This window comes from Dasypus novemcinctus, chromosome 2 (assembly GCF_030445035.2).
Source record: "Dasypus novemcinctus isolate mDasNov1 chromosome 2, mDasNov1.1.hap2, whole genome shotgun sequence".
NCBI classification, from domain to species: Eukaryota; Metazoa; Chordata; class Mammalia; order Cingulata; family Dasypodidae; genus Dasypus; species Dasypus novemcinctus.
The window spans coordinates 143,203,844-143,275,180 of record NC_080674.1 but is presented as its reverse complement, the minus strand read 5'-3'; the positions used below and the strand labels follow the sequence as shown (position 1 = coordinate 143,275,180).

At 49.3% G+C, this 71,337-nt stretch overlaps 1 protein-coding gene and 1 long non-coding RNA gene across 2 annotated transcripts; one reads left to right on the top strand and one right to left on the bottom strand.

Annotated features, from left to right (window-relative positions):
• Window positions 1-24,204: 24,204 nt before the first annotated feature.
• On the bottom strand, window positions 24,205-62,717 carry LOC105744414 (uncharacterized). Its single transcript, XR_001117512.4, has 4 exons — window positions 62,551-62,717; window positions 46,818-46,959; window positions 25,820-25,901; window positions 24,205-25,480 (listed from the first exon to the last, which is right to left on the bottom strand). It is a non-coding gene; the product is annotated as an uncharacterized lncRNA (long non-coding RNA).
• On the top strand, window positions 53,075-60,662 carry CXCL14 (C-X-C motif chemokine ligand 14). Its single transcript, XM_058279096.1, has 4 exons — window positions 53,075-53,416; window positions 53,587-53,692; window positions 57,051-57,164; window positions 59,534-60,662. The coding sequence occupies exons 1-4, from the start codon at window positions 53,353-53,355 to the stop codon at window positions 59,547-59,549; spliced, it is 300 nt and encodes a 99-aa protein (XP_058135079.1). The 5' UTR covers window positions 53,075-53,352; the 3' UTR covers window positions 59,550-60,662.
• Window positions 62,718-71,337: the final 8,620 nt, after the last annotated feature.

The window sequence follows — 71,337 nt, the reverse complement described above, 5'->3', positions numbered from 1 at the left end:
CAGCCATGGTGAGGATATTTATCATCTACACTTTCGTATTTACCCCCAGAGAGTTAGTTGTTAAACCACTGATTAAAGCAGCATACCACTAATTAAAGGCTAAAGAACCATTATTGAGGAAATTGATGCATGAGACCTTGCACTGAAACACCGATTGGCAAGATAAGTTTTAATGTTGTCTCTCGCTCCAACGTATTAAAGTGTCCTTGTCCCTCCTCGAGAAGCCTAAACCAGAGATTTGTTGTTGTTGTCATCGTTGTCATGACCCCCAGCAGATTTCCAGCTCTGGTTGCCCAACCCTTTCATGGACTTGGCTAGGGATCTGGAACCCCAACGACAATACCACCACTACCACCAGACCCTGGCTCAATAAATGCAGCATCTGGCCGTCAATCCTGCTCAGAGTCCCTTGTTGGCAGACTGAGGGATTATTTCCTGATCTGTACAATGAGAGCTTTCCATAAGCTCCATTGCAGAAGTGGAGCAATTCTGGCTAAAGAAACAGAACTCCACCTGCTCATGTGCCAGCAAAGGCCAGAGGGCAGGGTCACAGTCCATACACTTTTCCTGCAGGCAGCAGATAACTTCTCTGTGGGCCAGGGCCCCAACTAGCCCACTCTCAGCAAAGATCATCCCCAGGGATCCTATTCCCATGTGGAGCAGAGGCACATGGGACTCCCAGGGTGGATACATAAAGCAGAGAAGGCACAGACAGAGGCAATTAGCAGTGTCGCAGACCAGAACTGGGACAACAGGCACACTCACTGACTTGGAGACACTGGGCTTCTGCCCCTGGATAAGGAATTCATCTGGCTCCACTTTTCTTGGTCCTCAAAGCCCCCAAAGGCCTAGAGAAATGAATCTCCCTCTTGCAGCTACAGCTTTTTGCTTTATGCTTGTGCCCCCCAGCCCAGGCCTGGCATGGAGAAGGTACTCAAAAAACATTTGCTTAGTGAGCAACCATTGAGTTCTGTCTTGGCCCCTTGGATTTCATTCACCTTTGAGGGCCCAAACAAGCCTCTCTCCTCCCAAAGGCTTTCTCAAGCCCAGCAAACCCAGCTAGTAAGCATATCATGAAGGGTGTTACTGAACCACAAATCACTCATTTCCCTTCTCAAAAATCCCCCAAAACTAGTCAGCTCATAATGACCTCTACTTGGGTTTGGTCTCTACTTCCTGAGTGTAGGTCTTATGTCCTCAGAGAGATCACAAGTTCCTCGAGGGTAGGACTCAAGCTTCCACTTTCTCTAGTCACCAAAGTCAGGGGTATTGAGCCAGACGTGTTGTAGAAGCCCCATGGTTCCATGGGCTAGGATCTCCATGATCATGTCCCAGCTCTAGAAGATATTTTCCCCCTACCTCTTGAACTGCTTCTCCCAGGTAAATTTGGAAGAGGTGCCTGTTCTTTGGCTTTGTCAGGGTAGATTGGGCTGTGAATGGACCCCACGCCAGTATTGTCTTCCCAGAAAAATGACAGCCACACCCTGATGATGAAGCAGTATAGCCCACAGACCAAGAACATATGGCGCCCCCTCATTATCCAGATGAGGCCAAGAAGGACCCTCCCTTCCGACCTTGTTCTTGGAAAGCAAATTGGACTGTGTAAGGGCAAGGGACACCTACAGAACCAGCAATAAAAATGGCATAAAGCACTTGACCTTCCCAAAGTCTGCCTTAGAAAGAAGCTCAAACTGTGAGAGGGAGGGGTGTGTTCTCCTTGTCACTGAAATAATTCTGAAGAAATCACATGGGCAATATGTCAGCCATTTGCTAACTTCAGATTTAGATTGAGTCTTGCATTCTTTTTAGAGTGCATAACATTATGTGGATTCTAAAACTGAACAAACAAGATATCTGCTACCTCGCTGTGTAAAAATCTAAATCCAAGAGAATTAGTTTCTTTGCTGTTCCAAACTTGGTACTATGAGAGTTGACTTGTTTTGTTCAAATAAATACTGTCATTAGACCATCCTCACATCCTTGTGCCTGTGGTAAGATCTACTACACTTCAAGTACAAAGATCTTCCAATCCAGGTATCTTTCTCACAGAAGGCGTTGTCTGTGATTAAACTGTGCAGCCCACTTTCTAACAAAAAAAAAAAAAAAACTATAAAAATAATCCTCATCTACAGAATCTGTCGTCTTCCCATTACTCAGATCAGCTTTTCCCCTTTGCCTTGCAATCACCGTTAAACCACAGAGATAATTACCCATCTGAGGCTGCAGTCCTCCCACATAACCTGAAGTCATTGCTGTTTGTCACAACAGATCATTTCCAGAACTCTGACAGCCAGCACTGGAAGCGGGAAGAATGCTCATTTTCCTCACCCTGCCAGAGCTTCAAAAAGAACTCGGCTCAAAATAGATGCTATTGAAGCAGGAGACTCATGAGGAGGTACACAGCTTATCAATACCTCAACACAAGCCTCTCCTCACGCTTGAGCCTACTGACTGCATGAGAGCTGCTGCTGGGAGCTTTGTAATCCAAAACCATTAAGTATTCATGGGGCTGGCAAACACAAATAGAAAATGAATTGGATCGTTCTCTTTCAAATTAGTATAATGACATTATCAGGGAAATGATAATAAAAAATAGTTCAAATATTGGTTTGAATTTTTCCCCCCATTCCACTCATGCCCTTCTTTCTGTTTTTCACAACATCTTCCTCCAGGTGGTCTGAAGACCCTTTTGTTCAGCAGCATGTTCCCAAGAATGACAGAGACCAAAGTCAATCTTGACATTGTAACTCCATTCTTTTTCCAAGTCAGAAACTAGGCTTTTCCTTCTAATGCACCTTATCACTCCCTGAATTCTGTCAAGTTTATATTCTAGATTTATCTTGAATGTGCCTCTGTGCTACATTCCTTTGGTTTCTTCTCTAGTCCAGGTCACCACATCTTCTCTCACCTAGGCAACCTCCTAATAGGTCCCTGGGCCTCCAGATCCTTCTGTGATCCATCCTCTACACGGAACCTGAAGCATCCTTCTAAGATACAAAGCTTCCTGGATGCCACTTCCCTGCATGAAACTTAGTGGCTCCCCGTAGTCCTCAAGACAAAGACTACATATCTTGGTATGGCATTCCAGACCTTCTATGACCTGCTCATCCATTAATTCAAGATGTCACCATGGACCAAGTCCCCAGAAGTTCCTGGGACAGACGGTCAAGGCACATGAGGTGTCACACTGAGTTGCACACTCTTTAATCCTAACACTCAAGGTACCAAAGTTCACATAGGTAGAGGGGATCATAAGAAACACACATGCAGACCTTGTCTCTGGGCAGAAAGCATCTAAATCATAGCAGAGAGAGGACTATCATCTTCTCAGAGATCCTCCATCCCCTGGGTTTACCATCAAAGGAGGTCTGCCACACAGTATTGTAGAGTGAAAATACCGCACAGGAAGTGACTTCCATTTAAAAGTGTCACTAGTGATTGGATTTTAAATCATGTGACTGTCCTTCATATAGGGATAAACTGCAAAGCAACCTCACAGAACAAGGTTTTAATGAATCATCCTCAAACAGCTTCTCCTCTCCAGAGTAGTCCCATTTCATCCATATGCAATTACAGTTGTCATATCATACAATGTGAGAATAACTTTGACAGCTATGCTGATCTGGAGAAAAGAGAGGGGGCAATTTAAGGAGAACAGATTCGTTCTGGAAAATTAAGCATTTGCTGGGTCACCCTGAAGTTTTCAGCTTTGAATTTGGCCTCCTGAAATCTTCCTAAAATGAGAACCAGAAAAGTGCCAGTTGCAGAGAACAATTCTTGAGCTGCTAAACAGATGGGAGGCTGTGAAGATCAAAGCCTGTCAACATCACAAAGGCACAAGCCATGGTCCCACACCTAGAAAAGTTATAGCACACACCTGGCACTCTGAGCCCATTTCCCTGAAAACCCGTCAATCACTTTATTAAAGATAGCCCTGCTTGAGCAAGCTGAGCCTCTCAATGGAAAACCAATCAGTGCTTCAAAAGAAGAGGCCTTACTTTCAGTTAATTTCCCTTCTTCACTTTCCATTCTCCACTCTCTTAACCAGACCATGCCTAAAATTCTACCTGGAGAACCCGACCTTCAACATGGCAGGCCAGGTACCTAAAGTCAGCCACCAAGCTGTTCATTTCTCCAAATGAAAAATGCATGTGCCTCTAACTGAAGGCTTCATGCTGGAAGTTCTGGGTCAGTGCAGGAAGCAAGTGCTCAAAGTTCTCCCACATTCCATGACTTCTATCCTGGCCTGTCTTTTGTAGATAGGCTGCCCAACAGTGCAGAGATGGTGCTGCCACCTTCAGGCCAGACCCAGCTTGGAGAGCACTGTTGCTCAATATATGGGACTCTCAGAATGGTATTTGGCCTAACAACAGTCCTCCCCTCCTTTTTCCTCCCCTTTTACCTTTCCACCCTCAGCCCCACAAGGGAGTGAAAATTTTAATTTCTATAACTCCATCAATCAGCTCCCTCCTGAAGACCTCCAGCCCTGGATACTCAAGTCAAGGCTCTGCCCATCTTCCCTGGAGTTGATTTCATTACCCTCTTGATAACAAGCATGGCTGCAGCAGTTTTCTCTGAGCTTCCCTCATGGGGCTGGGTGCTCAACTCTCAAAGATAAGCAATAGTTTTTTATGAGAAAGAGCAGTGAAAGAAACCTTTCAAGGAGCCCCTCTGGTGCTATAGCAAAGGAGGAGGAAACCAGCTATACCCATGTGTCCTGAGTGAGATGGCTGGTACCCAAGAGCACCCTCAAGTCCACGCAGGTTCCACATTAGCAGAAAAATCACTTCACAGGGAAGCCACTATTACCTGCCTGCCACAGCCACATTCTACCTGTGTCATTGATTCCTTGGAGTAAGCATAGTCCTTTACTAAGCCCTGGTAAGAACAAATCCCACTGGTGGAGAGTATCATCCACTGAGTTCCCAGTAGGTTCATGTGGACAACATGATCAGATCATGAATCTCAGGGATCTTGGTACCCATGGCAGCCACTGTTAGTGCCTTGCCCATACCCCAACACTCACCATTCTCAGGTCAACCTATGGCTTCCAACTACAAGCTCCCAAAACTCTTTCTCTTGTGGCTTTTTATGGTCAGTGGATCCTGCTCAGACCAGGCACAGGACAGGCCAGAAGGGCTGGAGAGTTAACACTCCCACTATGGGAGGCAGCCTTCAATCCATGTTGGATGGGGAATTGGAGGATCAATACCCCAATTCCTCATCGCTTGGTTGTTATAACTCTGATCACATTCAATACTGGCTCCCAGAGTTCTTGAGCATGACACATTCTCAGTTGCCCATGGAGTTACCATGCTGGAAACACATCCTTTATGGTCTTCTTTCTCTTCCTTCTCTTACCTCCCCACTGCCCTCATCCCCTTCCACTGTCTCTCGGGATATTAGAAACCAGGTCTTTGTGACTGCAAAGTCCAAAATCTTTGCACAACACCAGGCTATCACCCCAGTGCCTCTGTACCCTGACATCACTTGGAGAGACATAGTGAAGTGGGGCACTATGGAGCCCTGACTTCAGGGCCCGTGCTGGTCTCTGCCTCAAAAGCTTATCCACAGGTGCTGCATTCTTGGCATTCCATGCCTGTATTCTGCTTCAGATTCCAACCCAGGTGTTTGGCTCCATATACAAAGTCCAGGAGGATGTTTTCTTCAAACTGAATTGCTTAAAAGATGCTATAGAGATAGGAATTCTGTCATTGGATGCCCCTTCAGATCCATGAGTTACCGCGAAATGATCCACAGCAGCCCAAGGCAGAACTGGAAATAAAATGAAATTCCTCCCTCTTAAAAAGTCACAGTTTAATGGTTGCTCTAATTGTTGCAGACTTTATGAAAAGAGACCACAGCCTAATTTTGGAAATTAACCTAGCACCAGCTGCAGCTTCCTGGCCCCAGCGCTGTGGACATATATCCTTGTCTTCACACATATGCTCATCTGGACATGGGGCGGTCTCGTGGGGCTGAGGCATGCAGGATGAAATCCCACAAATCTCCATTATTAAATCCATGATATATTTCAAATCCCACCCTCTGTCTTGGTAATGATGCCTCTGACATCCCTCCAATGTAGGAGGAAGGGGGAGTGGATAGGAGCAAGAGAGGGAGAGAGGTTTCCCTTTTGTTTTTCCTCACTGACCAATCTGCCATATTCCTAGGAACAGTGAAGAGATGCCCATCTTTCGAGATGGGTCTCTTACTGCAACCCTCCCAGCCCAGAGAAGGAGCTGCCAAAGGACTATCATCCACTGACTGATGTGAATCTACCCAAGTGTGGTCCTAATATTCTTGGACTGCCTTGAACTAGTGTCTAGACTCACTGGGATGCTCTCCCTGGGCCACTCTTGGGGTCCATATCTGGTCTTACTCCTTTTCCTCCCTTCCAATACCTTACCTTTGTCTCTCTCCCCAAGCAGATTTATGGAAAACAGCCTAAACCCCAGGTGGGCTTCTCCATCACAGGATAATACAACCCCCAAGAAGGACCTTAAAGAAATTCAGTTCTTTACCAAAAACCTCTTAGGGATTATTCCCAGACCTTGGGGTAGAGTAGGTGGGGACAGTTAAGCCAGCCTTCTTCTATAGTTATACTACTTCTACGCAAAAGGCTTTAAAAGAGTCTTTACTAAGGCAGAGAAGGACAATTGGGGGTTTACAGTTAATCAGAGTAATTGGAAGCCTTAGACTTCATCTCTATACTCTAAATGTCCTTACATGAGTAACATCCCTGCAATCATCTCCCCAAATCTTACCCTTCCTTGAAAACACAGCCAATGCCTGATTCCCTGTGCCAAAGGAAGCCACCCATCTGCCACACTTCACTGAGCCTCCCTTCTGGGATGGTGCTTCTGGACACCCTCATTTGGGTGCATGTCCCAGCATTCTCTGTCTGTAGAGGTTTGTGGCAGGCAGGGCCTCATCTCAGGCCCCAGTCTCCATCTCCGACATCAGCATAGAATCTTCTTAACAAGAACAAGTGCCCAGTAAATGTCAAAGGAGGAAGGTGGGTAAAGGAATAGTTTTTCAGATCCCACCATGACAAGAGTGACGATAGGAGGGCATTTCATGACCACCCCCCAAAATAAACTAGGCATTCACAATATAGTAGTAGTAGAACTGAGTGGACCTCCACTCTCTCTGCCTATACCACAACCATCTCACTTCTTCAGATGTTGACTCCTCAGCAAAATGGAGATGGGAGGAGAAAGGAAGGAAGAGTGATGAAAGGGAGGGAGAGTCCTCGTTATCTACCAGGATCCAAGAAACATGGAGTAGTTTTACTAGAAGGGTTTTAACACAGGGAACTAGTTACAAAGGTGCTGGGAATACAAAGGCCAAATAGTGAGGGAAGCAGATTTTGGAGACTCAGCCATTGCCCAAGACATGCCCTAAGCAGAGAAGGGGGAAATACCCTCAGTTTTCTCTTTCCCTGCCCTTCAATCTCCTACTGATGCCCCACCAACCAAACATGGGGAGCCTGGGAACTGCAATCTGCAGCAGTCAGCTACCCCTACAATGCAGGGTGGAGGTGGAGGTGGGATACAATGGACCTAGGGCCACAGTCCAAAGACCAGCCCTTGTCTTTTGTTTCACCCACAACAAATATCTTCCATCTGCCATGGCCCTGGGCACTCCTGCTTTCACAGATGATCTCCTTTCTCCCTGAGCTCCTCCTACTGCCTGTGCTGACACAGGCTGTGAGGGGGCTACTTCTGTGAGTCACCCTGAGAGGATCAGGCTCTGATCAAGAAGCTCTAGCAGGGCAGGGCAGATCTGACCAGTCTTTGGGGATGCCAATTCAGACAAAGGGGATCATTCATGCTTGGTCATAGGCCCAGGAAAACTCAGACTGCCCAGCTCCCTCACCCTGCCCTTTGGCAGTGCCCCGCCCCACCCAGTCCTATGTAAGCTCTCAGAATCATGGTAGACCTGGCCTCTCAGGGCATGTTCTAATACCTTTATGACATAGATCTGGGCATCACCCTTTAATTAATTATGAGAAGAGCCACAAGAGTGGCTTGGTCCGCAAGAGGGAGGAATTAGGAAGCCTGTTCTGCAGAAACACACACACGTATGCATACATATGCACACAGACACACATACTGGAATTTTCTGGATATTTTCCCAAAGTTCTCCTTAAAACAGATTTTTTTTTTTTTCTTCTTGGTAAGTCAAGTTTTTGGCCTGAGAGCCAAATGTTCTAACATTAGCGAGCCACTGTTAGGGCACGGCTGTGGCTCAAGTAGTTGAGCTTCCACCTCCCACATGGGAGGTCCGGGGTTTGGTTTCCAACGCCTCCTAAAAAAACAAAAATGAACAACAAGCAAAACCAACGAAAAATGAACTCAGGGAAGGCACTTTGGTTCAGTAGTCAAGCACTGGCTTCCCACATATAAGGTTCTGGTTTCAATCCCCAGACCTTGGTACAAAAAACAAAAAAAAAGAAAGCCACTGTTCACCAGAAAAGCACATCAAAATCTGGAAGCCAATGACCAGTAATGCTGAGAACAACCAACTCTGACATTTAAGCAGAGCTCACGTGCCCATGAATGTTCACAGGAAGACATGGAAGAAATCCCATTCTGCAGAGAAACAGCTGGGTGTCTAAAAGCTTTGTTAACACTGGAGCATCTGCCTCAGGAATTTGACATAGTAAATAAACCAGTTGCCACCCACTTTGTCCCAACTTTGATCAGAGAAATGGACAAGGATTGGTGATAGCAGGTAAGGCTGGCCATGGTGGACCTTAGCCCTACCTAAAGTCTCGGCCTCACCACCCCAGGAGTCTTGACCACCCCTCCCCCAATCCCCACTCTTGTGGGGATTCTCTGCATCAACATTTGGCCCAGAAGGTGTCCAAACTCACAGATAATGGAGCAGTTAGAAACTCATAGACCAGCGGTGGCAGCTCAGTGCCCACAAAGAACACATTTTCGTGGGCTGTGGGAAACTCCATCTTCATGGTGACCAGGAGGTGATTTACTGAACTGGCCTCACTCCCAGCATTTGCTTGCCCCGGCCCCCACCAGGACAGGAAGACTGACCTTGAGAGGCTCTGAAGTCCCCTTCAGGCAGCTGTCCCAGCAGCACTGGAAGGAGAGGGAGTCTGGAGAGCTTTGTCTCCCACATTCTTGCCTCTCCCATCAGTGACCTTCCCCCCGTTCTTTCTGGAAAGACCCCAAAAGGCCTTAAAACTGCCCTAGGGCATCCCACCAAACCTCCCGCCAGGCATCCTGGGCTCAGATACACACTGACAGGGAAGTAAGCCTTAAGCCCTAGAACAAAACCCCTCAGTTGAGACTGTGGTGGGCAGGGTGGGGGGGGGGGGTGTGCACATATTAAGGCTCCACTGCCCTCGTGTCTCCCATTCTGCCTGTTGGGTCTACCCGTCCCGCATCCTGTGGGAAAACAGAGATCTAAGAGTGAAAGAGAGGACCCTGAGCAGCCAGTGCCTGCGGCTGCCCTGGAAACCGGTTCACCCCTCGGAGGGGCATCCTGACCTCACTCTGTCCCCGCGGTCCGTCCAGCCTTACCTCCTGCTGTCCCCACCACTCCTCCCAGCACCTGGCTCTCCGAGCCCCAGTGGTCACCACACACAGCTTGGGCTTTCCTATGCTGTGCAGCCTCTCTGCCGTCACCTTCGCTTCCTCTGTGAGGCCTGTCCTGGCCTCGCCCTCACCTTCCCGGCCCTCCCTTGCCCAGCTTGGGCTGACTTCTCCTTCCTCTGATGCCCCATGGCGCTGCAGCCCACGATAAGGATGTCTGTAGATGTGGCTCTGGCCCCCAGCGGCCCAGGGCCAGGCAAACCGTGAGGGCCCAGCACGTCAGTATCCCAGCACTCTGCTCAGAGGAAGAGACGCCGCAGCACTTCATCGCATCGCAACCGCCCGCCTCCCGCTTTGTTGGACAATTCTGCTGCACACATCTGACCTGTTGGCCACAGAAACAAAAAAGGGCAGAAATCTGCCCCATTGTCTGAATCAGTCAAGAAAATACCAAGGCAGAGACACTAGCCAAAGATGCCTTCTGACATTTCCTTTCATCTCTAGACTCACACAGGCACCACGTGGGAAGCTTTTTTGATAAAGCCTCCTCCAGGTCTGGACAAATGTGAAGGGCCCCTTGCCCTGCTACTACTCATGTAAAAAGCCCCATACAAATGGGCAAATCAGAAGGGGCTCTTTTTTACTTTGCGGAAGGCTGGCTTGGCGTTCCAGTTCCTCTGGAACAGCATTTCCCAAAAGGTCACTCCCATCTGCACAGTTTTGGCCATCATCTACCTACCACCTGTGCTTACTGTTTACTTCTATTTTTTCCTTCAGCTCAATATTAAAATCACTCTTCTATTTAAACTTAGCTTTACTCAGCTGATGCATTTTACCTTTCCTAATATCCACTAAACCAAACATAAAACTATCAATATTTCTCAAAATCTACATACAACCTAAAAACTTCCTGTCTCCGACTTGTGTTACACGTGTCCCCGTCCGTGGTGAGTCCGACTCGCGCTGCGGCCCTTTGAGGCTGTGATCCCATATGCCAGCGCCTCTGCTCCACCTGATGAGGCACTGGGGCGTAGAGCTTGACAGCGCCTAGTTCCTGGACTCTCAAGGACTCATGGACCCCACCTAGCAACCCCAAGGGCCCCACTAAGGAGGTTACCGTGAGCAGCGGAAAGGTTGCCAGACCACACCCCCGGGGTTTCCCACCCACTTGCATTCCACCCTCAAACCCCTGACTCCGACCAGAGAACCGGGGGCAGGAAAGCATTTTCTCACAAAGAACCAAGAGCGGTAACCGCCGCAGGTGAGGCTGGCAGCCCTGCCACTCGCCGCGGGGCTCGGGCGCAGAGGCCCAGGCAGCAGCAGCCGGGGCAGCGTTGGTGATGCCGTGTTGTACTGCACCCGGCACCGCTCGTCGTCCAGTGACGGCTGAACTTCCCCCAGGCTGGGCCAGGACAGAGGGGTCATCAGAATCACAACTGCCGTCACCGAGCGCCTCTGCTGAGTCAGGCTGGGATAAGCGCTTCACATACAGGCTGATTTAAGCCTCGCGTGGCCCTCGAGGTGCTTATTTCCAGTGGGGAGCCTGATTACAGAAAGGGGGCCTGAGGCTCAGGCTGCTGAAGTGAAAGGACAAGCCCAAGGGCACGTGGCTCTTGAATGGTCCAAGGGGGGGGGGGAGGGGACTCCACCCCAGTTTCAAGGTCTCCACCACCTTCTGCCGTTTTTCCAAATGTGCCCAACCTGCCAACCTCCTCCAGCCATGCTGGTACTCATAGGCAGACACGAGAATTCTGGGGTGGCCAAGAGAGACTGTCGCTTCCGAAGCCTTGAACACCACACGAGGGGGAAATGCCTGTCTCCAGAATTCCCCACCAGCTGCTCCGGACAGAGAGCAGCAGGGACCCCAGGGTGACACTGGGTGCTGAGACGGGGAAGGAGAGAAAAGAAAGCTCTCCTAGGAATTGGATGAGCAAACTCAGGGCTCTCCAAGAGGAAAACTGAAACCCAAGGTAACTCTTTATACCAAAGTTCTTTCAAAGCATGAGAGCCAAGAAGAGCTGCCCAGGCACCATGCCCCATTGCCCAGCGCATGTTCACATGCAGTCATGATGCTAGAGCAGGGGAGGGTGCCTTGGTGTGCAGGTCCAGAGCGGAAGGAGTCTGCCCCTCTGAAAAGCCCGGGTGCCCTGCGGAAGCCAACCTCCTGCCTGTCCATCCACATGCCCTACCTCCTCCACAGATCAAATTCCAGTGTGTCTATTCTGCTGCAGTAATCTTTCTATTAAATCCAGGAACGCAGTGTTTTTATTATTGCCATTTTAAATTTTTTGCTGTGGTTATAGATATATCATAAAATTTGCCATTCCAACCATTTTTGAGGGTAAAATTATACTTACAATGTTGTGCTGCCATCACCAGCACCCATTACCACAACCTTTTCATCACCTCAATCATAAACTCTCTACCCATTCAGCAATGACTTCCCACTATTATCACAGACAGTTGTTATTTTCCATTTTTTAAAATAATAGTCATCCTAACGGGTGTAAAATGGTATTGCAATGTGGTTTGATTTGCATTCTTCAAATGAGTAATGACTCTGGGCATCTTTTCATGTACTTATTTGCATATCCTCTTTGCAGAAATGTCCTTTGCCCATTTTTTTTTTTTTTTTTTTTTTTGGGTACTGGGGCCCCCAGGACCTCATATGTTGGAAGCAGGCGCTCAAACACTTGAGCTACATCCGCTCCTGTTAGCCCAGTTTTTAATTGTGTTGTTTGCCTTTTTGTTGTTGAGTTGTAGTTCCTTTATAGTCTAGATATTAAACACTTACCAGATAAATGATTTGCAACTATTTTCTCCCATCCTATTGTCTTCTTGCTTTCTTGATAATATCCTTGAGTGCACTGCAGTTAATTTAATAAACTCTTATTTTCAAAATCTCTTGGCCAGTTTGCATCTGTCTTATCATCTTTTAACTAATATTTTTCTGATATAAATATAAATATATCCAAGTACATTTCACAAAATTATAAAATCAGAAAAGTAAAAGAGTAACATAAAAGTTGTTCAAATCTGAACACCCAGAAACAAGCATGACTAATTAACATGTTGATATATTTTCTCTCATGTTTTTTTCAATGTCTTTGATTATTTTTAATGAAAAAAAGGAATCCTGCTATATATAGCTTGCATCCTCATGTTTTCACTTAATACACTCTGAACATTTTCTCATGTCATTTAATGACAGGATTCTTCCTAAGCATGATTTCTAATGACTACAGAGTATTCGTCATATGGATCATGCTGTAGTTAACCATTACCATATTGTTGGCCATTACGGCTGTTTCCAATTTTTTTCTATTAAAATAACACTGTATACATAAATCTGTATGTGAATCTCTGATTCTTCCTCAGGATAAATTCATGAAAGAGAAATAGTTTGGCCCTAGGTGTGGATATTTTGGGGACTCTTGATACAAAATTCTATCCAGCTTTTCAGAAAGCTGGTTTGGTTTACACACCCATCACCTGATTATCAAAGTGCCCATTTCACTTTATCCTCAACATTGCTGGGTCTTATCATTTTTAAAGTATTTCTCCTCTTGAAATATGAAAAAGTGATATATTGTTTTAATGTGCATTTTTTAAAATGCTAGTGAAGTTCGGCATTTTCCCATTTTATTGGTCTTTTTCTTTCTTCTTTTGTGGTTTGGTTATTCACGGCTTTTGCCCCTTTTTCAACTGATGCATTCATATTTTTGAAGCTATGTAAAATAAAGTAAGTATTCCCTCATAATGTCTTCTGCTTTAAAACAGCAATTTTTATGTTAATCCCTTTAATTCAATGATAAGATAATGGTGCCCACACTTTAGTGTGCATTAGATATCCTACCCTGTATTCCGTGTAAAGCTTAGGAATGTTCATTTTAAGAAGTGTTCCAAGGAATTCTGACACCTATACCATACACATTGAGAAATACAGATAAAGAGAAAGGAGCTTTGTGGGGTTTTTTTGTGTTTTTGTTTGTTTGTTTATTAGGGTATAAGTTGCCTCAGCGTATTTATTGAACAACCCTTCCCTTACTAATTGCTGTGAAATACTAAATGGTAAACTAGATTCTTATACCTACTTGGGTCCAATCTTAGGCTTTTACTATTCTGTATTGATCTTTCTTTCTATCCTTGTGTCAGGACCATCATTTTATGATTAGGACCTCTCTGGTCATAAAAACACACTATAACTCTATTTTTCAAACTTCTCCTGGCCTTCTTGCCAACTTATTAATTATCAGATAAACTTTGTAAGGCTTCTCCCAAAAATTATTTTAGAATTTTGTTTGATATTCCATAAACTGAAAACTTAATTTTAAAAAATTATTATTACAATAATAGTTAATATTTATTGGGCCTTTCTGATGCATCAGGCACTAATCTAAGCACTTGACACATAGTAGCTCACAACAATCTTCCAAAGCAGGTATTACAATTATCTCCATTTTCAAATGAGAAAATTGAAGCACAGAGACATTAGTAACTTCATCAAGTGCGGTCACCCCTCGGGCTGAAGTGTGGTTTGCTGGCCTGGCAGGGGAGCGGCCGCGGTAGGCCTAATTCCGCTGCCCCCATAATAGGGTGGTTGGTCGGGCCCACCGCCACCCCTGAAGGAAGCTCGGCATGGGCGCAGAGTGCCCTCGGGTCTCCCCTTCTCGGCAGCCATGCTTCCGCGGCCACCCCTCCTCCCAGATGGCGCCACCCGATGCCTTGTGGGGCGGCACCCTTCTTCTTCCTTCTCCCTGCACAGGCGCAGGGCAGAAAATTCCAGTCTGCCCTTTTCCCCTCCCCCGACAGCAGCAACAGCCAGGCGTGGGCGGAGAAATCCAGTCTGCCCTTTTCCCCTCCCCCGACAGCAGCAACAGCCAGGTGTGGGCGGAAAAATCCAGCCCGCCCTTTTCCCTTCCCCCGACAGCAGCAACAGCCAGGCGTGGGCGGGAAACTCAAGTCTGCCCTCCACCCCAGCAACAGCAGCCACCAATCCCTAAACCCTGCCCCTTCCCCCAGCAACAGCGACAGCCAATCCCTAACCACCACCCCTCCCCCGTCCAGTACCGCCCACTGACCTTTCGCCGGCAACCAATCAGAACAGGGCGTGGCTTCGACCAATCAGCCTTCCCCAGCCCCTATAAAACTGTTGCCTCTCCCTCAGTAAAGTGGACTTGCGTGTTTACCTTGTCTCCGCGGTAGTTCTTCTGCCGTGCGCCCTCCGGTCCTGAGAGCCCCCGACAAGGGCCTGGCCTCCCTTGTCCCCAGTTCGTCGCCGGCTTCTCCGGGCAACCCCTTCGTCGCCGGCTTCTCCGGGCGACCCCTTCATCGCCGGCTTTGCCGGGCAACCCCGTCAGCCAAACCGCGCAACCCCTTGTGAGACCGATCCCTCGTCTGCTGCCGGACCGACCCCTCGTCCCAAGTGGGACCGACCCCTCGTCCCAAGCGGGACCGACCCCTCGTCCAGAGCTGGACCGACCCCTCGTCCGCAGCCAGACCCCACCTCTACCGACCGAGCAAGCCGCCGCAATCAAGATTACACAGTCTGGAAGCAGTAAAACTGGGACTTGAGTCCAGGCAATTTAACCACTGGGCCCTTCCATGTACTCTTGATGCAATACTGTCTCATATACCTTCAAAATATGCTGTCTTCCAATTCATGAACATGGTATGCTTTTCCATTGGTTCAAATAATCTCCTGTGACTTTCAGTAATGTTTTTATAATGTGTCCAACATATTTCTTATTCCACTTATTCCTAGGTATTGATATGTTTAGCCTATTAAAATGAGGTCTTTCATATTCTACACTTTTCCTACTGACTGTTAATGATACATAGGAAAGCTAGAGCATATATAGCATATATTTTGCTTGACCACCTAACTGAACTCTCTTATTAATTGTAGTAGTATTTCTATTGGTGGTCTTAAGTTTTCCTGAAATGTAATTATACAATTTTAAAATAATGATAATTTGTTTCTTCTTTTCTGATAGCTATACCTTTTGCTTCTAGTTCCATGCCTTATTGCATGGAGTGATATTAAGCAATAGAGGTGGGAGAAAACATTCTTATCATATTGCTGGTTTCAGCAGGAATGTCTCTATGGTTTCGCACTTTTCTGCAATGTAGGCTGTTGGTTTAAGACAAATATTCCTTATCATGTTAAGGAAACATTCTTTACACCACAGCATGTTAAAGTTTTAGCAATTTCAGATAAAAATCTTTCTAAACTTTATAGTTTGGCCTCCATCTTAATTCAACAGATGCTTTATAACATAATTTATGTTTTCTTCTAGAGGGTTCAGTCAGAGATTGGACTGCAATTACTGTAACTTTGGGGACACATGGAATTCTCCTGCCCTCAAACAAAATACACCCCCAGCACTGCATTTTCTGAAGTCAGGTGTCTGCTCTTTATGTTCCTTTTCCCCCTTTCTTTTCTGTGCTGTTAGGGGGTCCCTTTTTCCTGGTGTCAAAATATGCCTTAAACTATTTCTCTTTATACTTCTCATTGTAGGCATATAAATTAGCAAACTTCACTTATTAAAGTCATACAAAGCGAGAATAAACTCAGACAAAGAAATTTATGAGTAAGAGTCAAAGTGGTATTACATGATAAACTTTGGCTCATCCATTTTGGCTGCTCATGGAACTTGCCCTCTCATGTAGTGGCTGTCAGCCCTGTTCTGGAGAGGTAAGGATTCCGGGTAGCTGTATGCGCACACGTCCTTTTCTTTTGTACCTTGTTTTGCACCTTGCTTTTTCCATATGATTGGCTGCCTTGGGGATGGGATTAATACGTAATCCATCGGGCTCTGACTAGCTCTGTTGATCCTCATGAAAGCCTTCTAAGTCAAGCTGACTTGTAGACCATGTGTCATTGATGGTGATGGGACCCATCGTGTGCCCTTCAGCCTGGAACACGCTTCCTTGAGTCTGTAAAGCTGGTTCCTCATGCTGGGGGCTCAGCTGAAAGGTTGCCCACAGAATGAGTCTTCCCTGACCACATTATCTAAGAAATACCCCGTTACCCAACCATGTGTTATTCTTCTCTATCTTACAGCCTTATTTGTTTTCTTCTTACCACTTAATGAGGTTTCTACCTGTTTTATTTGCCCCTTTATTCACTGGCTCACTATCAATCTCTTCCTAGGAAACAAGGCTGTCACAACCTCAGTCACTGTTGCTGGCACCCTCCATGGCACTGCCACATGACAACTGCTCAGTACACACTCATTGAATAAACGAAGTGATGTTATGACTTTACAAGCTCCTCCACTTCCTGGGTGAGGGATAGGTGAGGCAGGATGAGATCATTGGGTTACAATTATCCCCATTTACAGATGGAAAAACATGTCAGGGAAGAAGCACATCTTGCCCAAGGTTACATAGTGGATCAGTGGTGGAGCCAAAATGACAACTCAGTCGTGCCCCTTCCACCTCCAAGAAACACTGTACTGAGTCTTAGCTTCCAAAATGCCAATCCTTGTTTTCAAATGGGCTTATACCTCTGTGATGTCCACAGAGAAGGGGCCAGGGCACTTTGACTCTTCTCTCAAATTAAGATTTAAGGATGGAGAAAGAGCACAATGGCTTCGGATTAAGTGCACCCACATCATCTCTCTTGCAGAGAGTGGCTGAGTCGGGCCAAAATCCTACCTGAGTAAGACATTTTGAGAACGCACAAAGCGGGAGGTTTCAGGGCATTGATCTGGAGAGAGCTGGACAAAAAGATTGATTGCTTAAGGTAAACCGTGAGTTTCCGGGACTTGAGGCTAGAGCTGTGGGATGGCTGAGCCCCACCCTCAGGGCAGGAAGCTTCAGTGATCCCTGACTCTTGCCGGTGACCAAGCTTGTGGAGGCACACCCTGAGAGTGGGAGGGTTCTGGTGAAGGGCGGCGGGGGGTTTGATGGTCTGAATTCCCCCTCCTCCCCCTTTTTTAAGCTTTGAGGAGCATACCAGCTAGCTTGAGGAGAAACCATCAAGAGGGGAGTGGCGAATCTGCTGAGTCAGCCTTATTTACCTAACCGCCCTGGGGTAGGGAAAATTGGCCTGGGAGAGGGTGGAGTCAGGCAATTAATTAGTACTGTACAACTCCCCCAAGGGAGGGGGACAATAGGAAGTGCTTAATAAGCTTCCAAGAGTATATTTAGGGTTCCCTGCAAGGAGTGTGTGTTCTCAAAGTGACTGAGAGTCATTTTTTCTCTGCGGTGAGTTAAGTCACCAGAGTCCCATTTGAATTTCAAGAGGGAACTCTCACACAGGCTATTGCCCGTCCCGCTTCCCTGGGAGGGAAAGGAGTTAGAATAAAAAGGGGAAGGACAGATTCCTAATCAGCAGTTTATCCAACTGCAAGCAGTCAATCCTGCTTGAGGGAAAGAGACTCAGCTAGCTTTCTGAAGAGCTAGTGAACACAACAATGAAGTTTAGCTCAGTGTAGGAGTTTCAGCCTTGAATATACAAGGTCTCTAGTTCAATTCGCAGCTCCTATTAGAGTAGTGGCCTACTGGGATAGTAAACATCTAGCTGACACTTTAGGATAGGGAAAACAGACATTACTCTTGTATTAGCTTTGCTGGGTCTCTTATTTTTCCTAAAAAAATTTTTTTAAAAGGTGACTTTTGTTTTATAATTTAACTTAGTTTACTCACTAAAACCCACTTTAAAACCTGCAGTGAGAAAGCTGCAGGGTAATTGACTGATAACACTGGCAGCCTGAGAATCTCCACAGGGGTTTTAGAGGGAAGGTTTTTTTCCCATAGTGTTTGGTTTTCTCACTTGTGGGTTTTGTCTGGTTTTTTTGGAGAAGAGTGTAAGAACAACTAAAAAGACAAAAGAGAAATAAAAACAACATATGACATACATAAATCCAAAGAAAATACGGATATGTAAATAATTCCTTGAGAGTAATAACACTGAATGTTAATGGATTAAACTCACCAGTCAAGAGACACAGATTGGCAGAATGGATAAGGACATATGACCCATCTATATGCTGTCTACAAGATAACCACCTTAGACCCAGGCATTCAAGGAGGTTGAAAATGAAGAGCTGGAAAACAATTTTACAAGCAAAAATAACCAAAAAAGGGCAGGAGTAGCTATACTAATATCAGACAAAGTAGACTTTAAATGCAAAATTATTGTGAGTGACAAAGATGGAGACTATATATTAGTAAAAGGGGTAATCTTTCAAGAAGAAACAACATTGATAAACATTTATACACCTAAACAGGGTGCCTCAAAATACATGAGGCAAATACTGGAAAAACTAATAGGAGAAATAGATGCCTCAACAATTATAGTGGGGGACTTTAACACAGCATTATCACCATTAGACAGAACATCTTGACAGAGAATCAATAGAGAAATAAAGACATTGAATAATATGTTAGAGGATCTGGACCTAATAGATATATACAGAACACTGTACCCAAATACAGCAGGATATACATTCTTCTCAAGTGCACATGGATCATTTTCCAAGATAGAACACAATTTAAGGCACAGAGAAAGTCTCAATGAATTCAAAAACATTGAAATAATACAAAGTAATTTCTCTGACCACAATGAAATGAAGCTGGAAATCTGCAAGGGCCAGAGAAACAGATTAGGCACAGAGATATGGAAGTTAAGCAATACACTCTTAGACAAACAGTGAGTTAAGGAGGACATCTCAGAAGAAATCAGTAACTACCTTGAAACTAATGAAAATAACAATACAACATATCAAAACTTATGAGATGCAGCAAAACCTGTACTGAGAGGAAATTTCATAGCCATAAATTCATATATCAAAAAAGAAGAAAACTAAAGACTGAACTGCACATTTGGATGAATTAGTAAAAAAGACAACAAACAAACCTCAAAGGAAGTGGAAAGAAAGAAATAACAAAGATCAGAGCAGAACTAAATGAAATAGAAAATAAGAAAACACTAGAAAAAATAAACAAAACCAAGAGTTGGTTCTTTGAGAACATCAATAAAATTGACAAACCCTTAGCTAGACTAACAAAGAAAAAAAGAGAAGATGCAAATACACAAAATAAGAAATGAGGAAAGGGATATCACCATTGACCCCACAAAAATAAAGAGTATCGTAAGAGGATACTTTGAAAAACTGTGTGCCAACAAGACGGACAACTTAGAGGAAATAGACAAATTCATAGAAACACATAAGCAGCCTACATTGACAAAAAAAGAAATTGATGATCTCACAGACCAATCACAAGTAAAGAGATAGAATTAGTCATCAAAAACCTCCCAACTAAGAAGAGTCCAGGGCCAGATGACTTCACAGGTGAATTACACCAGACATTCCAGAAAGAACTAACACCAATCATGCTTAAACTCTTCCAAAAAATTGAGTAGAAGGAACATTGCCTAACTCATTCTATGATACCAACATTACCCTAATACCAAAGCCAAACAAAGATGCCCCAAGAAAGGAAAATTATGGACCAATCTCTCTAATGAACCTAAATGCTAAAATCCTCAACAAAATACTTGCTAATCATATTCAACAACACATCAAATGGATTATACACCATGACCAAATGGGCTTCATCCCTGGTATGCAAGGATGGTTCGACATAAGAAAATCAATAAATGTAGTACACCACAGATCAAAAAAGAAAAATCACATGATCATATCTATAGACGCAGAAAAAGCATTTGACAAAATACAGCATTCTTTCCTGATAAAAACACTGCAAAAGATAGGGAATAGAAGGAAATTTTGTGAACAAGATAAAGGGTATATATAAAAAATCCACAGCTAACATGATATACAATGGTGAAATCCTAAAATCTTTCCCTCTGAGATTGGGAACAAGACAAGAATGCCTTATCACCCTTCCTATTTAACATTGTGTTAGAAGTACTTGCTTGAGCACTGAGGCAAGAAACAAATATAAAAGGCATCCAAACTGGAAAGGAAGAAGTCAAAATTTCACTATTTGCAGACAACATGATCCTATACATAGAAAGACCTGAGAAATCTACAACAAAGCTTCTAGAACTTATAAATGAGTTCATTGAAGTTGCAGGTTATAAGATCAATGTGCAAAAAATCAGTAGTGTTTTTGTACACCAACAAAGAGCAATCTGAGGAGGAAATCAAGAAAAAAAATACCTTTTACAGTAGTAAATTAAAAAATCAAATACCTAGGAATAAATTTAACTAAAGATGTAAGTGACTTATACACAGAAACCTACACAACACTGTTCAAGGAAATCAAAGAAGACTTAAATAAATGGAAGAATATTCCCTGTTCACGGATAGGAAGATTAAATATCATTAAGATGTCTATCCTACCCAAACTAATCTACAAATTTAATGCAATACAAAAAAAAAAAATCAACACAGCATTTTTTACTGAGCTGGAAAAACTAACTATGAAATTTATTTGGAAGGGCCCAAATAGCCAAAGACGTATTGAAAAAGAAAAATTAAATCAGAGGAATCACACTACTTGACTTTAAGACATACTACAAAGCTATAGTGGTCGAAATGGATTGGTATTGGCACAAGGATAGATATATTGACCAATGGGACTGAAATGAGAGTTATGATATAGATCCTCATATATTCATGCATCTGATATTCAACAAGGCTACCAAGCCCACTAGGCTGGGAGAAAATGGCCTCTTCAACAAATGGTGCTTGGAGAACTGGATATCCATAGGCAAAAGAATGAGAGAGGATTACCATCTCACACCTTACACAAAAATCAACTCAAGATGGATCAAAGATCTAAATATAAGGGCCAAGACCATAAAGACCCTGGAAGACAACATAGGGAATCATCTACAGGATCTTGTAATAGGAAATAACTTCATGAACTTCACACTGAAAGCATGAGCAGTTAAAGAAAAAATAGATAAATGGAACCTCCTCAAAATTAAAGCCTTTTGCATTTCAAAGGAGTTTATCATGAAAGTGAAAAGAGAGCCCACCCAATGGGAGAAAATATTTGGTAACCATATATCTGATAGGAGTCTAATATCCAGCATATACAAAGAAATCCTATATCTTGAAAATAAAAAGACAAACAACACATTTCAAAAATTGTCAAGAGATTTGAACGGATGCTTCTCCAAAGAAGAAATTCAAATGGCTAAAAAGCACATGAAAAGATGTTCAACATCACTAGCTATTAGGGAAATGCAAATCAAACAACAATGAGATAATATCTTACTCCCATTAGAATGGAGGCATTTAAAAAAAAAGACAGAGGACTACAAGTGTTGGAGAGGATGTGGAGGAATGGGAACGCTCATCCACTGCTGGTGGGAATTTAGAAGGATCCAGCCATTGTGGAGGATGGTTTGGCAGTTCCTCAAAAAACTAGCTATAGCTCTGCTATATGACCCAGCAATTCCACTGCTGGGTATATACCCAGAAGAGCTGAAAACAAGGACACGAGCCAATATATGCATACCAATGTTCACAGCAGCATTATTCACTATTGCCAAAAATTGGAATCAACCCAAATGCCCATCAGGAGATGAATGGGTAAACAAAATGTGGTATATACACACAATGGAATACTACTCAGCTGTAAGAAGGAATACGGCACTAACACATGGGATAACATGGATGAATCTTAAGGACCTTATGTTGAGTGAAGCAAGCCAGGCATTGAAGGACAAATACTACGTGATCTCTCTGATATGAATTAAGCAAATCAAGCTGTCTCTGAGAGATAGTGACTGGAAGATAGGCTTACGGGAAATGGTGAGAGGGAGGTTGTGAGCCAACCCCCACATGGGTGAAATCTATGATAAAGTGGAGGTAAGTAGCTGAGCAGAGAAGGGATAAGATTGGGGCATAGGGATACTATTGGGTTGGGTTTTGCAGGCTTGATGGGGGTGTGGGTTGGGAGGATGAGTCAGATGGTCCAAGGAATTGGGGGTAGGGTTGGGGGGCAGCAAGTGAACACAGGAGATTGTTTGGTATGTGGTTGAAATTATATGTTGAGAAAACTCTTCAGAAAATATAATAAGGAGTGGTTACTGGTTTAAGGTGTTTGACAGGGGACATCTGGCACAGGATGCACCTGGGGCAGGCTTTTAGGGAGTGTGTGAGTATTCATCATGTCATAGTGTGTTATATCAATGGGTGGAGACCTACACAATGAGCAGGACATCAGGCAGGGGGGGCCTGATGTTCTCAAACAGAGGGCAGGGTGTCTCTTGAAAGCATGGGTGGATCCCAATGGGGGAGGACAGCAACAAGCCCTCAGCATTGTTGCAAGTATCTATGAACCTTGTCCTTCAAGCAGTGAAGCTTGGTTGTCACTGTGGGCACCAAAGGGATAGGGGAGAGGAATAAAATAGTTGGAAGAAAGGGTAACTGGGGGGCAAAGGAAGTGTTCTACATGATCCTGCAATGATGGATACAGGCCATGTTAAATGTCACCAAAAATTTATAAAGGTGTATAGTCTAAAATGTAAACCATAATGTAACCAAAAATTTATAAAAGTGCAAACTCTAAAATGGAAACCATAATGGAAACCATAATGGCACCATGATTAGTAGCTGTTTCACTATCTGTACATCAGTTGCAGCAAATGTAACATCCGCATGTAAAAAGATCATTGCTGGGAAGGGGAGAGAACGGTTTGATGTTTGGTATATTGGAGTTCCCTATATTCTATATGTGACTTTACTATGATCTAAAACTTTTTCAAAGACATATTAAAAAAAAAAGGATGTAGACACTGAGGAAGAAATGGAAGAGTTTAACTTGCCATTGTACATACAGGGCAACACTTATTACAGCAATGAAAGGCAAAAATAAAAAAACAAATTAATAATTTTTTTGTTTCTTTAATACCCCAATTTCTTTTTTACTTTATTTTAATTTTTCTAAATTATGTGTTCTATTTCTAATCTTTAAGCCTATCATTACTATTTCATTTTCCTATTAATTGAATTTGGCAATATATTAAACTTCATTTTTTAAGGAGTTTTGGGTTACAGAGGGAATCAACTATGGCAGGGGAGGAGCACTAATATGGGGTATCATTGAAGGGGGATGCATGGATGGGAGGGAGTTCTCCAGGGCATGCCTCATGTTGCTCAAATGTGGCCACTCTCTAAGCCAAACTCAGCATGAAAATGTATTACCTTCCCACCAGTGTGGGACATGATTCCCACCCAGGGTTGACCCTCCCTGGCACCGAGGGATTACTACCAAGCACCAGCTGGTGATGCAACTAGAAGAAGACCTTGAATAAAAGGGGGAAATTGTGGGAAGCAAATTTGGCTCAACTGATAGAGCATCTGCCTACCACATAGGAGGTCCAGGGTTCAAACCCTGGGCCTCCTGACCCATGTGGTGAGCTGGCCCATGCATAGTGCTGATGCACACAAGGAGTGCCGTGCCACACAGGGGTGTCCCCCACATAGGGGAGCCCCACGTGCAAGAAGTACACCCTGCAAGGAGAGCCACCCTGTGCAAAAAAAAACACAGCCTGCCCAGGAGTGGTGCCGCACACATGGAGAGCTGACGCAGCAAGATGACAAAACAAAAAGAGACACAGATTCCCAGTGCTGCTAATAAGAATACAAGCAGACAAAGAAGAGCACACAGCGAATGGACACAAAGAGCAGACAACGGGGCAGGGGGGGGGGAGGGGGGCGGGGGAGGGAATAAATAAAAAATAAATTTTAAAAAGGGGGGGAAATGATAAAGGCAAATGAGTTTATATGGCTAAAAGACTTCAAAATGAGTCAGGAGGTCATCTGAGGGTCACCACGCTTATGCACATCTCAGCAGGATCTCAGAGAAAGCCAAAGTAGATACAACCCCAGGTAGTGGTTCTCCTGAGGGCTACAGAGACACCCAGGTCCTACGGTCATGGCAGATGGCTCTGGAGCTCAGTGCCTTGCCAGTGGGCCCTATTTTGGAATTTGTGCTTCTGAGTGTAATGGAGTTGGACTCAGATGTGATTTCTCTACACATGCCTCTTCTGTCCCTTTTATTGACACTATGGTTGGCCCTGGGATTGTTGTATGCCTAGGAGACTTGAATCTCTCTGGGCTGTCCATGTGCCAGTTGGGCCCTGAGTCTCAACGGTGTTGCAGCACCTACTCTTCAGTTCTTTGGACTTACCCAGGTCAGCTGACAGAGAGGTGAGGAAGGACAACCATCACACCAAGGAACCAAAAGAATCTAGAGCTGTGGGCACAAGAGTCCCATCCCCCAGCTATATGGGATAGAAGTCCCCTCTCAATTCAGAGGTGGAGGGGGCATCACCATCCCAGGGCCCTCAGGATGGAGGAATAAAATATGGATTAGAGCAGACTTACTGATATTCTACTATAGAATTATTGTGACTCTAGCAATGGAAGAAATTATGTCATAGGTATGGAGACAGTGACCATACGAGCTGCTGAATGCAGGAAGAGGTAAAAGGAAGTGTGCTATGGGGGCATTTTTGGGACTTGGAGTTGTCCTGAATGATATTGCAGGGACAGATGCAGGATATTATACATGCTGCCATAACCCGCTGAATGGACCGGGAGAGAGTGTAAACTACAATGTAAACTATAATCAATGCTGTGTAGCAGTGCTCCAAAATGTGTTCATCAAATGCAATGAAAGAAGTCGTTGATGTGGGAAAAGTGGGGTGTGGGGAGTGGAGTATATGGGAACGTCCCCTATTTTTTAATGTAACATTTTGTGTTATCTATGTATCTTCTAAAAATAAATAAAAAACACAATATTTTTTTTAAATCTAAGGATGTATCCTCGGCCACCCCAAGAAGCAGCAAGTCCCTCAAGGAATGTAACAGTTGACGGGTGTCAAATCTGACAGGTGTCAGGTGTCTTGGGCAGCAGAGAGAATCCAACTTAAGGCAGCTCTCAGTGGTCCAGGAATTTCCTCTCACACTTGCTCGGCTGGCCTGGGAAAAAGAAGGTGGGGATGGAAGAAGGTGCTGTCCCTTCCCGCCCAGCCTGCCCACTTACATCCATCAGGTTGTTAGCCATCCTGGCGTGCATCTCCGGGAGATGCCAACCCGCATACTGCAGCTTGTGCCCCAGTGCTGCAGTCAGGTCTGCAAAGGGGAAAAGGCGGGACGGAGGAGAGGGGTGTGGCCCCAAGGGAAAATCTGCCTTTCCTCAAATGGGCCCAGCTTTTTGGGAACTGCCTCATTAGCTGGCCCATTTGGAGACATTCCAGGCCAACTCTAGAGTCCTCAAGGTTTAGAAAAGGGCTGCTGCCACAGACAACAGCTGCTTACCTCTGATTTGAGCAACACTGAATCAAACTCTGATCCTTGTGGCTGGTCCTGATCAGACTCTGAGCACCATCATTTGATGAACCTAAAATATAATAACAGAGGAACTCATTGTCTCTTAAGCAGAGGTTAGTGTTCTGCTTAGCTCATGCCCTCTCTGGATAGGGGATCAAATGATTTATCTTCCAAACTAAGACAGTGAAAGAGAGTAAAAGGAGACACTACTAATACTTATGCCAGGATGACAGGCATGAATCAGGACTGTCCTGGGGAAACTGGATGCGTGTCACCCTAAATAAGGCAACAAGTCCTGCTGGCCCGAATGGCCCTGAAGATGCCAAATGACTCGCCCAATAGCACATCCTTCACTGCCTTGCATGTATAAAAAAATTTTCCCAAGCATTTCACATCCATACAATATTCCTGTGAACTATGAAAACAAGCATAATCACCACTTTAAAAATTGAGACACTAAGGCAGGAGAAGGTAAGGCAACTTGCTCAATGTCCTATAGAAGTCAGTGGCAGAGATGTGGGGCTAGAACTCAAAAGTCTCTGGTCTTTGGTTCAGTAAATAAACAGATTTGACCTCCTTCCTCCACTGTTGGCCAGTGCTGGTTTACATAACTATCAGAGTAAAACTGGGCCCCTTTTGAAGTCACCAAGATGAGCTTCCACTAGGAACTAACAAATCACTCTTCAATAAGAAGTCCTGAGCTAGAGAAATAGCTCTTTCTTTACTTAATACAAGCTTATTTCCTAGAGAAGTAAGAAAACACATACATTCAGAGGTGCATGCATACTCCTTTTCAGAAGGAATCCCCAGCAGAATGTGTGACTATACTTCTCTGACCACAGTGTGTCTAATTCTACAGTATGGTTTTAGGGGGGGTCTCTTCTCTTAAAGGTAAGAATTAGGGCTGTCTTCATCCCTTCTGTACCCCACTTCCTAACACAGTGTCTGGCACAGGGCAGGTGCTTCAGTTCCATGAGTGGGTGGATGCATGGATGGACGGGTGCGTGGATGGTTGGATGCGTGGATGAAAAGGTACACAGATGGCTGGATATATGCATGGGCAAGTCCAGACAGTGGAGAGGTGCATGGATATATGTACGCATACATAGAAGTTTGTTGGTCTCCTTTGATTGGGAATCGCTTATATTTACAGATTGTTTAGAACTTGATAAGTTCTAAAGTCACCATTAAGTAAAGTCACCATTAAGTTTGGCCTTCAATGTCTACTGCTTTCCCCATTGGTCATTCGAGTGTGACAGTGAAAGAAAATAGGGGAAGGGAAGAGGCTGGAGAACATTCTAACCCAAACCAGTGAAACCTGAGCTTCTGAGAAGCTGCGCCTTTGGAAGACAGCCACAGGGCATGAGAAGACTCAGTGGACGCTGAGAGGTCCTGGGGCCCAGGCCAAGTCCTCTGGGTAAGAGTTCCTCAAGGTCAGACAAACCTGGGAGTGGTCAAGGCAGGACACATGAGGAAGAGGCCCATGGGGGATCAGAAGAAAATTAAGGGTTTCACCAGCAAAGAATTCTAGTTCATGCTCTCACAAGCCACGGCAGTAATTTTATCCATTTTATTGTTCCTCTGAACTATAAAAGAGAACCAAATACACTTTAAAGGCAACTTCTCTGGGCCTGGAAAACCTCTCCTTTATGGCTGGGGAGGGTTTCTCAGAGGCCAGAAAAACAAAGGCAGCTCAGGTGGTGATGCTATTTTTCCCTTGCTAGTCCTATCAAGCACACGCCCCTGCTCTCATTTCATTGCCCTGGGAGGGAGCTTGACCTGGGTACCAGGGAGGGCAGTGGAATCCTGGGTGTTTTGGAGTCAAAAGAACCAGTTCTAATTGAGGGGCTGGCACTCAGTAGGCAGGGGTCCTCAGCCAAGCCTCTCAACTTCTCTGAACCTTAGTTTCTCACCTGCTACATAAGCCTGACAATGCTGCTGGGCCACAGGGCTGTATTGAGGACAGAAAGGTGCTGCCATGGGACCAGTCGCATACTTTGTCACCTTGAAGTGCTATGCAGATGAACAGTGGTAGCATTTGTCTATTCAGAGGGTTCAAAATCAGATATGGGTTGCCTCTAGATAAACTCTTCTCAAATGTTTAAAATGAAAAATTGAAAAACAAAGATCCCAATGAATTGTCATTTCTGGGGTCTTAAATTGACGTGCTGTTTATTCCCCTGCCTTGTCAAGATAGACCTATAACCTGGACCACTACCCTCAGCCCTGAAAATGCGGACATTGTATGTGGAAGACAATAAGGATGGTGGAGTGTGAGCCAGTGCAAATAACTGGTTTTCTTTCAGAAACACACCCAGGCCCAATTTAGTTGTCTGTCAATGCAAATCCAGTTTAAACATTATTGAGCCAGTCCACCCCCTTGCTAAGGGGTCTTTTTTTTTTTTAACTCTCCCCAAGGGCAGAAACTCAAAGCCCTCTGCAAGTGGCATTGCTTAGAAGAAAACCGGGCCCATTTTAGGTATTCAATATATATTTCTTTAACTGAATCTAAAATCTTAAAATGATACAGTGACTTGTCAAATGCTGCCTTCAATGAACACACTTCCCTTGGACAACTCCTTCCCAATCCAGCCGATGGTCTCCCAAAACTTGCACTTTCTATGACAACAAAGATATTTCTCTGCTTAACTCTGATGCGGTAGTAAAATCAGGGTTTGCCCTGGGACCATTCAAGACAGTGCAAGAATATTCTCACCTGGCAGAGACTTTCCTTTGGTCCCGAATTTAGGACAATTTTCAAGTTCACTGCAACTTTTAGATATATGGGTTTTAGAATGGTCAGGCTCCCAGGAAGAAAGTCAGCAAAGAAGATGATAAATGCTCGTGATTTTGAAAAGCAAGTGCCCCAGGTGAGCTCAATCAAGAGTGCCCACTGTTTGTACAGATGCCCACAGCGACTCTGCAGGGGACGGGGACCATCAAGGAGAGGGCGAGACCCTGAAAAAGGCAGGCCACGCCCAGTGGTTCTTCCTGGACATGCTGGTCATGAAAAAAGCAGTCAAATGAGGCAAGACCCCGGACCTTCCCAGCCAGGTGCTCACACTCAGAAGATACAAGGCCTTTGACTGTTTCCAAACAGGAACTCCCAACCTTCCAGAAAGGCACACTAAGTCATCATTTAGAAATGACGTTGTAATGGGAAGGCGAGCTGTGGGGGCTGGAGCCTAATATGGAGGAGCAGTCTTTGTTTTGTATTTTCTAATAGGATTTTTTTTCTTGGTTATAAAGCAATGCATGCTTGTTATAGAAAATGGAGAAAATACAAAATATTATAAAGATGAAAATGAAAACCATTCAAATGTCCAAAATCTAGAGATAATCATTATTAACATATATATAAATGCATATATGTAAATAAAATTAGATCCATAACATATCTAGTTTTGCCTCCCACCATTCTCACCTAAAATCACTTAAAAGCCTTTTCCAATGGTGTTAATGTTTTTATTTCATAAACACTTACATAGCACATACTCTGCGCTGGACACTGCTCAAAGTGCTCCATAAATATTGATGCCTCACTCTCATTATACACGTGCAGCTGGGGACAAGGCAAGTGGCAGAGCTGGAGCTGACATCGGGCTTCTGGCTCCCTGCAGAACTGCCTCTGCAGACTTGGAAAATGTGACTTTTTATGACTCCAAAATATTCCCATTCAGTCTCCTGTGATCAGGGCAAAGCCACATTGAAGATCCCACAGTCCTTCCAGCCTAGGTCCCTCCAGCTCTCTGAGTCAGTCTCTAGTTTATCAATTATAGGTCCAGGCAAGGATCCCGAACATCAATTGCCTAAACAGTTGGTTATCAAGTTGGAAGGGGACCCATGGGACAGGCTATTTATAGCAAACAGGAGGAAAATCCTGCCAAAGAAACACCCCCGCAAAGGTCAGCAGCAGGCCGTCCTGACCCCTGCCCTCCCTGGGACTCAGTGCCCAGGGTCAGCGCAGGGGCGGGTGGTTCCTCACTCACTTGCTCAGGCAAGTCAAGCGATTCCACCAAGTTCCACTTCTCACCCCTGAAATGGGGTCACCCCTACCTGCCTGCCAGGATGCCTGGGAGCATTAGGAGGTAGATACAGAGATGTAAAGGCCTGGACCAAGCCGGCTGGGGCTGGGTCAAGTGTAAGGCTGCTTTGTCTTGGGCTTTTTCGGCTTTGTTTTAATTTAATTATTGGTTCAGTTGAGTTATCCACTCTTGCCTTCTAGAGTCAGACAGGCTGGGATTGAGCCCCTGGCGGCCACTTCCAGGAGCATAATAATGGCCACCACACGGGGCCACTGTGAGGACTCAATGAGAAGATGCATGTCCAGGAACTTGACTCTAGCACGGATTCTCTAAGTGGTGGCTGCTTTTATTTCTCCCCTCATTTTCCACATCCTCTGCTTTTCCCAACGCCTGTTGCATCGGCCTTTCCACCGAGGCGGAGGCTGGGGAGGCAGCAGGGAGAAACGACAGAGGGCCTAGTCTGTGACATGAGGACTCCGAGCAGGTAGGGCAGGGGAGCGGGTGGAGGAGGGGGCCCCACTCCAGCTCCTCTCCGGCCTCCCAGCTGGGGTGGGAGGAGGTGCCGGCCAACGCCACAGGTGCTGCCAGGGCCAGGGCCTTCCTCCAGCACGCCAGGGGACCACCTGCGTCTTACCTGGAAAGAGACCACCTTCTGTGGACAAGCACACCCGGGGAGTTTTGTCCTTAACCTCAAGACTGAGACACCCATTCCTGCCGCCTCTTCCTTGGGTCCTAGGTGAGGTACGCAGGAACCTGGCTGTCACCTGCCAGCTTCCGGTGATCATGCTCTCTGGAGCTCTGCGCTGGCGTGTCCCCAGCCACCAGCCAGGGAGGAGCGACTGCAGTAAGAGGACGGGAGGCCAGGCGGGGCCTGCTGCGAGGCCTGTGGGGCCTCATCAGTATTTCCACTCAGCCCTGGAGCTGAACAGGAGAATGCACGCTCCTCAAAGCTGGCGCAGTAATTGCAGGAGGCAGTCAGCTTAATTAAGCTAATCATCTGCCTGAAGTCATTCACCCTCAACCTCCTAAAAGCCTCTTCAGAAAAAAATCCCATAGCAGCTGCAGGGCTGGAGGGCACTGGTGTCGGCATTCCTAAGAGGACTCCAGCAGGACTTGGAGAGTCATGGGGCAGAGACAACAGACAAAATCCACGCCCAGGCCAGGCAAAGCGGGACTCGCCCCAAGCCAGGACCCCGGCCTGGGCAGGGGCTGGGCCTGGGCAGGACCCGGGCCTAGGCAGGGGCTGGGTCTGGGCAGGGGCTGGGCCAGGGGCACTTTCTTGCTTGCCCTGTGCGCGAATTTGGCCGGTCAGTGGGGCCTGAGGAATGGGCATGTACACGTGTGGCCCCACGGCTATACTTGCTCCAGCTGTGTCACTGTGACCGCTCTGGTCTCCAGGCTGCCAGGGCTGAATGGACAGAGAGTAGTGCTTGAGTTTGTAACTCACCAACTGACAGACATACTATGTGGGTGGAATGGCTCTTTACTCAAAAAACTGTGTGCACAGGTTTGACAGCTACGAAGTCCCTCTGGAAATGGCTACACTTTGCTACAAGAAACGAACTCTCTATTTCACAGCTAAATACTAAATTCCAAACCCTGTCATTGAAAAGCTCCATGAAGGGAAGTAGACTTGGCCCAGTGGATAGAGCATCCGTCTACCACATGGGAGGTCCGCGGTTCAAACCCCGGGCCTCCTTGACCCATGTGGATCTGGCCCGTGTGCAGTGCTGATGCGCACAAGGAGTGCCCTGCCATGGAGGGGTGTCCCCCGCGTAGGGGAGCCCCACGCGCAAGGAGTGCGCCCCGTAAGGAGAGCCGCCCAGCATGAAAGAAAGTGCAGCCTGCCCAGGAATGGTGCCCCACACACGGAGAGCTGACACAGCAAGATGATGCAACAAAAAGAAACACAGATTCCGTGCCACTCACAACATAAGCGGACAAGGAGGAACATGCAGCAAATAGACACAGAGAACAGACAACTGGGCTGGGAGGGAGGAAGGGGAGAGAAATAAATAAATAAAATAAATAAGTTTTTTTAAAAAAGCTCCATGAAGTAAAGACAAGAGGGGCCAAACCACTGTGCATAAACCCATCCCTGTGCCCCAGGTGGGGTAGACGCCACTTGGAAGCCAGGCATTTGGACATGGAATGGCTGGATCTTTCCTTTGTAATCGTTTATGGAAAGACTCACTGAGTCTTTGCAATTCCTTTATCAGCCCATATTTGCCTATAAAGAGCAACAAATTGACAAATTTTGCCTGCTGGAGCTGATTCTCACCTTGATAGAGGCTCAGTTGACTGGCTGTGTATGCATTCTTTAAGGGATAGAATATTTATGGAAGGATGCCTACTGGCAAGCTGGAGAAAAGGCTCACCTATCCTGTTTGAGGCCCTACTAAGTGGCAAGCACTGCACAGGGTGATTGGCATTTATATAACCCCTCTCAGTGAACCTCTGAAGTGGACATCATAATCCCTGGTTTCACGAAAAGAAACCAGGACCCAGCAATAGTAAGCGAGGGCCCAGGCTGACTTCACAACGAGCAGCATCGCATCGCTGGTTCCAGCTCAGCTCCTCTGACTTCAGAGCCTGCCCACACGGCGGCCCCAGAAATGCAGTAACTTGGAGTTTGGTTTGGTTTTTGGCCCAGTCAGGCCTTCGCTGGCCGCTGTGTGGAGGAGGACTAGGTAAGGGCTGGGGGCGAGAATTCAGCTGAGCCGCTCGCTGTCCTAGCAGGGCAGGCAGGGCAGGGCCAGGGCCGAGCAGAGAGCCAGGGGTGGAAGCAGGCTGGGAGTTGTGCGGAAGCCAAAGGCTGGGGAGAAAGGACAGCTTCATGGTGTAACCAGTGGACTCTGGCAAGGTGGAGCAAGGGAGGGACCACGCTTTCTCCTGGGAGTGTAGACAAGGTAAAGACGAACGCTTCGAGCACACGGGACCCAGGCAAGGCTATGAGAGCTTTTCCCTGGAAGGGTTGTGGCGATGCTCAGGAGGGCAGTATCATGAGGAAAGTATCATGCCAAGTGTTATACACCCCAGAGGCCTGTGAGGATGGCAGGGGAGCAGAGAGGCTTATTACAGATAAGACCTTGCTGCCTGGAGCCCTTCAGTGACTTCCCTGCCCCAAGGAGGGGTGACCCCAGGAAGCAGAACTTCCCCAGGGCCCTGCCGCCGCCCAGTCAGGAGCCCTACACTCTCATTTAACTGCCCACCTATGTGACCAACTCAAGAGCCAGGAAAGGGGTCTTGTACTTCCTTTGTCATTCATTCAATAAATACTGGAGTGCCTACTATGTGCTGGGCATACAATAGTGGGGGGAAAAATAGACATAGTCCTTGTCCTCACAGAATGTACGGCCAGGAGGGAAGGCAGGGATAAATTAAATATTCAAAGAACCAGAACTATTGTGATTAGTAATGGAATAAATTGTCGCATTGAAAAAAATTAGATATTCACACAGACAAATGCAAAGCCACAATTGCACAGTACTATGCAGGAGAGGGTCTAAGAGGCCCTAAATAAGGAAATTTGCCCTCTCCAAGGAAATCAGGGAAGACTTCTTTGAAGAGGTGACATTGAGCTGACATCTGTAAGATGAGGAGTGATGTAGGCAAAGAGGGGAGGGAAGCGCATTGCAGGCAGAGGAGGCAGCGTGTGCAAAGGCCCATGGCAGGGGGAATGCTCGTGAAGGAAGGGCTGCAAGGCCCAGTGTGACATCTAGCCTTCAGCTGTCTGAGCCCGCCTGTCTTCCATATCCAGCTTCCTCTAGCAGGTGCCAATCCGCTCTGCCCTGTCCTTTCCCTCACCCCAGCCCAGGAAGAGGTGAGTGGGAATGCACAGGAGAGCAGTAGGTAATTACAGAGCAAGGCAGACTTACCTCCTGTCTGAGTTTTCTTTCCCAATAGAGGCAGTTGTGCCCATGATAAGAGCCCGGCCTGGCCGGGGAAGGCCTGGGTTTGTGTCCAGGCTCTGCCTCTGGTGAGCTGCCCATCTTGGCCTAAACGCTCATCCACCCTCAGCCTCAAGTCAGAGAGGCCTGGCCGTGCGCTGAATTGAATGTGCTGTGCCCCCAGGACTCTCCTTGGTCACTTTATGGAGAACGGCCAACTGCAAGGCATCAGCTTCCTCTTCTCGTGGGTCACTGCACCTGCGCCAAGCTCCACACAGCCCCGGAGGGGTCACAGAACAGGGCTGACCCGGGGAAGAGGGGCTCAAGCAGTCTGTGAGAGCCCGTACCCCAGGTGTGGGGGTCACGCCCCCCAAGGGAAGGCAGACACAGTGCATTTGGGTTGCAAGAGCACAAGGTGGGCCTCCATAGAGAAGAAGTGGTTTCCATCAGAAAGGGCATCTGGAGCTGGGAAGCTGACCATTCAACGGGAAACAGAAAATGAGTAAAGGGAGAAGCAGCCTAAAATAAAAGGGTGTGGTGGAACCCCAGTGGCCTCCAGGACAGCAGCTTCAGGAGAGAAGTGGGGACTGCAAAAGGGTAGGTATGGGTGGAAGGCTGGTCAGGGAGCAGGTGCCCAGCCGCAAAGGTGCTTCTGGGCAGGCCTGCTGGGTGCCAGGCTATGCCCCCTCGGATGACCCAGCATCGCTGCCCCTGAGCCATGGATCCTCAAATGACAAACCAACATCCTCGGGGTGTGCTGGAGAGAACGCCAGGACGGGATGGAGCAAGAGGCCTCGTCACTCATCTCTTCCCTAAGCTATTCCATTTGGAAGGTCCTGGCCATTGCCAATTTGGCTTCTGTGAAAGCCCCAGAAGAGCCTCATCTACCTTATTATTTTAACCTACTTTAAATCAGTCAAACGCCACACCCAGAGACACAGTTCTCAGCATGAGAAGCTGTAATGAGGCCAGCAAGAGGTATCCCTGACAACTCAAACATGCAGAAGTGCTGAGTGATATATTGAGCCCCGAGGGAGTTGGCCAAGGCAGAGAGGAGCATGTGGAAATACAAATGGCTCCTTTTTCTTAGATATGTTGTGGCAGACACAGATAGGAATAGACTTTTCCCAGGGTCACTGCTATGGACTGACTCCTCCAAGTTTCTGTAAGTTCCGTGAGGTTCTTGGTGAGTCAGCCCCATCCTGGGCCAGCCCTGTGAGTGCTGAAGGCCAGGAGGGAGGGAGAGAGGAGGCAGGGAGAGAAGGAAGACAAACCACGGATGGGGCTGGTCTATGATTAGGAAGGGGAGAGGCAGTGGGCAACATGGACCTGGAATTGCAAGGTCACCATTAGCACAAGCAGAGCTGGTTGTGTCCCATAACTCCCAGCCTCAGTTTCCCCAGCAGCCCACTTCTGCCTCCATCTCTTCTAGGTCCTAATGAGTAATAAGGGGCTGGGATACCTGCAGACCCCAGCACAATAGCATAGCCCCCTGCCTTTGGGTAAGAAGAAAAAGGACAGGAGTGGGTGGCCCATGACAGCCAATCCCTAAGAACTTCCCAACGGTGTTGGGGGGGGCACCCCTGCCTGCCATCCAGTCTAGGAACAACAGCTCAGCCAGGCAGCCTGGGGAGGAGGGGCACAGCCTCACCAACAGACAGTGGTCCCCAACTGAGAAGTAAGTATGCCTGTCCAGGGGGGAGCAGCCTGGCCATCCCTGGGCAAGACCTGCTCTGTGCCACCCCCAAGCTTCCCCCTGGGCCTCTGAAAACTTGGTTCTGGACTTACATTGACAATAATGGCGACAGAAACCCCACTACAGCTCCTACCTCTCTGCCTCATCTGGAACCCCGCTTTCCCAGGAGCGCTCCCCCAGGGCCTCTGCAGTGGAGGCTGCTCCTTCCCGTCTGGGTGGGCAGGTGGCTCAGAGCTGTCTTCACTCCCCAGAGCTGCTTCCAGCTCAGACTCTGCCATCAGCCTGTGACGCTCCTGTTCACGGGAGGCTTCTCTTCCTCGTTCACCGGAGACTTTGGCCACTGCCTCCTCCTACACCAACCAGGGTGACCTCAGGCTTCGTGACGCCGTGGACACCCTGCCCAGCACCTGCCCCCACGCCCTTGGCCTCCTCATCACCAGTGCTCTTCACCCACGGCACGGCCACGCCCCGCTCTCCGGCATCCCTTCCCCAGCAACGCAGTGCCCTGCCTGCTGACCACCTGCCCCAGCCCTTTCCCGGGTTCTCAGCCCTCCAGACAGTGTCCTCAGCTCCTGTCCCTCACCTTCCTGAGAGACTCTGCACCCCCTCCTGACCTGACCCTGCCACCAAGCACTGCCAATGAATCGCTGGGCCTCCCTGTGAGGTGCCCTGCAGTGCCGCGGCTTCCTGGAAGTCCTAGAGCCCCCGGCCCCCAGGGACCCCTCTCCCCAGAGCCATTTCAGCCCTCTGCTCTCAAACCCCCCACACACCACCTTCTTGCCAGCTGCAGACTTCACTGAAAACAAATATATTCTTCATTCAACAAGTATTTATTCATTATTCATATGTGCAAGCCACATATTCTACCAGTTTAAGCACATTATTTAATTTAATCCTCAAAACAACTTTATAAGGTTAAGTATGACCTTGGGCAAGTCACTTGACCTCTCTGTGCTCCTGTTTCTCAGTTTGCAAACGGAGAATGGTCCCAGGCTATGGTGCTGGGCCTTGTGCATTATCTCCTCAAGACAGACCTACTATTAGCCCTTTTTCAAAAGAGAACTGAGTCACAGAGATGCTAAGTAACTTGCCCACGGTCATTCAGCTAGTGGCAGAGCCGGAATTTCAGCTCACTGCAGTGTGCACTCTCAACCACTACAGCTCACAGCATGGGCGGGGAGCGGGAGGGCTCCGTGGGGGCCTTTGGAGCCCAAACTCCTTGCAGAGGCTCTATGGGAAGGGGCTGGACAGAGGAGAGGGAAGAGGCACCCTGCTGGGGAGAGGCGATCCGCCAAAATGAGAATGTGCTAGATAGGGGGGGAACATGCAGGAAAGTCACCTAGGTGAACAGGGGCCGGGAACCGCTGCTTGCTCAGCCGTTTTCGCAGGCTTGAGAAAATCCCCCTTGTCCCTATTAAAAAATGGCAGGGATGGGGAGGGGTGAAAAGAGATATTGGGCAGGAGGGGGCTGAGGACCGCTCGCTCTTCAGCAACAACCCTGACAGCTGAGCATGCACATCCGCGGCTCGGGGCCAGTGGGACAGGAAAGAGGCCCCTTGGGTGACAGAAGTGAGAGGAAGACAATAGAGCTACGTTAGACCTTGAGGTTGTGAGGCCAGACCCTTCCGACTAACCGAAGGATGGGGGGACATGGCTTAGTCGCTCAGCCTTTGCAAGTTCTCCTCCCTCCCCCAGAGGTTTTTCCCCTTGCTTTTAAGCCCATGAGGGAGGAAGCCGCGTGTCTCTGTGCCTAAGTTCAACAGCTATAATTTGCAGGCAGTTAATTACCTTCATACTTTGATCTGGTGGAGTTTCATCTCTATGGTTACCAGCCATGTATAAACAGTTATCACTTGTCTCTTTTACATAAAATATTCTCAAAAAATACCCTAGGCCTCCAATCCTGGAAATCAAATACGCAGAATGTTCACAGTACCTTTGTAAAAGTTTTATATGAAATATTTCCACACACAAAAATAGATAAAAGTGAGCAATGTGTTGGCTATAAATGATAATGCAAGGACTGTGAGGGCTTGCTCTGCAGTCCAGACTCAGTGAACACAATGGATCTCTTAAGCGAGGCGGGACTGGCCAGGGTAAGGACTTGGCTGAGTGATGGACGGGGGTGGGGGTTGCCCAGAAAACAGTGCCAAGCACCTGGAAATGTTTGCTCTGGGGGGATCAACGTGGGGGAAATTGGCGCTCAAAGGGGCCATTCAGGTAAGTGATCATTTATTTTTCCGTGGCTGTTGTCTGTGCCTGCCAGCAGACTTGCACGGATGCCTGTAGGAGCAGACGCAACTCGTGCTGAACTAATGACTGAATGAATAACAATAATGACAGCTAACGTCTACACCGTGTGTGCTATGTATCAAGCACTTCTCAAGGATTTCCTCATGTAATCCTCACATTTTCACATGGGGTAGATGCAGTTCTTATTAGCCCCATTTTACAGATGAGGAAATGGAGGCTGAGTGAGTTCACACAGAGAAGAGGAAGTCAGGATTTGTGCCCAAGCCCATCTCCATACAAAGCCCTTGCCCTCTCAACTCCTCCTCCCACCTCTGCTGCCATCCATCCTACAAACATATATGTCACACCTACCCAGCATGGCCCTAAAGTTTTCAGGGTAAGGGACATGACTTTCTAACTGCTGGGATGGAGTTTCCTATATGGGTGACCCTGAGGGAAAGATACTCCTGACAACCAGAGCGTGCAGCCACTAGCCAGCAGGGCTGTCACTGGCATCCCTGGTCAGCGGTGCCCATCCACTGGTAGCTCCATGTCCCTGCTCAGTGGTGTCCTTCCACTGGTAGCTCCGTGTCCCTGCTCAGCGGTGTCCTTCCACTGGTAGCTCCATGTCCCTGCTCAGCGGTGTCCTTCCTCTGGTAGCTCCGTGTCCCTGCTCGGTGGTGCCCATCCACTGGTAGCTCCGTGTCCCTGCTCAGCAGTGTCCTTCCACTGGTAGCTCCGTGTCCCTGCTCAGCAGTGTCTGTCCATTGGTAGCCCTATGTTCACCCATTAGTTGCCTTCCCATCCAGTGTCAGGCCCTCAGCAGCTCTGCTCTCAGGAGCCCTTCGGGATGAGCAGAGTCACCCTGTTGCCCGACTCCAGGAGGACAAATGTTGGGAATGGTGCCCAGAGGAGTTCAGCCACACCACAACCCTTCCGTTAGATCTTGTCTCCAGCTGGAGCAAGTGACAGGAACTGCACCGAGTGGAGCGGGTGAAGAAGCGAGAGGACTCGCCAGGACGCCACCTGTCTCCCCTGGGGACTGCTCGCAAGGGGGCCTACAGCACTGCCAACGGGAAGCTGGCAGGCCACGGCTGTGGGTCCACCTTTCAGAGGTCCCAAGGACCTTCCTCTCTGTACCTCAGTTTCCTTATCTGTGAAATTGGGGTAATAGTCACTGGCCCTCCTGCCTCACAGGAGGTCAAAGTGGTTTGCCTGAGACTGTACGAATGTGCTTTCACACTGTAAAGTGCTGTCGGCATGAGGGATTTGGGTATCCTCCAAGCTGTGGTGCCACCAAGAGGTTAGCTGAGGCTAGTCAGGCTCTGTATGCACTGGCTTCCTTTCACTAATCCCTCTGGCAATGATCACGTCCTCAGGGCTTACTTGCTCTGCCTTTACTTTCTCCTCTGGGGGCAGACAGGAAGAGCAGCCTGGTTTAGTCCAACCACAATGCCCACAATTGTCTGGACACCTCCCAGCTGCCAGGCCCTGGGGTAAGTGCTAGCAGCACTATTTTGTGCCATTTTCACAGTCGTCCTAAGACAGTAATGAACTGTCCTCATTTTACAAATTAAGAAACTGAGACCAGAAAGGTTAAGCGACCCACCCAAAGTCACACAACCAGGCAGTTGAGAAAGCAGGATTTGAACCTAGTGCAGTCTGGCTCTAAAGTCACAGACTTTCCCACCACATCAGGCCACCTCTTGCTGCGCTTTAGACTGTAACAGGGCTTGGGGGTTTGGGGTGTGTAAAGTTTCACCTAACCACCTGTTCGATCCAAATCTCCCAACGGAAGCTACTTTCTCCCAACGGAAATTTAAATACAGAACAATTTTGCAACTAAACAATGCCTATCCCAGCAAACACCAAAGTTTAAAAAGATTTGGTGGTTTTTTTTTTTTTTTCAGCTCATGTCCTCAGAAACCAGAGATGAAATTGTTGCCACGGCCCCTCCGATTCCCTGCCACTGAAGTCGCAGCATTTCCAGGTATCTCATCTCCTTTGCTCTGGGCTGAGCCCAGGGCTCCTCGCCACTTGGGGAGATTCCTCCAGGGAAGAGTTCATTCATTTGATGATTGTTTATCGGGCCCTACAGCGTCCTGGACACTGTGCCAGGTCAATCAGACAGATGGCAAGACACAGTCGCAGCCAACCAGGGGCTAGGGGCCTGGCCCGGGACGTTCTAAAGTCAAGACTCCAGTTCTCCACAGGCCCTGATTCCAAAATGAATGCCAACGTTCCCATTAACTATTCTCCTCATTTTCAGAACATGTGCCCTTCATTTAATTTGTCAGTTATTGTAACTGCAGCTATGATCAGCCTTCAAAGGTACATGGATCATGTCTCCAAGATCAAAAATCAGGCACGTGGTCTGACAGACATTTAATGAAGGGATAGAATATTTGGGGAGGGGTACTCCTCAAAGCTCTGGGTGCCAGGTTCCCACAGCAATGGGACCCTGCAGTAGTTTCAGCTCATCAGTCAGTTCCCCCAGAAGCTGTCCTCCACCTGCCTTGGGGGGGAAGCCCTTGGGACTTTGTCTATGCGTCCAGGAAACTACACATGCTGTTTAATCAACTGCGAATGCTGCCTAATTAAATGGCATTGCTTTCTCCAGATCCATCAAAGCCCCCCTTTCATTGCCTATTGTGGATTGGAGGTGAGAAAAAATAAATACCCACAGGGTTAGGGCATGCTGTGAGGGAGGTTGACACTGGCTCACCGTGCTGAGAGCCAGCTAATGCTGGGCCACTCCAGGAACAAAGCCGAGAGGCCCACAGGGCTGGCTGGATCTCGCTCTGGGCCTTCTGTGGCTTGACCCTATGGATCCCAAGATCAAGAAGCCCTGGCTTCTGCCCTTGGGAATGAAGGACACCAAGCGCATCAGAAAATGACTGGAAAAGGAAGGAACTGGCCAATCAGAGAAGAGAAGGCAGGTGGAGGGGACAGCAGAGCTGGGTGGCTTCTTGCAATACAATCTTGATAGCCTGGACCTGGGCCCCCAGCTGTTCAACAGGAGTCAGGGAGTTGAGGGAACCAGCATTCTGATGGGATCCAGTGGGAGTTTCCCCCAGGCAGGTCCCAGGGCTCCGGGACCTTGGGGGATATACCCATCAGTAAGAGCAGCCATCGCTTACCAAGAGTGTTTATACCAGGCTTTGCTCCCCCACCACCACCATACTCCCCTCCTCTCTAGGACAGAATTCTGCCTAAAGGGAGCCTTTGGGTGGTTCTACCTTTCAGGTTCCAGGGCACATGTGCACTTGGGCTTGCGTTCTCTCTAACACATGCATTTCTGACTTGTCTTCTTGGGACAGTAAATTATACTGTGCACTTTCCTTTCCACAAGCCCTTCCTCTCCCCTGTCCCATTCCCTCTGGTACTGCCAGCTGAGCTCTTAATACATGCCACTGGCAATAATGGACCTGCAAGACAGTCCTTCTGGATTATGAACATTTACCAGTAGACACAGGTTCCACATACTGCCCTGAGGCTCCATGCTGGGGCATTCGTTTGATGAGTCCTTACATTCCAAAGACGAGAATATCTAGTAATGGACAGGACAAAATCAAAGATATTTAGGAGTGAAACAGCATTCCTGGAGCAGCAGACAGCAGCCAGGCCTGGTAGTCCAGGCTTAGCTACACATCCCTAATGAGACCACAAGGTGAAGGGCTCAGCACATAGTAGAGGCGCAGCGTATTCCGGTTCACGCTTTACCCCCTACACCACCCCACCTAGAAAGAGAAGTGCACTCTAGCAGTGGAATTGGAGGCATATTGCAGGTAGGGGAGAGCTTCTGCAGGCACCCCGGAAGCGCCCGCCTGAGCTGGAGTAGTGTGAAGCTGGGGCAGCACAGGGACCTTGGGGTCAAGGAGATGTGGCTTCACAGCCCAGCCCTGCCCCTCTTGCTGGGTTGGGTGACTTTAGGAAGATTATTCCTCCTCTCTGCCATGGGAAATGTGCTGAACATTGGGTCGGGTTGAGAATTAGACGAGATGGTGTCTGTGAAGCACCAGCACGCAAGGCCTGGCACACAGTGGGCTTGCAATAATGCCCCCTGTGGCATGCTGTGCCTGAGGGCCATGGAGTGGCATGAATCTGAGGTCTGGTAAAGCCAGGCTGTCGTCCAATCTACTCCTTCAGAGCACAGGAAGCCCAGGTGTTAGGGCGGGGGGCGCAGCGCAGCCCTGGAAATGCTCAAGCTTTACAGTCCCCCAGCAGGGTCTCTGTTCTCCTCCACTAGCTCAGGCCATCAGCCCTCTGAGAAGCCCTGAGCTTAAAGGAACCAGGTGCTTCATTAAAAAAAAAAAAAAAAAGCATACAACCACTAAGAATAAAGGGCAACCGCGAGGGGTGTGGTACGAGATTTTGCAAGCTCTGAGCCATTTTATAGGCCCAGACACAGAGCAAAAGCGGCGCAGGGAACACTGCCCCAGCAGGCTGGTCCAGAACCCGGCCCATGGGCAGGGATGGCTGGGAAAGACCCCTCCTCCCAGTTCCTTGCCCCTTGCCAACCGCGGAGCAGGGGCTGCCCTTGCTGCCGAGGAAGGCTGTTCTGAGGGCACTGGAGGGGAAGGCGGAGAGGAGAGCCCGGCTCGCTGAGGGTCGGGGTCACTTCTCCACGCTCCAGGCCTCACGCGCACAAGGATGGCTTTTCCCTTGAATGCAGTTCCTCTCTCCGTGGACGTGCGATGGGTCAGTTGGAGGCCTGCGAGAGAATATTCTCAAACCCCAACACACGGGGCGCTCCCAGGAACACGGCTCCTTCCTCTGCCTCTCACAAAAACAAAGCTGGGTATTTACCATCAGGAAAGCCAGTAGATGGGATTGAAGACGCATCTATAAAATCTTCCGTTTTTGTGACACACGGGACATCAGAATTCAAAATACATAAGAACATGTTGACCCCCAAGTACACTGAAAATGGGCGGCCTTGGCAAGACAGCAATGCCCATAAGTGTTATTAGCAGTTAGTAGAAATAAAGCTTCGATGAACCGATACTTCAGTGACTTGGCCCTGCAGCAAACTCAACGTTGGGAGAACTAACCTGGAGCCTCTACAAGGCCGAGATCAGGGCCGCGAGCACGGACAGGGCCCTCCTGCGCCCTCTGTCAACCCCTGTCCTGCCAGGCTGTGACACAAGCTCCCTTTTCATGGCACCCTCAAATGAAACGGGAGTGTAAGGCCTCAAAGGCACCCCAAACCACTGCACTATGAGCCAGAGGGGAGCCTCCCTTAGGGAAACCCCCTTTTGACAGCCCCAAAGTTAGAATCACGAAGCTGGGATCAGGGAATTGCTCACATTTCAGAAAGTCTGAATTTTACCCCAGGGTCTTTTTAAGCCTCCCTAGGCCACCTAAAGTGGGGATTAAATGAGGGTGGAGTGGTGTTTGTGAAATAACATGTACCAAAGAAAGACGCGTGCACGAGGATTTGTACAGCACACCTGTAATTACGTAAACGTCTCCCTGCCCATGTAGAGGCTGGAACGTGCCCACAGCCTGGACTGGGGCTTGGTCGGTGGAAGTTTCCATGGGGCCCCTTCTTCTCTTCAGTGTTGCTGCACCGCTTTCAAAATAGTGTTGCTGCTTTGCTTATTTACTTGCCGTTTTTGCTTGTCTTTTAAGAAAAGGGGAATGAAACGGCATCAAACACACCTAAGCCCCAAATTCAATATTCCAATCAAATGAATAACAAGTTCCTGACTCCAGCCTTCTCGGCACCCCGAGATCCCCCAACTGCCCACCATCCCTCTGCGTTTACCTTCCTGCCAGCTCCTCCCCGGCTCATCACACCCTTTCTGACCCCCGGGTTTTCATCCCTGCTGCTCTGTATTCGTGGGCAGCCTTCACTCGCCCCTTCGCTCCCGTGTAAAGCTTTCTGGACCCTCCAGGTCCAGTTCAAGCCTGCCTGCTCCCCAAAAGCTCTCCTGATGCCCTGCCTGGATGGGCTATCCCAGAACTCCCGTCGGCAACTCCAGGAAGCAGCCTTCCCAGCCTCGGCCGTGGCCCCCACCCCGGGCAGAGGGCGCTCTATGCTGCCAACGTCCTTGGGAGGGGCGTCGGTGTCTGGCACAGAGTGGGTGCTCTGCAAGGGCTCACTTGATGCTTGCAAAGGACTGCACATCAGACTAAAATAAAGCCCCTTCTCAGACCAAGGATGGCAACTTTGGAAAACATTTCACCCCGACCCACATGCATTTTGACATGTGCTAATTACTTTTTTTTCCCCTCTAGAGGATAAACACAATGAATCTTTTTTAAGATTTCTCAAAAATATCTTTCCTTTTTTCTCTCAAAAATATTTTTAAAGAGCTGCTCCAAATATTGTATCTTTGAAGACAAAAATACAGGGAGGGAAAAATGTAAAAATACTTCCGTGAGCCCAGCTGAAGGAGCAGCAACCAGCAACTGCCTTTAACCTTTGCCATTGGACCTTCCAGCCACAGCAACCAGGAGCTAACCTGCCCTGCTTCCCAAGGCCTGAGTGGACAATTCACGACATGCAGCGAGCCCTCTCCTCAGCACCTCCAGCCCCAAGAGCGCCCCTCGCTGCCTCGCTCCCTCCTGCCCTCTTCCTCTCCAGCGGCCACATCTGGTTTCCCTTCTGCGCAAGTTTCACAATGGACAGATTTTGCACTTCGAGGATTTATGGTTCCTGCAGCCCCTCCTTGCTTTTGATATGATTCCATTATGTGCTTAAAATCTGGACCGTGCTCTTGGCTCCAGGGAGCTGTTTATGACAATTCTTTTACAGCCTTAAATCGCTCACCATTAAGAACCTGGTCATGTTCAGAAGCAATGACTAGTTGCTAAGACAGAAAATCGCAACGTATCTCAGACAGTCGCTCACAAAGCTTTTCTCCGTACAAGATTAATTAAGGCTGGTGTCGGCCTGGCAGTTAAATCCTCGGAGCAATGCCTCTGACCCTCTTAAACAGTCAGCCTGAGATGCTCAGGCAAATTAATAACGACCCACACCCCAAAGCCAATCGCTTCCTCCCTTCTGCTGAGCTCCTTCCTCCGGTGCTGGAGAACCCACTGGCAGACGGGGTGGTAAGAATAAAATCAGCCTCACAGCACCTCCCTGTAGACAGCAAACAGGACGGAGAGCTATCTGTCATTTTCCATCTCTGCATTGTTTCTCAGGAAGAGAAGGCAAAGAATTCCAGGAATAAGGAGCCCACGTGTTGACCCAGCCTTCAGGCAAGGACTTCCCTGGAGCTGGGTGAACACCTGTTTTAGAGACGTGGTCTCTCTTGCCTCTGGGCTCCTCACTCTCATCCTCCTTTTCACCAGCAGCCAAAGAGATCCTCCCCAAAATGAAGGCTGATCACGAAGCTCTCCTGCTGCTTCTTCCCGTGGGTCCTCGGACCGGGTGGGGAAGCCCAATGCCTCAGCCACCCACAGCCCGGCACAGTTTGGCTCCATCTACATATAGAGACTTGCGTTTCCTCCTGGCAGAGACCCCTGCTCAGTGTGCGCGGGACCCACTAGATGCCCCCATCCCCGAGCCATTGTTTAAACAGTTACCCTCACCCCAAAGAGCCTCCCCACCAGCCGCCTGCCCTCCTCCTCCTCCATGAGTGCATGGGCACCCCTCCCTGCCCTACGAGGACGACGTGAGCACACCACGCTGCCCCTGCCACCCCCAGCCCACCGCAGGGCCAGGGCAGCCCCATGTGCGTGTGTCTCAGAGCACTGCGTGAGGTTGCTCAGACTCGAAGGAGGGTGGCCCAAATCCCACCACCCCCTTCCGGTGCTAGGTGAGGGTTGCCAGCTAAAATGCAAGATGCCCCATGAACTTTGAATGCCAGATAAACAGCGAACAATTTTTAGTAGAATTGTTTCTCAAATAGTACCTGGGTGTTCTGTATTTGGGTTTGTTAAGTCTGGCACCCCTGGGAACTCTGGGCCACCCTCCTCTCCAAGAAGAGAAGCTGAAGAGCAGGTGCGGCAGGACCAGGAGAGGAAAGCGGTGGTGAGGCCTGGGCAGAAGGGGTTTCTCCAAGACCCTCCCCTGGGGGTGGCATAGGGCTGTTCACAGCAAGACTCCAGAGTCATGCTGCCTGGGTTCTAATCTCAGCTCTGCCACTGGCTAGTTAACCTTGGGTAGGTTACTTACGTCTCTGTGCCTCAGTTTCCCCATCTGTAAAATGGAGATAACCTACTTCATTTGGTTGTCCTAAGGATTAAATAAACTAATATCTGTACAGCACTTAGAACAGTGCTTGACACATAGTAAGTGCTATCTGAGCATTTCATAAATACAAGGCAAAGGAAATGAGCTAAGCAAGCCCACAGATGAGGGAGTGATTCTAGGAAATTTAACCACCATCATCATCACCATCTAGTAATATTAATAACAGTAAAATAAGAAAGAACATTTATGAAGCACTAGCTATGTGCCAAGACACTGAGCTGCCGCTTGTCCTGTACTCACCCGTGCAAGCCTCACCATAGCCCTATTATATAATCATTATCCCCTTTTCACAGAGGAGGAGGCAGAGGCGCAGCACGGTGCATCTCGTAACCTAAACCAGGAAGTCTGAGTCTGTCCCTTACTAGACGGTGGCAGACTGCAGAGAACTTGGCCAGTCCTCACTCACTCCCTCACACATTCATTGAGCACCTACTGTGTGCCCAGACCCCATGCTCATGCTGGGGCACTGAAGTAAACAGGAAAGATGAGCACAACCTTTCTGCCCTTTGGAGCTCATGGACTGATGGGGAAGACCCTGAGCCAGGCTTTGCATCTGTGAGCGGTGCTAAAAAAGAGAAGAGCAAGCAGTCAGCAACAGCCTTGAGGAAGGAAGCAGCTTAGCACATTCAAGGACCTGAAGAACAGGGCACTGGGCTGGAGCCTGGAGAGAAAGGGGAAGGAGTGCACTGGAGTGCAGGCCAGGGAGGGGCAACCCCCGGGCCCCAGACACCCGCCCGCCCGGAGATGAGTGCTCTGCGGTGCCTGGACAGAGCAGAGGGGCCCCAGCACCCTGCTGCGGACAAGAAGGCAGGGCTGGGGAGAGGTGGGAGGTGGGGCAGGGCCTGCTGGGGTGGACCGCAAGAGGTGCCACAAGAGGCGCTGAGAGAAGAGGGGCAGCTCTTAAGACGCAGCGCGGGCCTTCACCAAGTCTCACCTGAACCACCGTGGACTCTGCCTTTCTGCCAGCCATGGGCAGAAGCGCCCATCAGCTCTGCTAAGGGAAGTCCAGGCTGCCCAGGCTTCGCTGTGTGAAGTGAGTGCTCCTGAGTTCCTTTATAACAGGACATTGTGACAAACTGGAAAGCAAGGAGAGAACCTTTTAAAAGATGCGCAAAGTCCCACCACTCAAGGAGAATGATGCTTGCCCCTTTCTTCACCATCCCCTATACAGCGTTGGCTGTTTTACATACTTGTAAGCCCAGCGTTTACACAATCTTGTGTTCTTTCTACTAACTGCATAAGCATTCCCTCCATACTATTCCACAGGCTCTGTAATCATGAGTCTTCGTGCCAGCATAATATTTTATTTAGCTATTCCATTGCTTACTTAACCAAAGCCCCATTGTTGGTCTTTTAAGTTAACTCTTTATTTTTACCAAGCAAAATCTCTGCTTGCTGAGTTTCTCCCATTATCAACTTTTAAAATCTTTTCAAAATACATTTTCTGAAGAGAATTAACTAGGTGAAATGGTTTATAACTTCAAACATTGCTGATACATACTATGATATGATGTCCCAAAATCTTATACCAATTTATATTCCCACCAGCAATGCTTACATGGTCCCTCTTCATTTGACCATTGGCGGCTTTAGGTATTGCTCTTGAAAATAAATATTTCCTCACTGAGCAGGACCAAATCAAAAAGAAAGAAAGAAAAAGAAAAATGCCACAGCACTGTAGCACTGATGCACTTTTTCTAGACTGCTAATGAGGATGAATATTCTTTCATGTACTGGCTAATAATTGCTTTTCTTTTTGTCTTTTTTTTCCCCCCTGAATTATCCTTCGATGGCCTTTTCTCATTTATGTGTTAGGAACTTTGAAAATACCTTTGCTTATGTTCTTTATATCATAAGGAGACTCGTCTGCAGTGGAATGTTGAATGAATGAGTGAATGGCTGAATCAATGCTAATCATCAGACTGTCATATATGCTTCCAGCACTTCGTCCCGTGTTGGGGGAATCCCACAGGGCTCCCAGTCTCCCACCTGAGTGGAAGAGCCCTCTGCTGCCCCACCGCCTGGATGCCTCCTGCACCATTTCCTCAGGGCTCAAGTCGTCTGGGATCGCTAAGCATTCCAAGAGTAAAGAACGAAACTGAGCCATGTTCTGGGGGAGGCCAGCCCTTCACCTCCTCCTCTTCGGCTCAAGGCCCTGGAGAGGGGTCGGTACCAAGGGGAACACGCACAGGGGACACAGCTGTATGCTTGGGGTTCAGAGGACTGTGGGTGACACCCAGAGAGAAACCCACAGACCTCCAGGCAGAGGGAGGGCTGAGGGGCCGCCAGCCCGGGACTCAGAGCCAGCAGCCACGCAACCCAGAGAAAGCGGCTATTTGGGGGCGCCCACCGTGTGAAGAGCAGTGACAGGGTCCGACAGGCTGCAGGACCCCAAAACCCCAAGTGGCTTCCACTTGGACCCTGACATGGACGCAGGGGAGGCCCTGTGTGAATTCCCACCTGTTTCTGGGTCTCAGTCTCCTCCTCTGTACACAATGAGGAATCGGATAGACAGGGCCTCCGCCCCTCCCAGCTCTAGATTCTAGGATCCCTGCCTGATCAAGGAAGTAAAAAGGGGCTCCTCTTCTGAGAGGCAGGGCAGGCATGGGAAGAACTCGGGGGTCTGGAGAGGAATGGGGTCTCCCAGCTCCCCGGGCAGGAGACCAGCCTTGGGTAGGCAGGACCTACCACTGAGCAGACCACAGGGACCCCATACCTGTGGGATTTCCTGGAAAGCCCCACTCCTGGGAATTCACCAGCTTCTCCTCCCAGGGACCTCTTTTCTAAAGCAAACACCCTGAGGAGGAACTGGCTTTCCTGGAAAAGCAGCCTCACACCCTGCCCTCCCCACACACACATCCCCACACACAACCTTGTCTTGTACACAGCCGGAATTCTGCAGCGGTCTCTCCCTCCCCTGGGCTTTTGCCTGGAATACTCTTGTATTTGTTCAACAAATATGGAATGGACCCTGACTCTGTGCCAAGCATGTTGTTGGCACCAGGGGCGAGCAAGACAGATGCAGACCCCTCCTTCACAGACCAGGGGACCACCCAAAATACGCCCAGAAAGGAAGAGGCAAACAGTACAGTCTGAGGTTCCTGGACGCACAACAAAGCAAGTAAAATGGGTCAAGGGCATAGAGAGCGACTGCTGGGGGAGGGCCTCATGTGCCTGGGTCTGAAGAGTGAATCCCAAACTGACGCTTCCATAAGGAACAGAAGGCTGCCAGCCAAACCCCGGGAAGAGCAGCTTGGGCAGAGGGACTGGCAGGCGCCAGGCTCAGAGATGGGAACGGGTTGGGGTGTGTCTGAGAGTGAAGTCAAGGCAGCTGGGCTGCAGCACAGGAGAGGGAGGAATGGAGGGCGGGGCTCGAGGTGGGGGCCAGGTGGCCCAGGGTGCAAGCATCAGAAGCCACCGCAGGGCTTTGGGCAGGGGCGTCATACCCTGAGGAGCTCACTGTGTGAGAAGGCCCTGAATGGGGCAGGAGTGGGATCAGCCGCCATTGCCCTCCTCTTCCCTCTGGTTAACTCCTCTTCATCCTTCAGAGCCCAACGGCCCCACCTCCTGGCCAGTTGGATTCCCTAAGGAATCTCACAGCACTGGTGAGCTCTGTGACTTTTCGATTAACTCTGTCTTCCGGGCTAGACTCGGAGCTCCCTGGGGCAGGCCCACATCTGCGTCTGCTCCCCTTAGAGCCCCGGCACCTGGCACAGAGCTTGGCACTCAGTGCGGGCTCAACAAAGGTGAACTGAGCAAATAAGCAGACCCCCTGGGTCTCAGTTCTGTTTCCACTCCCCCAAGGAATGGTTTCCTGCTCCCACGTTCGTCTCCTCTCGTCCCCACACCTGTGTCTTCTGCTCCCATAGCACCCACATGACTGGAAGTGGCTGTTGGCACCTACACGCGCACACACACACCGGTCTGTGGCTCCAGAGAGCAGGACCTGTGCGTTGAACACCACTGAACCCCAGGGGACCTCCTCCACACAGACGGTGTGGCTGCGCAAAGAACTGCCCCACAGGTCTGCCTCACCCTGCCTCCTCCACTACTCAAAGACCCCAGCTGGGGCTCAGGAGAGAGCCCATGCCCTAAAGGCACGTCAGGGGTCAAGTGCAAGCCTCCCTCATACTCCTGTTGGAGCAGCATCACCCATAGAGCAACTGGCAGCAAGACCTGAGGGGCAGATGTGGCTCAACTGGTTGAGCCCATGTTTCCCACACGGGAGGTCCCAGCACCTCCTAAAAACAAAAACAAAAACAAAAAACAAAAAACAAGCAACAAATGAAAAAGCCAGGGGCGCCGATGTGGCTCAGGGGTTGAGCACCGGCTTCCCACATATGAGGTCCCAGGACCTAAAAAAAAAAAAAAAAGGTCCTGCCCACCCCCTCCCATACCCATTGGCCCCAGAAAAGCTCACACAAATAGGGGTCAGCTCTGTTTTCAAAGGCAGGATGACTGTGTTTTGCAAACCAAAGATCAGTGTACAAAGACTGAGGGATATAACTAGGGACAAAAATCTGACCCCAAACCTGGCCTGGGAAGTTGGGGAACTCCAGTTTTCATATTTCTATGGCCAACTAATTTTTTCTGTAAAAGCTCAGGGCCCAGGATCCTTGGTGCCATCAGAGCCCATTTAATCAGCATGTAAGTAAGAAATCATTTCTTACATGCTCTTGGAAAGCTCAGAATTTAAGAAATTCCTTTTGTACCATAAAATCGTTGTTATTTTTTTTTGGAGGGCAATTAGGCAATTTGTATTAAAACCCTTAAAAGTGGCATGACCTATGGCCCAGTAATTCTGTTTCTGAGACCTGATCCCATGAGACATTTAGCTCTGAGAATATTTGTCACACAGTCCTGCTTGTAAGAACGTTTGGTTGAAAATCTAAATGTCCAGCTGGAAGTAATTAGTTAAGCTAAATATGGTACATTCCATATGATGAACTACGCTGTATCTAAAATAATAACAGTAACAATAGTCAGCATTTATTGAGCACTTACTCTGTGCTTGGGAACACATTAAAAGTTTTCTATGCACCATTTCAATTAATATTCCTGATAACCCTGTCCTGTGTAGGTACACTATCAAGGAAAAAAATCAAAAAAGACTCATCAAGTGCAATGAAGGTACCACACTAATGAAGGAAGTTGTCAATGTGGGAGGAGTGGGGGGTGTGGGGAGTGGGGTATACGGGGACCTCATATTTTTTAATGTAATGTTTTGTGTGATCCATAGATCTTTGAAAAAAAAGATAATAAATTTTTAAAAAAGTAATAGTGGAGGAACAAGACTCTTCACATGGAATGGTATACATGATATACACAGGTAGAATGAGCCAGTTACTATAGAGCACAAGCAGCCTGATCCCATCTGCACACGTGCCTGCAAGACAAAGACGGAAGGGTTCAGAAAGGTGACACTGTTAGCATCTTGGTGTAGACTGCTCAGTGCGTAATGGTACGTGTATTTTTGTGTTTTTTTCAACTTGTGTTTTCTGCCTTTTCTTTAACAAGCATGTGTTGTTTTGTGTTGAGAAAAGAATTTTTTAAATTTATAACATGGCCCAAATCACTCCCCTGCATTCGTCTTCTGTGTAGCTGTCCAGCTACCAGCCTTGCTTGAAGTATGGGACACAACTGCATGTAAAGAACCCAGAATGTGACCCCAAAGCCAGTCCCCAGGTTCTGCTCACTCTTTAGGGGGGGTGCTTCAGCTGCCCCTCAGTTTGGGAAGAGACAGCTCAGATTCTTCCCACTCCTCCCTTCCGCAGTCGGCTCCCACCCACACCCCCAGGACTACCAGTGGGCACTTGTGTGAGCCGGAGGGGCTGGGCTGGTGGCACTGGGCCGTGTGAGCCGGAAGAGCCTGTCAGCTTCTGCCCTGGCTCCAGCACTGACCTGGGAGCGAGCCAGGGAGCCCACAGAGCCTGAGATGCCCCATCCCCTGTTTCTGGGTCCCTCAAGACAGCACCTCACGAGACCTAAAGGGTGACAGGCGTGAAGGCAGCAGAGTGGTCGATGGGCAGGAGCCCCAGTTACGCAGCCAAAACACACAGGGGTCTAGCCTCCTGGCCTAGCCACCTAGTTCCCATCTGTGTGATCCTGGGCAGGTTATTTCTTCTCTCTGAGCCTCAATTTCCACTCCTGTCAAATGGAGAAATTTAAAATACCAATGTAGAAGGGGAGTTGCAAGAATTAAAATAATATATACACTGATGCCTGTAAGTAGCGTTCCTGGGCGCTGGCAGTCTCTGACGTAAGCCTGGCATCCACATTGTACAGATGCTGAAATGAAGGCTTCGAGGGGTGAAGTCACTTGCCCAAGATGTCCCACCTGTAAGTAGCGGGTCAGGAATTTGTGCTTCTGTGGCACCCACAACCACTGCACAACGGACAGCGGCCTGGCACACGGGAGGGGCTTCGTCCCTGTGTCGTCGCTGCCCTGACTCACCCCAGGCCTCTCCTGGCTTTGGAGAACCATGTGACAGAAGAATGCCAGCCCGGTCCTGCCCCCTTCCTGGACAGCCCACACAGCCACCCATGCCACACACCCACTTTGGGGAGCCTTCCTCTCAGAATGGACAGCCGTGCCCCCCTCCCCCCACCAATGCACATACTGTGTGAGTCAGCTCCAGTGACCAAGGCAATCGCTGCCCAGGACCTGCGAACACCTCCTGCCCCAGACCCCGCCCTGTGGGCTTGTCGCCGGGGCCGCTGACCCAGCAGAGGCTGCCCACACCCTACCAGTGGAGCCTGCGGGCACTCCCACCCGGCATTTCCCCCCACATCTTCCAGTCCTCAGAGGAACTAAGTCCCGGCCCGGGTCTCCCAGCGGCTCAGAACAGTAGGCCTGCCCGGCCAAGGGGAGCAACTCCAATCCGCAGAGCAGTGCCCTTAAGCGGCCTGACCACAGCCTGGTCTTCCCCAAGGGAGAGCTGGGGCACGGGCGCCGCGTGCGTGCATATGCGTTTGTGTCCGTGAGCGCGGCATGCTATAGCCTGGGTGTGCAAGTGTGTAAGGAAGATCATGTGTGCGCGGGAGGGTAGCGGATGTGAGCGTATGTGTGTGCGCGCGCGTGGCTCCGATTGTGCGCCGCTGTGATCGCCGTCCCGGGGCGGGCGGGGACGGGCTGGGAAGGTCTCCTCCCCCCACCACGTTGAGAAATCTCAGTGAGTCACCGAGTGGCTCTGCATATTAATGAGCTCGCTCGCTGGTCGGGCAGAAGCGGATTTAAAAGAGGCCAGGGCGGGCGGAGGGAGGCTGTGGAGAAAACGCCGAGTCGAGGGCAGAGCGCAACGCGCAGCGACCGCCCAGAGGCACCACCGACGGGCGCAGCCGGAGCAAGCCGGGCTGGGGGCGCGCTCCGGGCAGAGCGAGCCGAGCCGGGCGGTGTCGCCGGGCCGCCGTGCGGACTGGCGGGCGCCCTCCCCGTGTCGCCCCTCCTGCACCGCGCCCCTCCGGCCAGCATGAGACTCCTGACGGCCGCGCTGCTCCTGCTGCTCCTGGCGCTGTGCGCCGCTCGCGTGGACGGTGAGTGACCGCGAGGTTCCCTTATCGCCGTCCCGTCCAAGCCCTGTGGAACCCAAACTTCAAATGCTAGGAACCCTGGCATCTCGGAGAGTCTGGGTGGGCACCGAGGGCGGTGGAGGGGCAGAAGATGCCGCGCGCAACGGAGCGGCCGCTCGCTCGCTCTCTCGCAGGGTCCAAATGCAAGTGCTCCCGGAAAGGGCCCAAGATCCGCTACAGCGATGTGAAGAAGCTGGAAATGAAGCCAAAGTACCCGCACTGCGAGGAGAAGATGGTTATGTGAGTTCTCCCTTTTCTCCGTGAGCCTGAGTGTGCCTCTTAGCCCAGTGTTAGGGACACCTCCCTGGGCTGGGTCGAGCTAACAAACATTTTTTTCTGCCTCTGTCAAAGCCTTTGTGATTGCCAGTGAGTCCTTAAGACGCTGACGTGACAGTTTAGAAGTCTGTCCCCTGCACGCAAACAAAACTTGGAGTTCACCCTTGTTAGGATTCAAATGGGTAGGGTCCATATTTGCACTGTGGGCTCCCCACCTCTCTCAGGGCGTCAAGGGTTAAATGGCTCAGATTGAAATCACACAAAACACACCCAGAACTATTGAACTCACACCCAAACTGTGAGGCATGCTGCCTTCCTGTCACTGGCCAGAGGATTAAAGCAAACATTATCTTAAGTCCTTACATGCGCCTTTTGAAGCCTTTTTCCAGTCAGGAGACGAGCACCATGTTGGCCAGTTTGGGGCTTCTGACAAATTCACTTTGAGAATGATCCTTACTTTTCCCTCATCCACCAGGCTCCTTGTGAGTCCCTGAGCCTGAGCTGTGAAAAGGGGCCTGCCGGGGTTAATGCACGACACCAACACAGCCTTGCTTGCTGGGGATGTGGGGAATATTTTAAAAACTGGGGCAGAGGGAGAGAACACTGCGTGTCCTTGCTCCTCTGCCTTCCCAATTAACCACTTGAGGCCAGCGCCACTGTTTCCCCATCAATACACTCTTGGCCAGAAAGGGAGCCCTTGGCAAAGCAGCTACCAAATATCTGCCACGGACCATTGGCCCCTCTTCCCCTCCCCCAGAAACAGGACACACTTTATTCTCAGTCTGGGCAAGTGCCTTCCGCCCGCTGGCCCCGCCGGTCCAGTGTCTTCACAGGCAGGGCCCCGCCGCCTGGGGTTGCACGTTGGGCTGCAGTTAGGGGACTTCAGAAAGCCATCCCACCTGAGCTGTGCCCCACTGCCTTCTTCCCCTGGCACCCAAATCAACCTCCTTGGTCATTTCCTTTTGCCTTGACCTTGCCAACTAACTCCAGAGAAACTGCCAGAAAGTCCTCCTTGGGGGCATAAGTTAGAAGGCTGAAGATGACAGATGTCATTGAGAGTTAAGTTTGCACTCCTCTGGGTGCTGAAAAATGCTCCAAACATCAAGCTAAGCTTCTGAGACCTTACAGGGGAGGAGAAACAGGGTGGGGGTGCACTGACATCTTAAAGGAAGGAACCCTCAGTAAACTGGCTTATGACTTTTCCCTGGCTAAACTTTTCAGAATATAGAGGAAGATGAAGGGAGGCAAATTCATGGGAAGGTTTTATGGAGCCATCTGGGCATCAGGAGGTCAGCCTGCAGTCACCCTCTCCCAAACCGTCACCCCAGACCAGAGGCTCTCCCCCACCCCACATCCCTGCAGGGCTGGGGCCAGCCCTATTTGCCAACACAGGTTGTCAGCCACAGAGGCTGAACAAAACAAGTCTTCCAACTCTCCCTGAGCTACCCGGAAATCTCTGCTGAGACCAAGGGGCTGGGGATGGTCTGCCCTGTGAGTGGGAGTTGTTGCACCCAGAAGGGTCCAGGAGAGTCCAGCTTCTACAAAGGGCAATTTGTGTCATGTCAGTGAGCCCTCTCCAAAACTGTTGGCACCCCAGAACCACTGAAGAGGGGGAGGCAGAACCCAAGATTTGGGGGTAATAACTGAGGACACAAATCCTCATGTCTTCACCTCACACCGACTTTCATAGTAAATATCAAGTATTGTGACGTGCCCTTGGGCGCTCACGTGGGTGGGCTAAGGTGTCCTCTCCTGGCTTGCCTTGGCCTTCAGGTTTGGGGATCCTCAGCCTGCATGCTGAGCTAACTGAAAAGGGGGTTTCATTAGGCTTTTCCATGCCCTTTCATTCTGAGCGCAAAAGCAGCATTGTGGGCAGAGAAAGAATTGCATTTGTTGAATTCCTGTCGGGTGACTAGGTACAATGGGAGGAAAGTGACTAGATTCCACTTGGAAGCTTGGCCCATGCTGTCCCTGTCCTAGGAAGCTTGGGCCCTGGGGTGGGTGGCAGGGGGACTCCGGAACTCAGAGCACAGTGAAGGGAAGAAAACAGCTTGCCCAGAAACATTCTGCCCCCATGCTGGTGGCAAGATCCAATTTTAGTGAGGCCCATGGGCCCCGAGACTTGGGTACCCTGTGGGGAGCTAATTGACCTGTGTCCCTCCTTCCCCCACTCCTGCCCTCCCCAGCTCCCCACCACGCTATTCATCACTGGCACGCAGTCCACCACCGGACCCTGAGCCCTCAGGAAGTGGCAGCCTCATCTCTCACCCTCCAGAGTTCCAAGTCCCCTGACTGGCCCCTTATCCTTGTATCCTGTCCTCTTAACTCCTGCTGCCCTGTGGCCGGAGCCTCCTGCCCAGCCCTGGCTGAGAGGGCACAGTGGTTCTGGGCAGCTCCAGTATGAGACTGGAGCTCACATGCTGAGGCATGTTTCTCCCTGGCTATCTTATCTTCCATGACTAATTCCTCGTGCCTGGGCACGTGGCATGAATTACATCCTTTGATCATCCTAATAACCTTTGAGGTAGGTCCTATTATTATACCCATTTTACAGATGGGCAACTGGATTCAGAGAGGTCACCCAAAGCCCCGTAGCCAGACCCAGGATTCAAACCCAGGCCCTGCCCTCTGTATGATGCCACCCTGCTTCTGCTACCCTGTGGCTAGGTCTCCCCTGGTGTTGGGACAAGTGCTGAGAGAAGCCTGAGATCTGCAGGGCTATGGAAAAGGGGTGAGATCATTTGTTACTGCTCAGCAATCAACACGGGCTTTGAGGCCAACATGCCTTAGCTTCAGGAGCAGCAATGCCCAGTCCTGGGAGAAGTGCAGAGGGTTGGGGAGAACTGGTGCTTGAGGGGTCTGGCAGAGACTGACGTGTCTCCACAGCACGTGTTAGCCCACCCGTGGAGCCCCTGAAGCCCAAGGAACAAGGTCTTGGCACGTACTCCTCTGTGGCCTTAGCCCTCTCTGCCTCTTGCTCCCAAGTTGAGAGGAGCCAGGAGAGTCCCCAGACCTTGCTCCCCTGGGCAGCCTCCAGCCCCATAGATAATGCACAGCCTGGGGCAGGTGGGGGGCTTTCCCAGACTCAGACATCTGTGGGGGCAAGGTGGGAGCTGCTCCCTCAGTACAGTCTTAGACCTAAGGGTGGAATCCAAGCTCAGAGTAACACCCAGAACCTTCCAAAGCGCCAGCCAGGGAGGAGGGAGGAGGCCACCGTCTCTCAGTGCCCTGGTCTGGGCAGACCAGGCAGGGCCCACCCCCAGGCCCCATGAGGCTCTGGGATCCAGCTCTCCAACACCCACGCCCTCCTGCTCTGTTTCAGCATCACCACCAAGAGCGTGTCCAGGTACCGGGGGCAGGAGCACTGCCTGCACCCCAAGCTGCAGAGCACCAAGCGGTTCATCAAGTGGTACAATGCTTGGAATGAAAAGCGCAGGTACGCCCTACTTCTTCCTCTGCCTTCCCCCCTTCCCGCCAGATCCAGTGTAGCTCTTGGGATAGGGGGGATGGGAAGGGACCCCACTTCTAGGTCACTAGTCCCCTGTTGAATAGTGAAGGCCCACCACGATGTCCCCCACAAGCAGATACCCAGACATGGCTTACATACACCCAGAGACGTGGAACTTACCACTTAGCAAGCAGGCCATTTCTCTCTTGGACAGTTATAAGAACCAGAAGTTTGTCCTTTTGTGAACTCAAGTTTGTCTCCCTTTATCTAACTTTCACATTTTACTCTTAATTCCTCTTCTTATTTAGGTCACTTGAGTTCACAGACCCTCAGCCTATGTCACATGGCTGGAAGAGCAGAACTTGGTCTTCTGTGGTTCTTGTGGGGTGAAAGATGACCAAGTGACTGTGCTTTATTAACTATAAATGGTGGCTATACCCAAGCCATAATGAGGATGACTCCTTGCCCACAGTATAATCTCCCATCCAAGGTCCCCAGTGCCCCCTGCTGCCCAGAATCCTGATAACCTCCTTCCTATGCAGGTGCAGGGAGGGACCTCTGGTTTCTCCTTTAAGTCAGAGCCATTTAACCCCTGGTGAGATGACAGGAGCCCTGGGCAAGACCCTAACCCTTGCTGGGCTCTGTTTCCCCATATCAAAAGGCGCCTGCCCTGCTCTGATCTCCTGGTGTCCTCTGTCTGACATTTAGGGGGGAGGCAACTTCCTGGCTCCCCATATCATGTACAGGTGAACCTGTCCTTGGCAAGTCCACTCCTCACACACCCAGGACCCATTTATACAGGCACCTGCATAGCACGGCCAGGGAAACGCACACACGCACACATGTGACTTCCCAAGGAACTGGTGGCAGCCCCTCCCCCAGGAAGCCTGGCTCTCCCACCCTGGGTGGAGGGTGCCACCCCTCCCATCACCTGGCTGGCCCGCCCACCCCAGGCAAGCCCCGTGACCAGCTACTCAGAGCTGACACTTGGGCCCAACCCCAGTACCTGAGCCTTTTTTTCCTGCCTCCAAAACTGCCTTGTCTGCAGTTGCTTGAAATAGTAAGTGACGCGAGCGAGAGATTATTTTCCATAAATCTGATGGGCACGAAGCCCTCTGTCTGGTCAGGGCGGAGGCAGCTCACGTGGCAAAGCAGGACCTGCCCGTCACCCCTGGTCACCCCCCAGGCCCTGCCTCATCAAACGGGAAACAAGGCCAACCCCGAGGCTCAGCTCACAGAGGAGGACATGAAGTCCTTTACCTAACTGCTCACCCCTCCTCCGGGCTGCAGATTTGAGGAAGAGGAGGCACGGGTGGGCCCCAATACGACCCTCCCCTGATTTCTGCACCTTACAGTGATGACAGCAGTGAGGGCATCTCAGTTCCCTGCACTTCATTCCAAAAGAATCTCCCCTCCTTTTCTTGGGCGCTGAGGTGTCCTGGGAGAGGACAGGGCATTGCATCGCTCCCAAACCCCGCCTTCCCAGGGCACTCTTCTCCTTCCTTCCCTATAGGAGCCTTCCTGGCAATGCCTTAAGGAATATGAAAGGTATGGGAATTGCTTGGAAGTCCTCTTTGCAGAGAGAGCTGAACCTAGGGTGCAGGACGGAGAGGGAGACGGGTGCAGCTTAGTCCGGAGGGCTTCTGACTGCTGCATCAGGCATTTTATTTCAGTGCATGATTAGGTGATCCTGGGCGAAATCAGGACTGGGGCTAGCCAGTGGGAATAGCAGGTTCTGAGGTATGCTAAGTCTGAGGTATGCTCCTGGGTAGCCAAGGGTAGACACAGAAGAAATTACACTATCTCCATGGTGACTGGGGAGGAAGCGGAAGGTGAGCCCAACAGCTCGCTCAGGCCTCTGCCTTGGTCCCGGCCCCACCCACCACTGAGGCTCCTAGAGCTGCTGTTTTTCTGCAGGACACACCTTCTTTGGGTTAAATACTATGGAAAGAGATGAGCCTAGGTTGAGTAAAGGGGTGCTCTGCCACCCCTACTCCACCCCACCTGTGTTCTCTAAAAAGATTGGTCAAGAGCAGGGGGAGAATCAGAACAGGAGGCCCAGGGCGCCCACAGTAGGACTCAGACACCGAGCCCACCGCCACCTTTCAGTGTTCACCGGGCAAAGCTTCAGTCTCTTGTGCCTCGGTTTCCACATATGCAAAGAGGGTTTGCTTCTGAGGGGCTTTCAGGATAAAATGGGATTGCAGATGTGGCAGCTGTTTAGAAAGCACCAAGCACCTCTCCCTGGTGCAGTCCTGGGAGGGGCGACTCCTCGCAGACGTGACGTAGCTGGGCCGCCAGCTTGTGAGGGGCCTGATGCACCCAGGGCCGCTGACATGTGTTTTCACTCTCGCCAGGGTCTACGAAGAGTAGGATGGCAAATACCTGATATGAAAACTCCGGACTGGCTGGGAGACTTGAGGAAAGGACTTTGCAGATTAAAAAAAAAATACACCTTTCTCTCTCACAGGCATATGACACAAATTATATATTGCTATGAAGCACTTTTTACCAAGGGTCAGTTTTTACATTTTATAGCTATGTGCAAAAGGCTTCCAGATGTGAGACCCGTCTCTTGCATTCCAGACTTCATCACAGGCTGCTTTTTACCAAAAAGGGGGGAACTCATGCCTTTCCTTTAAAAAAAAAAAGCTTTTTTGTATTTGTCCATACATCACGATGCTTGCATCTGAGCTTTATAAGCGCCTGGGAGGGACAGTGAGCTCGGTTGAGGCATTTCATAGGAGCCTTGCTCCGCTCCTGGCCGGGGAAGCTTCTGCTCAGAGTTCTCTGCGCAGCTGCCCCAGGCTCTCCTGAGCTCATGGCCGGTCGTGGTTGCAGCGTGACACCTGGTGGCCCCAGGCACTGGGCAGGCTGAAGCAGGTCTCTGCACCTGTTTCTTAGAGGAACTCAAGTTTGGTTGCCAGAGAAATGTGCTTCATCCCCCCAGGTTAATTTCTATACACTCTGGAAAAAGCATTTCCAAGATCACGGAATGGCAAAGCAAATGATCCTTTAGGAAGGGGTCGGGTCTTTCCTCCATCCTGAGGGTCTGCAAAAGGTTCACTGCTTCGCTATTTAATGCTTCCAGAAGCATGCGAGGTTCCCAACCCTGTTAGGGAAAACCTGAGGGGAAAACTTAAAGACAGAAGAAGGCACGCACAATATACAGCTACAGACAGACATTCTGTTGACTAGGGAGAACCTTCGAAGCAGGTTTCTTACCCTCACCACATGGAACTTGCAGTACTAAAGCAATATATTTGCAATCCCCCCACCTAATTCTTCAGTGTTAAACAGTGAGTCAGGCCTCTTTGGAAGACGCTCAAGCCTTTGTAAATACACTCTGCCCTTCAGTATATGCCACATTGTACTGCTGTGTTATATGCTATGTATATGTCAGAAACCATTAGCGTTGCATGCAGGTTTCATATTCTTTCTAAGACAAAAAGAAAAGTGATCAAATATATTTGAAATGTACCAAAATTCTGGACTACCGACTTTTTTTTTTCTATTTCATTAAGCTAGGATGATAATAAAATAGATTCATGTCCTGAATAAACAAGGACAAATGTATTGGTGGGGGGGGAAACTGGTGTTTCCCAAACGCCTGTCCACACTGTCACCTCTGTGGATCGTGTGGCACTGGGTGACAGGAGGCCAGGTCTTGACGAAGCAGGGTCATCGGAGTGGGCAGGCTGGTGCTCCGTGGCTACCACTGAAAGAAGGGGGAAGGTGGGGAGACCGGGCAAGGCGCCCCAGGTCCAGGGCCCGGGAGCCGCACCCGGGCGAGCTGCAAAATGAGAAGGTGGTGAGCCCACCTCTGCGCTTCTGGACTGCAGCCAGGACACTAGGCCCTTGGTGGGCCCTCGGCGAACGCGAGCCCCCGTCACAGAGCCAGGCTGCTCCTCCACACATCGCACAAACTACCCAGGCCCCTGCATCCCGGGACGGCCCGGCCCTGAACCCAGGCCCTCTGCCCCTGGGGTCCCCCAGGCCCTGCCCAACTGTCCAAGCGGTCAGGCCGCCAGGCGGTCTGCACTCCCCATGCACGACTCGGAGCCAGGCGTTCGCGTCCTTCGCCTCCGCAGACCATTTCCTGGCACACCTGGCTCTGTCCACGTGTACAAGGACACACACGGCGAGGACCCCACCCTACTGCGTGCCCAGCAGGGTGCCCGTGTAAACCCTTCACATCACCTCTCATTTCCTCCTGGCAGCTCCATGTTACAGCCAATGGGGTCCTCAGGACTGACGACCAGAGAGGTCAGGAAAGGTGCCCGGGGTCACGGAGGGAGCACGCCTCTCAGGGCTCTGCCCCCAAAGGCTGAGCCTGGCAACCTTTCTGCTGAGCATGGGGGTGGGAGCCGGGGCCCTGCCGGGCCTGAGACGGGCCTTTCCCTTCACCACAACAGAGAAGGTGGACTGGACAGAGAGGCCCAGTGACCAGCAGCCTGAAGAGAGCCACGCAGACAGCGCAGAGGCATGCAGGGCATGGCCAGGCACCGTCCCCGAGGCCCGGAACCCTGGCGGGCCCCCGATCAGCACCAGTGGGGCTCCAGGCAGGAGGGGCTGCTGGAAAGAAGTTGGCTGAAAGAGACCCCTCCCTGAATGCAAAGGCCACTCCACCTGAGCAACTCAACAGCACAGAACACAGGGCCTCCTAGGCTGGCCTCTGAATTTCCAGCTTCCCCTGCAGCCCTGCACAGCCGCCGACGCCTGCCTGTCCTCCCACAGGGCTCTCCTCTGCCCACCAGTACTTGCACCCTTTCCTCAACAGACAGGTCTTAGCAGGACCACGAAGGATGGGCTTGAACTCCACACTTCACCACGCTCAGATGAGGACCCACTGGTGCCAGGGCAGGGTAGGCTGTGGGACAGAGCATTTCCTGTAGTTTTTCTCCCTTGGGCTCCCCAGCAGCCCTCCGGGGTCCACCACGAGCAAGGCCTGGCCGCCTTCCGAGGAGGCCTCGTGCTCATGGCTCTCACAGGCTTCCCAGGGGAAGGGCGAACACTGCCCCTCTGCACTGTGGCAGACAGGCCCCGTGCAGACCCCAGCTCACAGCCCCCATTTCCTCTTGAGCAGGCATGCTCTGGGATTCAAATACCATCACCCCTGAGCCTGCTACTCTTCCCACAAGAATGCCCTGAGCACACACGGAGCATGTACCAGGCTTGACGCTAGGACAGCCGCGTCGTTGGAGTACCCCAGTCCAGCCCTTCAGCTCAGCTTGCGACCTAGCCAAACCCTCCTCAGACATCCTTCCATCACAGAGCTTCTCATGGTCACCCCGGCCCTCGGGTCAGAACAGACTACAGAACTTGCAGTATCTGGTTCAAACTAAATATACAAGGCTCCTTGTTCAAAACTTACTAGGCATCTCAAGATGGCGACAGCAGAACCTTAAGCCAAGTTTGGGGGGCCCTTCTGAGCACAGGGTCCTGCAACCGTGCAATTCGTACACCCGTGAAGCCAGCCTCGTCGTGGGCATCAGCGTCTAATATCCAACGGGATGACTCACGTTAGCCCTGTGTCAGCACATGACTTGTACTATGACCTGACAAGTCATGACTGTGATTTGCCAGTTTTATTTTAACTTGACCAAGTAACAAAATGTGTTCTTAGAAGCCAGGACCATGTCTTATGCTTCTTCATGAAAACCTCCCAGAAAACTATGCTAGCATTTATGAGGCAGTCGAACACTATGAATAAATGAATGAATGAATGAATGAACAAATATCAGCGTCTTAAGAAGCTCCCTGACTTCAGTGTATCATGAACTATCCAGTGAGGAGAACGTGCTTCCTCCACCCTTTCACTGAGCTGTGACTGCTGAGCCCCGCGGGAACGGAGGTTTGGTCAGAGGCGGTTCCCTGCCCTCGAGGGCAGGGTTCAAGCTTCACTCGGCAGCCGTGATTAGTTATCAAGCATGCACAGGGTGCTGCGCACAGCCCTGGCTGCTGGGGTGAAGCTCGCTGTCCACGAGAGCGACAGGCTGCGCTGAGCTGCCTGCTGTCCAAGCACCATGCTGGGGGGAACCGCGAGGGCTCCTGTTGGGGCTCCTCCCCCAGTGTCAGAGGAGGTAACCCCGGCCAAGACCTCCGCCATGCCTGGCCGGGCTCACGGCAAATGGCAAGTTACCAGGCGACAAGAGGATGTGCTGGTTCCATCCCAGCTCCAGCGTGGCCTGTGGCCTGTGGCCCATGGATGAGACACGCCAGCACCAGCCCAAGTGCCGAGGGCAGAAAAGCAGAGGATGCTAAGGTTTTTCAGAGGAGGCCTCGGGACCTACAGCCACTTCCAAGCTGAACATCCAGGAAACACAGCTCCAGCCCTTCCTCCGTCTCACCCACCTCCCTTCCTCTCTTTCCTCACGCCTTATGGCAGGGAAGCCCACCACAGCCTTCCCTGCTCGCCCAGCCTCACAAGGAGGGCACAGCACTGCTTTTAGATCCCCTGGGGCATTTTGCTCTCCTCCATTTCTGAAAAACTGAGTGGATATCCTAAGGAGAGTGGAAGCCCTAAGGAGAGAAATAAAACCCAGAGCGCGTTGACAGCTTTCCAGTCCTGGCTTCCTCCAGGCCAGACCGCTGAGTCCAGCCACCAGGAGGCAGCAAAGAGCCACTGCGCTCCACGAAGGGCCCTCAAATTTCCCTGAGGTGGGTGGGAAATGAGGAAGCAGTGACTGGAATAGTTGTCGCTTACTGTGTGCGGGTCCCTGTGCTGAGAGTGCTACGCTCCTCGGCTCACTGGTTCCTGGTGACAACCCCAGCAGGGGCGTTCTGTTACTAGCTCCGCTGTACCGGTGAGGAAGCAGGCTCTGAGGTTAGTGCGTTGCCCTTATGCACAGAGCTGGTGGGTGGTGGAGAAAGGATTCGAGCCCAGGGCATCTGGCTCCGGAGCAGGTTTTCACTCTTTGATGTGCGCCTCCTCTTACAATTCCTGTCCAGCCAGCCCACAGGACACTCCACCAGGCCATCAGTCAGGCCTGTGCTTACTTCCTGCTTATCGGGGGATTACTCAACCAATTAACATGAACCACACAGACCACGGGACTCAACCAGCTCCGTTTGGGCTTTTGCTAGCTTTTCTCTTTTAAAGGCAGAAGTCTCTAACAACCACAAGCTGCTCTGGGGTTTCACCCACTGATCAAAAACATAGGCCCTAGAACCCAGAAACCCTGCTCTGACCCACATTTGGTAGATGCAAGTTTTGCTTGAGTAGTAGGAGCCGGTGGTTTTCCTCCCTAAAACCATATCAATAGAATGAACACAATGATTATGATGTCATCAAAGTCAACTCAACACTGGAGTTAGAAACAAGCTGAAACTATCGAGATGTCAGTTTTAAAAATTAATTCAAGGCTGAATTTAAAACAATCGGCTCCTTTTCACAATGAGAACAGAGTTGCGAGTCCGGGATGAGTGGTAGGCATGTCTAATTAGACGCAGCTGAGACTCTCATCTAATATTCAAAGTTATTCCCCAGAGCAAGTGGGAAGGTGAAGCAACAGCCTCGTTCTTTCAACCCATTGTGCTGTTAAAGGCAGCCCTCGCACAGGCCTCGTTTCTAAAGTACAAAGGCTCTTCCCCCCGAACAAAATGGCCTGCAAAGGCAGGCTGAAGTTAAGCATTCACACTGCTACAGTCAAAAGAATATTATAAATCGAGAAAATTAGGAGAAAAAAAAATCCTTCAATTCCTTTGTAGCTACGAAGATACCCACCCCAGTATTTCTGAATACTCTGAGAGGCAGCAAAGTTTAATAAAATAAGAGCAACAACCACAACCACTAGTCACTGAGTGCTTTCTCCCCAAAGTCTACTATTAGTCCCACGTTACAGATGAAGAAATAAGGCTTGGAGAAGCAAAATAACTTGTCGCCAGTCACGCCGTGACCAAGTGGTCTTGGGCAGTGTTAAAATCTTTGGACACATAGAGCCGCAGGTGGTGGTCTGCCTGGGAAGGTTCTCTGGTTTATGCCCGTTGTCCTGGTGTAATCATGAAGAGTGTGCCCATTCTGCCTCAGAGTCCTCATGTGGGTGACATTAGGTGCTCACCCCACTTACGGAGTTTAGAAAGAACACATAGGCTATGGGCTTCTACATTGCCTAAGAAGTGATGAGTCACCTTCTCCCTTTGGACAATCTATTTCTATGTGAGTTCTTTTGGAAGTGATGATAACTGTTTAACCCCACAGAGCACCCTGTAGAATATTCCTGGGCCATCACCTCTTTTTTTCTGTTCCATCCTGGCCTGCCTTTGTCTGGCAGGGTCTGGGGTCGGTTAATTGTTCACTGGGGGCACACGGCACTCTGAGGACCCATCTGTTGACTGAAGACCCAAATCAAAAACACTGTCCTCTCTCCTTGTGTCTGTCCCCATGAAATTCCCCAGACAATTAAAGTATCAGGTTTTGGTTTCAGGAGAACAAAAGTCAGCCAAGCAGCTGCATTTCCACGAGGCCGGAGGAAACCCTTTTCCTTGATGATTTGGCTGCCATGCGCTTTAAGTGGGGGATTAGCTACTTCAGAAGAGTGGTAATGGGATAGGGGCCTTTGACATCCTGTTCTAACTCGGGGATGCTGCGAAGGGCTGAGCACTTCAGGGGGCTGGGCGAGGCCGTGGACACCCAAAGGCTCCGCCCCCTGAGGCGCCTGGCGCAGGTCTCTGCATCCCTGGGAAGGGCGGCTTTGGTCAAGTCTGGAGGGTTCCACATCAGTAAGACTGGTGACTTGCTCCCTTCTCTGGGCCGCGGGGGCTGTGAGGACTTTGTGCCTCCGCCTTGCCCGGCCACCTGGAGGCGGGCGTCTCTGGGGCAGCAGCTGAGCCCTTGCGGCTCAAGGACTCTGATTCTCTCCGTGGTTAGCCCTGGAGCTGACACCCTATTCCTGAGCTTCCAGCTACGTCCCCTCGCTCTGTCTGACCTGAACCTGCCACATATACTAAGGGGTTTTGTGCACTTCCCCAAATCTATTCAAACAGCCCCTCCTGGGTAGAGGCACTGAAAGAGCAGAGGCACCCCAGCCCAGAGTCCCATCCCCAGGAGTCTGCAGAGCTGAGAGTGCAGCCTGTGAGCCAGGCCGCCCAGTACAAATCCTGGCTCCTCTCCTTAAAAGCCAACTATCCTCAAGCAAGTCATTTCATTTCCTCAACCCCCAGGCTGCCCATCTGCAAAATGAAGAGAATATAGTCCCTCCTTTACAGGGCCGCAGTGGGAATTAAACAAGATAAATGATTCAACCCCGAAAGCAAGCAGTGAACAAATAGTGGTTGTTTTTCTTTTATTTTCCTCTTGTTAATAGTAGTAGCAGCAGCAGCAGCCGTAGTATCCTGCTTTTAAAATTTCAAAAGGAAACTGCAAAGTTTTGCACCCTAAATTGACCTATGTGGATTAACATTACATATATCAGACATAAAAAAGGCCAAACTTGGTACATATCTGTCAAGAGAAGTTGAAAACATCTGTGGACATGGACAAATAACTGTGCCTCAGTTTCTTTACCTGTAGAATAGGAATAATAATAGTGCCTAGTCTCAGTGGATTTTTTTGATACCTTAAATAAGATCAAGTAAAAAATCATTGTAATAAATTCATGGTAGCCCCAACAATATATTTAACTATCCAAAGAACCTTAAATCTGGGGGAAAAAAAACTTAGAAATTCATACCACTCTATTTCCAGTAGCAAAATTTTTTTGAAGCTATGATTTTTAAACTGCTTTTAGACTCTGGACCTCCTTGAAAGGCTGACAAATGCAATCATTCTTTTACCCTGAAAAAAAAAAAGTGCACAGAATATTTTGCAAACAATTGCAGGAGATCCTTAGATTTCCTTAAAGTTCATTCTCATGGCTCTGGACCCTGTGTGAAAGAATTCCTGCCTTAGACGATCCCAGCCAGGCCATCCAGAAGCTGTTTGAATATCTCCATTAACAGGGGCCTCCCAACACAGCTCTTTCTGTGGCTTAAAAAGTCTCAGAACTCTTCCTCACAGCAGGACACCGAGAGGTGCTTCCTGAGGTTTGTCTCTGGAGCTCCACAGAGGCAATGCAACACGTTTTCCACATGCCAGTCCTTGACATGTTCTGAAGCAGAGGCCATGCTGTGACGAATCTGAGTCCCTCCAGACCAAACTTCCCCGGTCTTCTCGGCCGTTCCAGGAGAAACCTTCCTGGCCCTTTGCCATCCAGGACACGCTCCCCAGTCCAGCTCCTGCTTGGCAGTGGCTCATTGCCTTGGTCCAGGATACTGTACTTTCATTAACCCCTCCTAAGTCTGTATCAGTGTCCCATGCCACCTCATCACCTCTGTTGAACAAGCATTTAACTGATGATCCCCAAGGCTTCATCATACAAGAGATGTTCACATCACCCCCCGACATACACACACAATTCAATATCGAGTTTGGACCATTGATTCTTTGAGTATAAGCCACCACTTTACATTTGTTCCAATGAAATTTAGTCTCACTCATTTGTTCTGTCACTCCAATCTTTGCAGAGCATTTGGAACTCCTATTCTCTCACCCAGGGTATTGATTCTACCTCTTGGCTTTGAGACATTTGCAAATCCAATACAGGACAAGGAAATCGATGCAAATGGTGTGTCACCCTGAGTTAAGCTCTGCGCCAGGTGCCTCGCACATGCTGTCATTGAATCTTCACACCAACTCTCTGAAATAGGCTTTGACATCTATACTATAATCCTGACTTTGTAAACAAGAAAGCTGAGTCTCACGAAGTCTCAGTCTCTTGCATAAGGATCCCCAGGCACCAACTAGCCAAGGTAGGGCTTCCGTCCAGGCCTGCCTGAGCCTCACGGTGTCTCTACTCCCTTAGCGTTTCCACACTGAGTGGCATTCTTCTAGGTAGGTCTGTCTCTCCAGCCAGGCTGTGGGATCCCGGACAATAGTGAACAGGTTCTGTCTCTGAATTCTCAGTCCCTCATGAGTACCTGGCACAGAGTAGGTCCTTTACAACTAGTGGAGGAGGGAGAGCAAGAAATCAGGTCACCGTAGGTTGGTGGCTCAGAGGATGCTCCCTGAGCTGAGCCCTGATGCTCAGGTTCTTCTTTTGGACTATAACAGCGCAGAAGGTCCTGGATCCCCAGCCTCCAGGACCGTGCTGGAAAAGGTGGTGGCTAAGAGCGCTGGGTGACATTGGCTCACCAAGTCACTGGAAAGCTGCCCGGAAGGGTGGCCCCGCCTCCCTCCCACACGCTGTCGACCCCCCGCACCCAGAGAGTGCACGCTCCCACTGTGCGCCGCCCCCGGGGGCTGTGTGGTGCGGGGAAGAAGGTTCAGGAAGCCTCCGGCTTGAGATTTCTCAAACGCTTCTGAAAGGGACACTTGAATTCCTGATGACCTCAAGCATCTTTTGTCGTAAAATAGATTCTTAAACACACTGATAGGACTGGTATTATGAGGAATCAGGCCAAGGTGAAAGGCTTAGCACCAAACACCACCACTGATGCCAAACCACTGAGTGAGGGCTGAACTCCGTTCCGTCTACACAGCAGCACTTTTCCATGCACGCAGCCCTCTATGGTCTGTTCCTTATACGACAGGTTTCAAGGCCTTAATTCCAAGACCCTCAAGCAGGGGGTTCACGAAGCAAACCTAAGTGGGTTCACAGACTGAAAGGAAGTCCTGCCCAGAGCGCACGCTGCGGACAAAAGCTCGCAAGCGCCATCTTGTGGTTAATGTCTCCCTAACGTGCCACTCAGCCCTCGGCCCTGGGTGCCAGTGGGAGGGGAAGGCAACAAGGGGCAAAGGGCGAATGGCTTCACGGTTCTCATCCTGGCTATTGATCATAAAAACCACAGTAGAATGTCTCCTCACTGCAGAATCGATCCCTCTGAACTAACAGGGAAACTATAATGTGTCGGGTCAAAGCACAGCTCTGGAGTCAGACAGAAGTCTGCCTGAGTTTGAATCCCAGCTTGGTCACTTATTAACTGCAACTTTGGTCAAATCACTGTCACGCTTTCAGCCTCAGTTTCTTCAGTGGTTAAAGGAGGATAATAACAGGACCTACCTGATAGGGTTGTCAGAAGGATGAAATCCAATCATGCACGTAAATCTGTAGCACAATCCCTACCCCATGTCGGGCTTGTATAGTTTTGGCTAGGACTGCCACTGATGGCAAGATGCAGCACTGATTTACCACAGATGGGTCGTGGGGGTAAGAGGGGGCGCAGTCCACTACCTAAAATATACACATTGATTGGAAGCCCTGCTGATTTCAGAAATGCTAGGACACGCAGGAAGAAGGAGCATCTTTGATCCTAGGTCTTGCTGCACTGGGAGCACAGCAGTTACCTGGCAGCACCACATCACACCCAGACTGGCACTCTTCTTCCCAAGGTCCACAGCTCCCTCCCTTCCCCAAGGGAAGGATTAGTCCATTCTTGCTGCTATTTTAATTGGGTACCCACATCTGGGAAGGGAATCAAGGCCCAAGGACTCACAAGCTTCCCTACTTCCCCACCTTTTGGGGGAGGGTTAATTGGTGGCTTCTGATCATTGCAGGTGGGTAGAAAAGTAGCAGAGAATAGGAGGCTCTGAAGAATAGGGAAAGAAACTGAAGGAGTAGAAGAGGCATGGTGCTCAGGGAGAATTAGAGATTTTCAAACATCTCTAGGAAATTATTTGAAGTGTCATTCAGTGACACTCCTGATTAAGAGCCAGCAGCTAGGAAGCTACCATGCTACCATGCTCAGGGTCAATTTCATTTCATCTTAATAACTAATATGACGATGACTGTCCTTAAAGCTAACATTACCGAAATCTACTAAAGGCCAGGCACGGTGCCAAGTGCATAGTTTTGTGTCACCTTCACAACTACCCTAAGAAGTAGGCACTGCTATCGTTATAACTTTACAGGAAAGGAAACTGGGGCTCAGAAAAGTGGAGTCACTGCTTCTTCAGGAACAGCATCCCAGCACCCCGGCTCTTTCTTTGGGGACCCCCTCCACCTCTCTGTGGTCCTGTAAAGCAGGAGGGGGCTGGACATCATGATGCCCACCCTTGCCTACCCCAGCAATACTTTATGGGCCTATATGACCCAGGCTGGGCAATTAGGGCCCAGCTCCCACCCCCTCCCAGCACCTTGATTGGTTCACACGTGGACTCGTGACCCAAGGAGAACCAGAGACTTCATGAGATTTACTACATGGAAGCTGTGAAGAAGCCTCTCTTCCTTCTGGATCACCAGCCAAAGAATGTAGACTCAGGGCAGCATCTGTCGTGTTCTATGAAGAAAGCTTGCCTGAGAGCAACACCAACACAGAACAGAAACCAGATCAGAGGAAAGGAGTGACAGGACCAAAACCACACAGGTTAGCCCCTGGATCTAGCTCTGCCTGAAGCTGCCCCGGCTCTTCCCAGTTACTAGATCCAACTTGTTGTATCTTTGATTAAGCTGGTTAGAGTTAGGTGCCTGTCACTTGCAATCAAAAGAAATATAACGTATCAATAAAAGTAAGGAAAAAGAATAAGATCCAGGTGCAAAAAATAAATAATGTTGGCATTACCTTTATAATAAGGTTTTTTTTAAAAAAAACAAGTAACCAGGAAAAACATTCTATTGAATTAAAAATGGAAATAATTACATAGTTATGAGGTTTAAAGCCATGGGTTTCAATCTAATTATAGATTAAAATAAAACGCTACCATGAGAAAAGATCTCCATTAAAAAGTCAAAAAGAAGTGCTTATAGAGCATAACAGTACCTTTCTGGGTGTTTCCTACTGTAACGTAAATATCTATTTGTAGTCTATGTGGCAATATAAATATCTTCAGACTGCCGGATAAACCCTTTAAGGCAATAATCCCCATCTATTCTAAGGGAAGAATTCCAGTCCAGGAAACCGACATCTGTAGGGAGATGCTTATTGCAGTAATATTTACCAGAGAAGGAAAAGGAAAAAAAAAAAATGAAAGCAAACTAAATGCCACAAAGTTGGGATTCAATCAACTTTATTATACATTGATTCATTATAGCTACATAGCTCATAAAACTATTCATATAAAAACTATAGAAATAATCAAGCAAACATTTCTTGCATGCTAACAATAATTTTATTGAGTTCTTATCGTGGACTATTTGTTTTACATGTTTCGTGTCATTTAATCCTGGAACTATTTAAAGGTTCGGTA

Bases quoted from the DNA above. Each gene is read 5' to 3' on its own strand.
- CXCL14 (XM_058279096.1), top strand. From the start codon at position 53,353: ATGAGACTCCTGACGGCCGCGCTGCTCCTGCTGCTCCTGGCGCTGTGC. The intron at 53,417-53,586 runs GTGAGTGACCGC...GCTCTCTCGCAG, and splicing joins GTGCGCCGCTCGCGTGGACG to GGTCCAAATGCAAGTGCTCC. The intron at 53,693-57,050 runs GTGAGTTCTCCC...GCTCTGTTTCAG, and splicing joins TGCGAGGAGAAGATGGTTAT to CATCACCACCAAGAGCGTGT.